Below are 55911 nucleotides of genomic sequence, written 5' to 3' on the forward strand. Positions count from 1 at the left end.
GGGGGATTCTCAACTTCTCTCACCCCAAATCCACCCCAGCTTTAATAAGTCCGAAGGGATTAGTCCAAAGGGGCGCCATGTGCTCAAATGTCTATCAGCACGGCATCTGTCTGGGTTCCTCTCCAGTTGAAGTTCTGCCTGCAAGCAATTTGCAGCAGTACAGTGCCATGAATCTCTTGGACACCGGTTGCTGTCAAATAAAATGGCTAATAGTATCACTAACTGCGGCATCTAATTCGGTAGTAAAGCATTTATGTATGCAAACACCTGACATGGGGGGACTGACAACTCTTTCTTCTTCTCTTTCATCTTGGTCTCCCTCTGCTGCTTCTCCTCACCTCGCTTTCTCCGGCAATTCTTTTCCTCTTTAATTCTTTTGCCTTCTGTCCTTCCTTTTCTTCTTCTTCGTCTTCTTCTTCTACTTCTCTTCTCTCTCCCAGACTGCCAGCAGATTGTTGGATGAGCTTTGTCACCTCACTGCCCAGTCTCTGGTGTCTCTTGAGACTACAGAGCACTTCCAGATCATCAAGCTCCTGGGTGAGGGCTCATATGGCCAGGTCAAGCTGGCGGTCCACAAGACAAGGGGTAAGAGACGAATGTTCAAGACCATCTTTACCCACCGGCTGTCCACCAGAATGGGACAGATCTTTGATTAACTGTCATTATGTCATCTTCCGTTCTGTTCTGTCCGATGCATATGATCTTTGTCTTTTTCTTGTTGAAGGAACTCCCATGGCTCTGAAGTTTTTCCCCCGTGAATCCACCGGCCTGCTCTCCTTCCTGAGGGAGTACAACCTCTCTTTGGCCTTCTGCTCTCACCCCTCACTAACCTCCGCTCTGGGCATCGTGTTCTCCACTCCAGAGCACTACGTCTTTGCCCAGCAACCCAGTCTCTATGGTGACCTGTTTGATGTCATCGTGCCAGAGGTGGGTGATTGACATGCCCCACTGGTGCATTCCCACTGGCTTGTTTGTTTGCCCCAACATTACTTACCAAAATCTCTAGATATGTGTGGGCACCAGAGAACTGCAATGGTGTGTGTTGTGAAATATATATGCGTGTTGATGTGGGGTTGGGTCATAGTTAGGTGATGCTGTACACCTCTTTGCACAGGTGGATAGAAATGTATGAGATATTTCCATGCAAGCACACCAAGGTTACCTGTATGCAGATATGAATGTAAATGTTGACTGTGCATACCTGTCCACAGGTTGGTTTGGAGGAGGACTGCGCTCAGCGGGTGGCGTCACAGATCAGCGGGGCCCTCTCTCATCTCCACCGCCTGGGATTCGTCCACCGTGACCTAAAGCCCGAGAATATCTTCCTGTGCGACCGCGAGTGCCGCTGGGTCAAGCTGGGCGACTTTGGCATGGCGAAGGCACGAGGGGTGCAGGTGCCCTGCGTCTGGTACAGCTCCGCGTACTGCACACCGGAGGCGGAGATCGCCCGGGACACTGACCAGCCGAGCAGCACCGAGGGAGTAGGGGGGGACTGGAACGCCGTCCCTCTGGATGAGAACGGAAACCCCATGGAGGAGAAGAAGAAGAGCCGGATCCGGGTCACGGTGGAGCCCAGCACGGACACTTGGGCTTTGGGCATGTTGATCTATGCCATGCTGAGTGGTGTGCTGCCCTGGGACGAGACGGCCTCCAACAACCGGGGGTACATGAAGTACAAGGAGTGGGCCGAACAGGCGAGCGAAAGACTGAGAAACGAGGAGATGAACGGACAAGACAAGGATGGACAGATGAATGGACAGAAAGAGAGAAATGTGAACGACAACAGCATTGCACCACAGTTTGCATGTTTCACGCCGCTGGCGTGCTCCCTCTTCCTGTCACTGCTTCACCCGCAGGCGGCACTGCGAGGGGGGGCCCACGATGTGGGGGGGTACCTGGGGGGGTCGTGGCTGCGGGAGGAACACAGGAGACAGAGAGAGGAGGCAGAGGCGAACCGCAAACAGAGAGAAATCATGGATACACAGAAAGAGACAGAGAGAGCAGAAAGCAGAGACAGATAAAACTGAGGTCACAACTAACTCCAATGCTTAATTATGTTGTATACTAGTAGGACCTCTAGTAGAAAGGTGATGGAAGGTAGGTGTTATTTTTTATCTTTACACTGCACTTTGCACTAGACCAAATTGTATATTTATCATTGCGCACATCTGTAATACGCTTTAAATATGTATACTTATATCGTTTGGTTGTTTAGTTTTCTATTGTAAAATTATATTCTTATATTCTAGTATATGCAGTATAGTAGAAAAGTGTCTTATGATCCATCCACGTTCTGAAGAAATTATGCCAAAATTGGTTGGCCATATTGGCAAAATTGGAGCCATAATCTGCACAGTAAGTGCTTTTTGGAGCCAGAGCACGCGTAGTAAACAGGAAATCAGCAAGGTCCACCCAGAATTATCCATATTTGGTTAAATCTCCAACATTTTGGTGTTGTAATAGATCCACAATGTTCATTTTACTGGCATCAACAAACTATCCTTCAACTGAAAGATAAGTATTCATAATTGTTTATTTTTCCTAAAGCTAGATAATTGTTTACAACTCTATTTATAAAATTTCACTATGTTGTTGCTTGTGTCTGATGTGTACCTATGACCATAACATGGCTTATAGTATATACTGTATATTTGCAATGGTCTGAAATAAATCATCTCAGTTATATTTTGCTAAGGAATCTCTGCTGTATCAGGTGACCCACAGCTGTTTTTTTCAAGGACAGCAAAGTGCCAATGAGCAAACAGAACTTATGCAACTTGTTTTTACTATTTCAGTGCTTTTCTAAGACAGGGTTGTTTTACCCCTATTAAGAAGGACAGGGAGGCACAGCACAGCACCTAACACACACACACACACACTTTCAGTCCCTTTCATCATGTCCTCCTCGCAGCCTCAAACACATTTATAAATAGACCTCCCTGACTTTACTACTTAGTGCAACTCATCATCACCCGCAACCTGTCTCTCTCTATCACACTCGCACGCGCACACACATTCACACACTGGCATACATACTCTAACCTACATAGACTCTCTATGTACATAGACACACACACAGAGACATGTATCTATATAGACACACACACAAGCACACACATAGCGTTCATAGACACACACTTACATAGCCTAGCACTGCCTGCTTACTCAGAGCCAAACACACTTAGATCTAGTATGCCTCTGGGGCGTGTGTATGGCCTATGTGTGCAGAGACACGTGCTGGCTTGTCTTTTGTGATTCATGTGTAGGAGGCCTGCTCACACCACATCCCATTCTTCAGAGAGAGCGCATTTCTGGCCAGGGGAAAAAGCAGGGAGTTCTGCATGCAGTCTGGATACGCAGGAGCCACTGGAACAGATCTGGAGCTGATATAAGGTAGGAGAAGTTGTGCTTTATTTATTATTTGCCTGATCCCTACTTTGTTATATACTTTGTTTTGTATGAAAGAAGTTTATTATTATTATTATTATTATTATTATTATTATTATTATTATTACCAACCGTTTACTACCACTCAGTTTCGTGTAGTGACATAGAAACAGGCCTACAGTTTTGGTGCCATGACTACATGGTGCTTCCGAGGCCTCGTATGAGCACTAGAGGACAGACCAGCCCAATATAACTGTCCTGAAATCCAATACCTATCAAATGTTACTGGGACACGCTTTTGTGATAATCACTGTTGAGAACCAGAAGCTCACGGTGCTTTGCTTTAACAATAGGCAATCAGCGCTGGCCTTCCACTGTCTCCGTTGTTGACACACACACACACGCACGCACACACACACGCACGCACACACACACACACGCACACACGCACACACACACACACGCACACACACACACACACACACACACACACACACACACACACACACACACACACACACACAGAGACACACACACACACACACACACACACAAATGACTGGCACAGAAAGACAAACAGACAGAAAGAGAGAGAGAGAGATACAGAAAGAGAGATAGCACACCAAGCTAGCACACCATTCAAAAGGCCATCCTGAAAATCAGACATAGAAATTTCATCTGACACTACAAACCCCATTTACTCAGCTGTCAAGATAGAGAGATCACCTTGCTGGTTCAAAATCATCAAGTTTGGTGGTCCAGGCCAGATGTCGTTAATCACTCTGCTCGTTAAGGGACAGACAGTTTAATTAGTTTGTTATGTGTGAAAAGGAGAAGAGAGGGTGAGGAACCTAGTAGGGGCTAGATAAACTGTTCCCACCTGCAACTGGCTCTTGACATTTCATCTGATATGTATCATTAAGACTGGTACATGCCAGCCTGAGCATACCAAAGTGTGTGTGAGTGTGTGTGTGTGTGTGTGTGTGTGTGTGTGTGTGTGTGTGTGTGTGTGTGTGTGTGTGTGCGTGCGTGCGTGCGTGCGTGCGTGCGTGTGCGTGTGCGTGTGCGTGTGCGTGTGCGTGTGTGTGTGTGTGTGTGTGTGTGTGTGAGAGTGTGTGTGAGTGTGTGTGTGTGTGTGTGTGTGTGTGTGTGTGTGTGTGTGCTCGTGTCTACATTACACGGCCTGTTGAAGGAAGAAATGGAAGGATTAGAGGATCTGCTGTGACTTGCAGATAGGATAAGTAGATAGCCCTTAAATAGAGCAATTGAAAACTATGGGCAGTCCTTTCTACTACCTGATCTTGAAACTCTAAGAGCTTGTGGCCCGCACCACTTCATATTAGTGCTTCTATTTGATTAATGTGCTGCTTTATAAGGTCAGAAGGCTTGCACAGATGGGGGTGATGAGAAGGCCAGTTTTCTTGCCACAGTAATTTTGCGCTGACTCCAAGAATCCAAAAGCACATTTTATCTTGAAATGTTTTTGACCCATATATTATTGCTACTATAAATGTGCTTTGAAAATATGAAAAAAAAAACACTCTGATATAACGTGGTCATATTTAGGTCATGCCGCCACCAACAGCTTCTACAGGTGTGGCCCCCCCATTGCCATACTTCACCGGAGCACTTAGGACAACCACGAGCACCGGCTCCCTATTCATGGCCACACACAACCTCCATTCAAGACACTGATTAGTTTGACTATATCTTACCTCGTTTCAGCCAGTGTTTGGATAGCATTGTTAGATTATGTGCTCTTGTTACACTACTGTTTACTTTGTACCCTGCTGGCTTTTTGGAGTCAATTCTACCTGCACTTGCATCCTGTTGACATGACTAAATGATTCCAGAATGCTACCCGCAGTGAGGATGTATCAGTTGAAGTACACTTCTACTGAGTGATTGCTGCGCAAGGCAGACTACTAGGTTAACACCTTCGCCAGCTCAATTTACTGGGTGTTGCCATAGAGGAGTCCATCCGAATGCTGAAGCTACTTCTGACCACACGTGCGGAGGGTGAGGGCTCTTCTGTGTCCACTCCATAAACTGTTGTTTTGTTGTTGGGGGGTTCTCCAGCTTCACCATGGTTAAAGCAGATTATTCCCTTTCATTCTGCATACTGGCCTCTTCCAGTGGATAGAACAATGCAACATGTGCTCTATGTGCTCTGTCTAGATGATTGCTAGACTCTTTCAAGGGCAGGGGCAAAAACATTTAAAGAACGCTTACTGCATGACATGCAGCCCCACCAGCTCGCAGGCGATCTGGCTTAAAAGTATAACCACACCTCTGTGATAGAAAACACACAGGGAACATAATCTAACCTACCCTGAAGGCAGGAGCGTTGCTAGGGGTTGAAAACATCCAGGCCTTAGCCCAGACCTTTTAAGTTCTGGCAGCCAAATGCTAAACAGCTAAATGTTTACACACGGTTTGAGACAGAAACAATAAGGCTAAATACAGCCCATGGCATGCAGTCATCTCTGACTCACATGAACATTACCCCATCTGTTACACCCTACTGCTTGTCTACATAAAAACACTTTTTTCACTTTTACCTTGCTCTTATTCAAATGGTCAGCACAGGAGAACTCTTCTTCTAGCTTTGCCTACATGTCTTTACCTTCATTATATGTTTAGCTGTTAAGTCATGCCTTCGTAAATCAGATAGGTAGGTAACACCAGACAATAAACCCTGTCTCTCTCTCTCTCTCTCTCTCTCGCTCACACGAAATGCACATGTGCCAAGTAGTGGGAAGTAGATCTGCAGCTTAAAAACGTGCTTATGTTTTTGGTCAAGGATATATTTTTGAGGGTTTTAATGCACGATCGGATTGGGGTACAGGGACAGTGCTGATGAGATGACATCAAAATGCTAGCTATTACCCTAACGCATCGGCCCTTTGCACAAACATAGCCATGTTGGTGTTTTAAATGGAAGCAGGGCTTTAGAGGTCAATTCAAAACCTTATCAACGTATTTGCAGCACCCCTGTGACTGTTGTCACGACACCCACTGGAGACTGTAGGGTATCATTCATCATTTTCTTTACTGGGATTTCTTTCTCCTTATTATAAGCTTGATTGTTCTCTCCTTTGTACGGCGCTTTGGATTAAAGCTTCTGCTAAATGACTTAATGTAAATGTCTAAATGTATAAGGGCACTTCATCGTGTTTTCTCACTTAGAGAGGCATCCACTGGGACCCCCCCCCATTCTCACACATGTAGGGACACCCTTTGCACTGCATCACATGTTATCCATTAGAGGAGCAATTAATTGGGTACTCATCATGTTTTCTCACCTTTAGGAGTACCCTATACAGCACTGCATTTCATTTCATTACTGGAAAGGGCACCCTTCAGGACACGTTCATGTAGGGGTGGCCTCATAACAACACCCATTTCCATTGGAAGGGCACCTACATGGATCGTCAGGTTTCGATCATTGTTAGGGCATTTTACAGGGCACTGCATCAAGTTTTTAGAAGGGCCCTCATTAAGACACATTATTGAATTCTCCTGCTCTAGAGGGCACATCTTCATAAATAATTGCATGAAGGGGCACCCTAGAGGGCACTCAATCATTTTTCCAACGTGAAGGGCAGCCAATAGGACACTTCCTGTTATCACTCTAGAGGGCACTTTAGGAAGTTTTTTCAACCATCGGGGCACTGGGCGGCATTGCCCCCTTGCCAACCCCCCCCCAAAAAAAATATTTTTTGTATATTCTGTTATTTTGTTCTTGTAGGAGATTGTGTAAGACTTATAGGACTAATGAATCTCATCCAATGACACATGGCCAATTGCAAATTCATTTCTATTGTTCACTTCAGACTCTCCATCATCTCCCCCAAACTAGGGTAAACACCTTCAGCGTTGTCTGGGAGACTGATGAGGGGATGCCCATCCAGGGCTTCAGCCTGATGGCCACGGCACTGCCCACATTTGGGCTCTTGGGCACGGACAGCTAGTCAGGATGGGGTTTGGAGTCAGCAGTCTCGTGTCCCCACTCCTGCTAAACCTGCTGATACACCTGGCACTGAATCAGGACAGCGTGTTCTCTGATACCCCATGTGGACCGTGGCGAATGAGGCACCAGAGGTGAGAGCCAGGGAGCGAGAGAGAGAGAAGACAGATCGTGATTTGGGGCACGGGATAAAATCCTCTGTTTACCGCGCCGAAATGAAAGCTCTGCATCGAAAATAGACCGCAAGGCCGTTTATTACCCTAGCCCAGCTATCATCACCTTCAGCAAAATACACACTCACTAGGATGTGCACACACATGCACACACACACACACACAGATACAAGGAAGCATACCTACACGTACACACATTCACTCATAAACAAGCATGTGCATGTGCATGTGCATGTACACGCACATGTACACACACATGCACACACACACACACACACACACACACACACACACACATAAGACATAAGCAAGCATTTCAACACACTCTCATAAACAAGCATGAACACACACACACACACACACACACACACACACACACATACACACAAGCATGTACACACACATGCATGCACACACACTCACTAAGCAAGCATTTCAACACACAGTCATAAACAAGCATGAACACACAAACACACACACACACACACACACACACACACACCACACACACACACACACACACACACACACACATACACACAAGCATGTACACACACATGCACGCACACACACTCACTAAGCAAGCATTTCAACACACAGTCATAAACAAGCATGAACACACAAACACACACACACACACACACACACACACACACAAACAGACAGACAGACATGTACACACAGCAAGCATGGACATACATACTTATATAGTGCAGGCACAGATGCTGACACCCATGAACGTTAATCAGCAGGTACTCCCACTAGAGCACTCTTGTATGTCCACACCAAGAATAAACGTTGAGATAACTCTTTAAGAGGACAAATAAATGCACGAGATAATGTGTACAAAAATGCAGTCCATAGGTCTGTCACATACGTGCATGCACACAGGCACATACAAACACACACACACACACACACACACACACACACACACACACACACACACACACACACACACACACACACACACACACACACACACACACACACACACACACACACACACACACACACACGTCAGCATACACAGAGAAACATGGAACTGGAGAATCTGGCTGCATTGCAGTAGTTAGCACCCCTTGGGTGAATAAATCACATTTTCCTTCAGAACTCGCTTTAATGAGCGCTGGAAAGTGCCGCCATACCAATGGAAATATCCAGAGAATGCTCTGGTGTTGGACGCGATACTCCGACCGTAACTCATGCGTGAATGCCACAAGGGGCACGGTAAGAAGGGGCAGCACTGGTAAGAGACTGGAAAGACTGTGGCGGAGATAAGTGAGGGGATGGGAGAATAAGGGAACAAAGAGAAAACAGGGAAAAGATAGAATTGAAACAGTTAAAACATCAACCTCTGAAAGAGAGAGAGAGAGAAAGAGAGAGAGAGATTTGTTTGTGATTAAACACTAGTTCTACCCAATAATACTATACTTCTCAGATATGCGTTGGCAACACATTTCACCTTTGCAGAGACGTATAAAGTGAGAGGTTTATGAGTGAAGAAGTGAGATTTGATTGGCTATCCCAGTGCCTCCAAGTAACCCTGGTGTCCTACTTCATGGAGTGCTGACCAGAGTCTGTGGTTATCCTGCACCGCCCTCTTATCCTTTGACCAGAAAGTTGAGATGGACAGAAAGAGAGGCTGTGTGAGAGAGAGGGCATGGTAGGAGGACAGGAGGAGGTGTTGAAGAGAGAGAAGGAGCAGATCCTAAGGCCTGTCTGAGAGTGTTGGGGCGTTTATATCCCTTCCCCCTTTTTTTTGTGCGTCGGTCTGGTCATGTGCGTTTCCCTGAGGAATCTGCTAAGGCAGTCCTGTTTAAGCTCCTCTTCTGACACACTGGAGTTGCGTGAGAACTTCAAACACAGCACAGCATACAGAGCACATCACACAGAAAGAAATACTGCACATCTGGGTAGTGAAATTAATCTCTCTTAGAAATGTTGCTAGATCAGCAATTTAGCAAATCAGCATGTTAAAGGGGAAAGCTACCAAAAATGGAGTCTATTGTATGAATAATTAAGACAAAGATGCAGAAAATGAGATGACAGGAAAATTGTAAAGACAAAGACATTTTTTTTGTACATCAGCCCTTCCTACAGTGCCAATGCAGATAAAGATTTATGCATAACTGTTAAAAATAACTCTCTTTTAAAGACGTTTCCTCCTACCGACCGCATGTGTGTGCTTTATAATTTCATTAATTCAGGTAGGGTAATCCAACCAGCTCCCTGTTATACTTACTTACAAGAAGATAAATAATGCATAAATAATATTGGATTATATACAAAAGTTTTAAAGTGTTTTAAAAAGCTTTGTAATGTAATGCATATTGCAGTCTGATTACATTAACAGATAGAACTACCTTCCTGTAATGTGTGTATGTCTTTAATTGGCATCAAACACAGTTTAATATAAAATGTAAATAGATAGTAAAATATCAGTTTCATGCATGATGACACAATGGATCATCTGTTTCAGACCTCCTGACCATGCCAGTTGCTGTTGTGTAAGCTTTTTATTTACAAGGGGATTTCCACCACAGAAATCACCATACTCCTTTCCTTTAAAATGGCTTTGGGTGAGAGAGAACAACGTCCTTCTCCGAAAGTTATAGTTAGGGCGACAACCTTTTATGGTCAAAGACAACCTCAGTGGTTAATGATGTCAGCACTGTGAGGCTTTGTCTCTGGCTGAACAAGGCCCATCTGACCCATTCTTGTCGACCACTCCCAGCAGCCTTTGGGGGAATGTAACCGTCCCCTGGGCTCCCCCCAAAAGCCACTGTGTTCGGGCGGCCATGAGCACAACAAAATAGAGGAATCCTTCAACCCAGCCCACGTGTGTTTAAAACGCTTCATTAGCACAGACACAGTGTCTCTTACTCTGGGCCTCTGACCCTAGCTGTGCAATACCCTAACTTCTTCATGTCTTCATAGTGATGAATAAGCATATCATCCATCTGTTATTGTTGATATTGTTGGAAGCTAATTTTACCAAGGTGTCTTAATGCAACGATGAACTGTTCTCACAGATCGCCCTCTGCTGGTCTGGAATGTGAAATGCAACATAACTGTCTGGATCTACTCAGCTGGAGTTCAATTAAAGATGTGACCTTCATTCCTAGAAGTGAGAGTGTACCAACACAGTACACAACACTAACACAAAGTCATGTATATCAAAACCTCTCCAAAAAGCATCAATGTGGGACTATACTATGACATCATCCCTAATGACAGCTATTCAACTGAACAGATTGTGTATGTAATCAGCCTCTGACAAGATAGAGGTCGTCACCAACTTCATTACATTTAAACAAGGACACTTTCTTTCTGTAAAGAAAGACTTGAGGACAATGCCATAATACAGGGTTTCACATATGAGTCTTTATTTCCATGAGTATGGTCTCAACTGTGGATGAAGAAGACAGCGCAAGCGGAGACGAGGCTCGGTGCTGAGACCCGTTCTGCCACTCTATGGTTGATGGACACAAACACACAAAAGACATCCTGCCTGCCCAAAATTTTGCATCTTGAATCCTCTTATAAATGTGAAATGTACTGCAGATCCCTCTTTTAGTTGTGTGTTTGCGAGTAGCCTGCATGTTCAGTGTGATTGCTTATCTTCCACACTGAGTACATACTCAAAAACACAGAAAGATAAACCTCGGTCCTCAGTATTGCACTGATTTTAGCTAGTCCCATTCCACTACACATACATTTTCTTATCCGGTGTACATGTGTATTCTCTACAGACACCACCTTCAAAGAAATCCCAGGATAGCAGCAATATGTTTTTTTTTTCTTATATAATACATTAACAATATTTTATAGGTCTATCTTCACAATACCCTACTTGTAATTTTCAGACTTGTGATTCCCCTGTGATTTCTCATGCCATTCCTTACAAACTGGATAATGATATTCTATTTGAAAGAAACCCACTAAATGTCAACAGGTATTGTGACATCACTGTGGAAACACTTCAAGGATACTGAAGAGTCAACATGTCCAACCACTAGGGGTCTCCCTCGTGTAAATTCATTTGCAGAAATGGTCACAGAAAACATGAAATCTAAATGAGCAACAAAGTACCATATACACTTGTGCTTTGAGCTCTTTCATCTTAATTCACAACAAATGTATGTTTGGTGTGTGTGTATATATATATATATATATATATATACATATATATATATATGTATATATATATATATATATATATATGTGTAGATATATACATTATGCCCTTGCCCTTTAACAGACAATTAATAATATTACACTATATATTATTAGAATATCTCTTTCTCAGAGGTAACTCTTAATTACAGTAAATATAGGGGTTCTGTTCCTGTTTGGGGAGAAAAATGGCATAGCATAGGGGCTTGGCTAGGTGGGAAGTTCACTAGGGCTAGTTCTCTCTTACTAATGAGGGTTTGCTGTAAAGGGTTGAGGATTCACAGGACTGCTGGGAGAGGGGGTGGGGTTCCCATGGTTGTGGGGTGATTTTTAAGGTAGGGAGGCCGGGGGTGGGCGGTCTTCTGTGGGGTCTTCAACAGGCGAAATTCAGTAAGAGAGGAGAGATGAACAGACGAGGGTGGAGCATCAGGGAGGATGACTCAAAACTGAACCCAGCTGGTGGAGCCATCAGATTCAGGAGGCGTCTGAGGGACAGCGCTGTAGAGAGAGAGAGAGGGAGAGAGAGAGAGAGAGAGAGAGAGAGAGAGAGATGAAAGTGAAAGACAGATGAACAGACAGAGACAGGATAAAAGTGTGATACAGGATGACAGGGGGTTGTCAGACACAGAGAGAGGGTAAGGTGAACGGCCAAAAATGAGAGAGAAAGAGAGAAAATAGGGGGTGAGGGAGGCAGTCAGACAAAGAAGGGGAGCATAAGAGAAAGATTACGGCCTTGTTGTTTATTGACACTTCTAGTAATTAGTTACTAACTTTTAGTAATAAATCAACACATTTCGAAAAATGTCTTCTATTTAAAACTTTCTTGAAATGAAGCAACTATAGCATCGCCACACCATCAGTGAGCATCGTGTGCGTTTAATGAGCTGTTTACCTCGCAGGGGTGGAGAAGTCCCCCCAAACATCAGCGGAGCTGGGATTCGACTGGACCACAGTGTTAGAATTACTGGTATCCAAGTCCAACAAATAATCTGAAAACGTGAGGAGAAGAGGAGAAGAATTACCACTCACTGCTTGGAGGACAAGCTCTCGTATGAGCAGTGAAAGGCTACAGCATCTATGATTTCACAGGACACGTTCACAACAACTGGGTGTGTTACCGCTCTCTGTTCCTCCTGAGGGTGGTGAAGTGTTGTGATTGGAGGATGGGGGCGGGGCTATCTTTCCTCCTGGAGGCGGTGGGAGGAGTCCAAAGCCTCCTGCACTCTGTGGGCGGGGTTTATCCCTTTTCTTCCCTTGCTAAAAGAGACGGTGAAAAATGTATTTTGTAAAACAACTTCCTTATAAACAAACTATTACTAAAACAATAATACATGTAAGGAAAAATACCAAAAGACAAGTAAGACTAGGCCAAGATTGATTATTGGACTAAAGAGCATGGCAAGGAAGCAGAAGACATGGAACCTGCAATAGCAAAAAGCTATAAGCTATAGCTGTAAGCTAAAAGCAAGACCTAGTTGTTTAAGTAGGGCTGAAGTAGAGTGAAATACTGTACAAATGCTTTGGTTTACCCCGATATTGAGAGTGATGGTCTGTCCCTCCTTGAAACCCAGGTCCAGTTTGGGTGTCGTGTCTGCAGTCTGAGCATTTTTACTGATCTCATCCTCTGTCTTCACCCACCTAGTGCCACAAGCGCGCACAGACACACACACACACACACACACACACACACACACACACACACACACACACACACACACACACAATAAAATGTATGTCAGAGACATCAACATCTGACATCATCATCACCACCACATGTTAAATGGATTACAATGACAAGCACAATTTTGCATTTTCGTCACAGTTACAGCCGTGACATCTAGTTCTGTAAAGACCAGCACTCACTTGAAATGGTCCTGCAGAGCCACGTTGAAGTCAAACGCGTCTCCCCTGTCCCCAAAGCCAACCCCGATGAATGCACTGCGACCTGAAACAGACGCATCAATCCCTGATAGATTTCAACAGGTCAATGGTCAGTGAGAAAAGAAAAAATGCCTGATCAACTACATGCATGCTTATGTGTGGGAAAGGCATGAATATACAAAGATTTATATATCAAATAAATATATCTAAGTGGACTCACAGATATCTGTGACGACTACAATAAGGCTAGGGCATTCAGAGCAAAACATCTGAGTAGACTGTGTTTAAACATAAAGCTTTGCATGTTGTTCTTCAGTACTGTTTGAATTACTGATTAGTCTATCAATGTGCTCTACATCCCTATTAGGCTTTTCAGATCCTTCGTACCCTGGATTACTGGTTTTGCACATGAAAACAAAGGGTGCTGGTTCCTTTGTAATAAGGTTACCTACATTCTGGAACTGTGTTACAGAATGAGATCTCTATCCTGTAAGTTGTCTATCATTTCCACCATTGCTGTAAACCTTTGGGTATTTTCTACTTGAAGAGCACACTTAACCCCATTTAGGTGAGGAGTGGTTCTGGATCATCAATTGATCTCTCCTTTAAAAACACCTTTCAAATACATTACAATTCTATGAAGGCTAATGCAAACTGGGCAATGATTCATAAGTGGCCCCATCCTACGCATTCTACTTATTATAAGCATATGATAGGTAGACTGAAATTGAAATGGCAACACTGGACAACATTACAAAAAAACATCCACATCAACAGCAGGTAAACAAATGACTTCTTACAACATAATTCAACTCTGATTATTGTGTAGATAGTGAAGTACTGTATGTCTGTAGAATTGGTAGTGGTCTTTTAGCACCAACACTTTAATGTTTTATCTACATGAATAATTCCCCTGACTAGTACTCATAAGATCATGAGAAAGAGAAAGAGAGGTACAGCAACATAGGTACAAACATCAAGGCCACATAACTGCCATACAGAAGTAAGAGAGGGGGGGTGCACACCATTGTCATCTTGTATTCTCAGCACAAAGTAGCGGCTTGAGTCACTGACGGTTTCCACGGAGATGCTTGGAAACTCGTTGATTGGCGCCTGTGCAAACAGCTCACCTGAGGAGGAGGAAGAGAAACACACAGCCTGTCTATTAGCTAGCGCATCAGTCAGCTTTGATCTGCTGACCACAGTAAGGAATGGCTGATGGCAGATATGCGTCACTGCTACTGCGACTGTACTCCAAGCTGGTAAATCATAGTAGTAAACTCTCCAAAATCAAGGTTTTCAACCGAGACTCACAAAATCTTTATGAATTTAATTTAAAGGCAATTTGGTTTCGGATTTACTAAAGTTTGTTGATATTTGAGCTCAACAGCCAGTCAAATAACACCCCTCCTTTTCGTGCTCCTGCAGTTTCATGTTGATTGGCTGGGACTGTTTATGGCTCGGTCTCGGTTTGTTTCCCATTTACAGAGCAAGGACTGTGTATGAACACTGGAGTTTTGTTTGATCACAAACACTAGACAGCTAGGGGAGCAATTTGAGCAATTTGCTAGGCTTAGAATCGCAGACTGTACTTTTAAATCATTGATTTGACTATGATGCCTGTGTAGAGTATTTAAATAACATTGCGGTAACCATAACTCACAGTGGTAGCTGGTGCAATCTTCCCTGTTATTGACTTTCATAACCGTTTATTATGCTTAAGTGTGTTTGCTGAATTACTTTATGTGCGTGTGTGTGTGTGTGTGTGTGTGTGTGTGTGTGTGTGTGTGTGTGTCACTGTAAACACCTGAGACTTTGTCTTCCAGCTTGATGAATGCCACCTTCCCTTTGGCCGTGATCCTCAAGCGCCCGCTCCAGTCGGGGGTGTCCAGCTTCCAGTCCGCTGCCCTGTGGCACAGAGGTCGGATAGATGCATCAGAGGGCAGAGAAAGGGCCTGACTACTACTTACACTCCACTGCTACAGAGGGTAATGAAATGCTTTACACTTAAAGCCCACCACCTATCACTGCTGAAATTTGATAACATTAACACACAGTTAAAACTAGCTATGAAGAGTACATGACGACTCATTCTTCTGCGTATGGCAATTATTTACTTAATTTTCCTCTCAGTGGAGATGGCAGCACTGGAAAATTACCTAGATAACAAATCAAGGCCCATGCTATATTGACTGTAATATCTTAAGCATCCTCAAGACTCAGGGACCTTATTAGCCTGCACAATATAGTGCTCATTCTTTCACCCATGAGCCATTGCTATTATGTGGGACACCCACAAGCCATTTATCTAGGCTATCAAAACAGAAACAATGTGGTTAATGAAATTAATTTCATTCATCAACCCAAGGGATTTACAACGTGGAATACAGATTTGAAGAGGGTTACTCTCCACCTCAGAGTTTAGCCTATGCTTCACGCCGAATTCTTTACATTTTCCGCCCCAAGCTTTACTTTACGCAGTGCTCTATGAATGTTTTTATAAATATGCATAGGGACATCAGGAACAACAGGCATAACTCAATTTGGTCACGAACAGGCCGTGAGATATTCTTTCATTGGCTTAGTTGTACATGGTTAACAGCACGTTAAAACAACAACAACACAATGATGTAATTTCCATGCATAACCCAAACTGGCAGGTGCAGCATTGAATGGTTTCAAACACAGAAAAAACAGTTCCCATCAAGGAGATGCGCCGAAATAAATATTAGGCTATTCGTGGCACGACACAGATGAATATAGGAATGATATTTTACAACACGTTCACTTGACTGTATTGCGGGGCACGAAGACTATTTCATCTTAATCATTTAACCTACCGATGGCCGCGGTTGGAAGCCCGCGGTGGAATGCGATAAACGTTGACATCTGGTTTCACGATTAAAATTGACTCGTATTCCCCTTCTGTCGCCATCTTGAATTAAACGCAATCGACGCGTGACATTTGTCTGAATTCCTAGCTAGGTTTTAGCGGGTGGATCGCTTGCGTCGCGACCAAATGTCAATGGCGTGATGCGGTCCTTGAATTTGGATGCGGGGAGAGATAAGCTGCGGCCTGAACGCGCATCCACAGATCCTAAAGCATCTGGATAGGCTACTTCAGGCATTGGGCATTGGGCTTAGTCTAATGACTTGACTGGAAGTCAGTGGATACGGATGAAGCATTACAGTAAATCGGCTGGATATAGCTTAATAAATCCCCATAACAAACAAATTTCAGCTTTCAAATTCGTCACAGATATATAGAGCAAAGGCAACCACGTTAAACGAGTCGATTGTTAAAATACTGACAATATTAATGGTATAATATGGGCTTTCACGCCCACTGCGTGAATATTCTAAGGAGGGTGGGATTTAAGACTGTGAGAGGCTATCTTTAGACAGGTGGACGCAAAACGGAAGCGGAAATTTCCGCAGTTGCCTGGAAGACGCTGCTTCCTTCCCTTCCCCATCACCCAAGGTTGGTATGTTTATCATTAAAATGAAAGAATGCTGTTTATTTTCATTACAGTGAAATGCAGACTTGCGTATTATGGTACGCAAGGAACCTTACAGCACTGATACATACTGAACAGCTATGACATCCAGCTAGAACTGCAGGAGCAGGAGGAGGTGTCATATTTCTGTCTCCGAAGAAGGTCCAGCTGATGCAGCGAGCCTATCCTCCTTGCAAATCACGATTTCCCCCTCCTCTGTGTTATGTACCTGTGTATCAGAGCATACATGTGACCATGCGTAAATGGAACTAGTAGGATATTTCGCTCGTACGTGGTAAAGTTGAAATAGATTCTTAACAGCTAAACGGGGCTGGCTTTGCACCTGCTCCATGCAGAAGGTTGTCAGCCTAGGTAGCCTAACATTGTATCTATTTAGTTTTGGCATCGTCTATTGGCTTCAAACAACCTATTGTAGGCATATAAAATGTAATATTGTGACAGTTAATTGATTTATTTGTCATCCTTGACATAACTCACACCTCAAACCTTCTGCTGCTAATGTGGCCGTCAAAGCAACAATTAAGCTAATCCTTTGTGAATTGTAGACGGATGTCTGTTCAGTAGTCTACCGTTCATTTGAGCGTGTATTCCTGTCTTTGGGCTACCAGATAATGCTTTTATTTGCAATACAGGCATCGATGTGTCAACTTGCCTACTATCTAAATCGCAGCGTTAATTTTAGGACTTGCATATTTCAGCTCACCGTTATCTTATTCTTGTTGACATCCGAGATTTTCTATTCCAGATTGCTTTCTTCAGTGCACATGAGATGGATTGTGCTGCTGTTTTACCTGTATCTCTGTTCATGTGCATAATATGAATTATTTGCTTTGCAGGATCATTTCTCCAGCTCTGTGGCTGTCGGAGCTAATGCTGTCCCGGTGGGAGGCACAGGGTATAAGCAGCCAGTGAGTCCAGAGCAAGAGAGACCCCTCCTATAACCTTTTCAATCAGGTAAGGAGAGCCAAGAATCTTCTCTCTATCCTGTTCATAAACGCTCCCCGCCCCAAATGTAAAATTGTGCTGTTGTCCGAGCTCCCAATGAGCCAGGAATGTAACTGAAGAAAGGGGAGTAAAGCAGCCACCGTAGACCCTTACACTTACATTTAGCAGATACTATGATCCAAAATGACCAAACGGGCCTTCTTAGTAATGACAGAAGTATACTGGTAAGAAATACAAATTTTAATTTTTTTCTATTTTGCTGAGGTAAATGAAATGGCTCACTCCATTATGTTTTGGTGCTATTGTATTGAGGCATGCGTCCTTTGTGAAATGTTTTTAAGCAACACTGTTTTGGACTGTTGATATCTTTGTAAGAGGTTTGTCTGTTTGTCCATATCTACGTTAGGCCACATGGGATTTTGTGGGCCTCTGATAAATTTGCTACCCATTCCTCCATGGTTTTCAAAAAAGAGAAAAACAACCCTTTGTTTTCATTGAAGGGACCGTGCTCTTAGCTGTTTAGCTCAATACATCTCACAAAGAGAACACCTAGTAAGAACTCTCCACTTACAACTGATTTTGAAAGATCTCTGTGCCAATAGCTGTAATGTACATTCTTGATTTTCTTGAGTCTGTGGACAATTAACTAATGCACACAAACTGTTCTGAGTTGATTAGTCAGTTCTGAAGAACAGTAGCTCTGATGAAAATGATTGTGCCTAAACGCTGTAGACTGTAGCAAAGGAAAACTGCCAGAGTATACCAGGAACTAACTGTTAGGCGAAAATTCACTCAAGTTTCCTCAGGACTCCGGAGTTGCATATAAGCATATTTATTAAACAATAACAACAAGCTCGTCGGGCTCACCCACGTTCCGGCAGGCCAGAGAGAGGCACAGGCCCTTTCTCAGAGAGAGGGAGCCCAGGCTCACTCCCAGACTGCAGAAGATGAGAGAGAAGTGAAATTAAACACATCACACAAGGATTATATAGATAGAAGTTAGCGTTCTTTGACGCCAAAACACTTTGTCAGCAGGGATAACCAGTTGGTGGGACTCTGACGTCCGAGGTCATCTTACCATGCTTCCTGTCTTGCAAGGATGTCAGTTTTACACAAGGCCGAAAGAAGCACAGTTCGACCCTCCTTATCACCTCTGGTCCAAACATGCTCTTACACATATGCAGACATATGCACCTAATAATCTGAGTTGCACACACTCAGAAACACAGAAAAGCCATATTCCTGCTTACATAAGCACATGATTCATACAAGGTAGTTATTAATACAAGGCACTTGATTAATATATTCTTAAGTCATTAACAGTGTTTCAAAATTATCTCTATCACTAACTTTGTTCAAATTTTTTTTTAATGAATGAGCAATTGGTAATTGTGATCAATTGTAATCAGAAGTGGAGTGACATAAACTGTCTATTGAACTGTATGCTCAAATGCTATACAAAAATTGTATGTAACCAGATATTTGTAGATTTGTGTATTGTTTTTATCTGTGTTGTAGTACTAGTAGTAGTAGTAGTTGTAGTAGTTGTGATTGACATTTTTTTCTGATTGGCCCGCAGTGCTGTACGCTGACTCATCTGTCACCATGACGCACTCAATGCTGCGTAGAACACTGAAGAACCTGGTTCAGAACTTCTCTGAGGCCGAAGTCAAGGTCAGAACCTATATTAACTCTATACATGCAGGTCTTCTTAATCCAGAATTACTTTATATACAGGTTTCCTAACCAGCAGATATGTTTTAAATATATTGTGTACTCACCTTGCACACAATTGTACCATATACCATAAGAAACCCAACTGACACACTTAATTCACACATACATCTGGTTCACACATGATGAAGGGCCCTATTGATGGATTAATCAAAACATACACCTTTACTTGTCTGTCAAAATGTACAGCTCTACCAGGGTGAGCTATGCGTTATTGGAAGTAACTGCGGCACATCTCTCTGCTCTTTCCCTGCTGATCCCAGGTCAGAGAGGCCACCTCCAACGACCCCTGGGGCCCCTCCAGCTCCCAGATGTCCGACATCTCTGACCTGACGTACAATGTAGTGGCCTGCAACGAGATCACGGGCATGCTGTTCAAGCGCCTCAACGACATTGGCAAGACTGGAGGCACGTGCACAAGGTAAGATCAACGAGGGAGTGGGAGAAAAGGGGAGAACAGATGAAAAGATATGGAAAGATTAGGGGGGGGGGGGATTTAAGAAAAGAGAAGAGGGGGCGGGGGGAGAGTGAGGCGGAAGAGTAGATGAAGCAAGCAAGTGTGAAGAATCGAGTGGCCGGATTCAGTTGTCTGAGAGTCTGTTTACATAGAGCCTGGATTGCCTAAAATCCGTAGAGAAATGTCTCCGGATCGACTTTTCGTTTACACGAACCGGGCGGATTGGGTCACTGAATCCGCAACCTTTGAATCGGGTCTCCAAAGTGAGTAGATTCGAACCCGCCAGCGGATTGGTGTTTCTTGTAAACCCCGATCCACACACTTTCTAAGCTGATGATGTTATTGCCACACGTGAAAGGGATGACATTAACAAGCCACACTTTAATCTATCACTGTTTAATTTATTTGCATCAGACCATTGTTCAAAACCGGGTTTTAAAAGTGTCAGCAATAGCCTATATGAGCAAATCTGACGTGAACATTTTTTCATTATAGACGGAAGTTTCAAAACGGTAACTTACACAAACAAGGGTTATGGCGAAGTGCGCGATGTTGAGTGAAATGGAAAACCCCTCTGCTTAATATGCCAGTCGTGACTGTTGCATTTTAAAGCCTCAAACTTGGAGTGCCATTTCTCCACACACCATGCTAACATAGCCCAGGAGTTTCCTAAAGGCACATAGCTACGCAAGCACAAGGTAAATACTTTGAAACGTCAGTCAGAGAAACAGACTCAGCTTTTTCGAAAATTCACAAAGTACTCTGAAACGGTCACGTTGGCATCGTATCAGGTGGCATGGAATATTGCTTGAGCAAAAAAAGTCATATAGTGAGGGAGAGGTTGTGAAGTCTTGTGTACGTGATGTTGTTGCTATCCTCAACCCTGACAATGACGGATTAAAGCAGTCTGTGTCAGACCGGCAGCTGTCATGGCACACCGTTGAACAGAGTATATTTGACATTGACAACGTAATTGAGACACAGTTATGTACACAGTTTTTTTCTTTCTGTGAGTGAGTTAATTGGAGTGTGTGTGTGTGTGTGTGTGTGTGAGAGAGAGAGAGAGAGTGTGTGTTGTTACAGTTATTTTACCGCCACCTTGCTCTCCTGTATTTTGAACACATGATCATTTATTAAATACAATTATTATTCTCCGTCACCGCTTCTCTATGGCTCTTATGTTATGTTGAATCATTTCAAGCCATTGATGGTCTGGTAACAGTGTGGCTCTTCGAAATGGTGTTGGGTTTTATTATGGCTCTTTGAGCTGGACTGGTTAGTCACCCTTGAGCTAGTTGGATCTCGACTTCGGTCTTCTTGATGCGCATGCTCCATGACGTCTTTACAGCAGATTCAACCACTCTGCTCTGCTCTAGCGTTTCCGTGTAAACGCAAATCAAATTTGCATTTTCTTGACACGGCTCCGTGTATACGCAATATAAAAAAAGGTACCGGATCCAAAAATGAATCCGGATTCAGGCAATCCAGGCTCCGTATAAACGTGGCCTCAAGTCCAGTCTATTGTCCACTGCCGGTTTTGGAGACTTGAAGACACATAAAGATGCTGAACACTTGAATAACCATCACAGTATGTCAGACCCAAATCTGTGACCGCTATGAACACAAGCCCAGATCGCTGAATTTGGAAACTAGCAAATGGAGAAAACTGAAATGAGAGCAGAGAAGATTACAGGAAGGAGGAGAGGGGAAGTGAGGGGAGGGCATTGTCACCATGGAAACAAAAATACCCATCCTCACTTTTGTGTGTCTCATGATGTAAAATATTTGCGTTTTTTTCCTCATATAGTCATAAAACTATTACTACTATATTCGGTTGGATGAGAGATACTGGGAGAAAAACTGAGCATTTGGGGTGGGAAAAAAGCATCCCTATGAATAGTAGAAAATGGATTGTTGAAGTAGTTTTCATGTCAGTGTTGGACTATGGAGATTAGACTATGACTAGACTAGACTATGGAGGTGTAATTTATAGAAATGCTGCTCCTTCCTCCCCTAGACACGGTCTGTCATTCTACTCTCAAATTGATTTCTGGTGATGGCAATGGTACTCACCATTGTGTCCTTTATGATAAAGTGGTTTTCTCTAGCAGAGAGGTGAAATAAACATTGGTTTCTGTTCATCTATAAGGCCATTGTCGGAAAGCTACCGCCTTACATCTCAAAGATGCTGGACTGGAATTCTGGACCCTATCAAACTCGCTCAAATGACTGGTTTAAGGTCCCTCGTGTACACTCTGAACTGGGAAAGTCAGCCTTTTGATTTTATTCCCCAACTTCCTGGAATGATCTTCAATACACTCTAAAAATCAATTCCCTACCTCCCTATGGACAATTAAAATCTATGATCACATACCTCCCTGCCTCAATTTGTAAATGTTTTAACAGATTTTAACTGGAAATGTCTTTTGGTGTTTTTTGTTTGTTTTTTATAATGTTAATTGTTTTATTTGTATTTGTAATCTCGGCATCATCGAAAATTAGGGCTACCCTCAATGTATTCCCAAGAATTAAAAAAGGTTGAATGAATGAAAGAAATAATAATAATAAAACATAGATTCAGCGAGTGAAATGCGACATCCAAATGCCCCCTTTTTACTATGGAAGATTAGGACAGAAATACAGCCAGCTCATGTTGCCATGCTCTCAATCAGCTGTGACTGCAATCATTGTTATGTCTTCTGTAAATTGTCTCTCTCTACTGGACTCTCCAAGGGTGGGGCATTGCAGGGCAGTTTGTTACTAACAGTGATGTGGATTTAAATGATTTATGATCGAACGCCTGCCTGAAAGCAGTTCACCCCTGTGTCCAACAACACAGGTGGCTCAGATAGTGTAATAACAGTGTTGGTGTGCACAAAATACACACACACACATTATACATGTACCCATGTTTAAACCTAATATATATTAGCTTTAATAAATGGGAATTTGAAGATTTCTGCTATCATCAATTTCTGTTTTGTTATCCATGCTATTTCAAGAATTGCTCTGTGGCTAATTATTGGGCACAAGGGACAAAAAGTTTAAATGTTGCAGGTGTGCTTTTGACTCCCATGTGACTAAAGGTTTACTTTCCTTACACCCTTCCTTGTTTCCTGTCCTCTTTCCTCCACACTTGCAGTCGCTCATGCTGTTGGAGTATCTGCTGAAGACAGGTGCAGATGGGGTCGCCACCGCGGGCCAGGAGAATGTCCACGTGGTCAAAGCTCTCACCGAGTTCCGCTTCATAGACAAAGATGGGAAAGACCAGGTGTGTGTTTATGTGCACATGCCACACACACATTTGCACACAATTGAACATGTGCATGTGTCCAAAACAAACAACATTCATTCACACAAACGCACATTTGTACATACATCAACACAACTTGGAGATGCATACACGGTTTGCACACACAAACAAACATACAACTGATAACACTAACTTCAACAAAATTCAAACCATTTATTTAAGTGGACACGGTTGGTGCACCAACTGTGGGTCACTGGAAAGATACTTGGATTACCAACTTGTTGAAGAGTTTGTGCCATCTGCTAGCTGGTCGGTCCGACATAAAGAAGTGTTGCGGGAAACCCAGAACATTTATTTTTGTTACTACCTTCTACTGCTAATTGCCTTGACTGGCCGAGGGGCACTAAAAATGGTTTGGGCCAGACCACTTGGATAAGGGGGTTTTAACAAACCTGTGAAACATGATTATTTATTACATAGTTATTTCTTTATTTTAGGATATGGAGGAAATTCTATGTTTATGTCTCAGGGTCTGTCTTGTCAATGTGTTTTGTTTGTTTTTTTGTTTGAACTGCTGAATGTTGCTCTACTGCATTTAGAGGCGTAGCAGGTTATATTCCCAGAGACTGCTGATTTTTGTCCTCTGCTGATCTTGAGGCTTAGCAGGTCCCCGGGGATATACTGAAGAAATAATAAAACGTTTATTTTTGAACCCTCACTCTGTCTGAGCTTTTTGGGCCAAACCCACATTTTGACGGCACCCCGAGGCTCGGTCCGTGAAACACACACAATCAGGCAAACAGACACAAACCCACACACACATGCATAGATGCTAACATAATTGCATTTGATTGTCCTTTTTCACAGGGCGCTACTGTCAGAGAGAAAGCTAAGCTTGTGCTGGTGCTGATTGAGGATCCAGAGAAACTAAAGGAGGAGAGGGAGATGGCAATGAAACACAAAGATAAACTAGCAAAGGCAACCACGGGTATGCAGCAGCAGCGTTAACCATATCATTCCTCTGTATATTTGTATACATAGTATATATATTCAGTATAAATAGTGTGTATGTTGCATTTGTGTGTGTGTGTGTGTGTGTGTGTGTCTTTGTCTGTGTGTGTGTGTGTGTGTGTGTGTGGTGTGTGTGTGTGTGTTTCCTAAATGCTGGTGCTCTAACATCGTTGTCTCATTTCTACCTGTAGCTGCGGAGGAAGCAGTAGCTGAGAAAGCAAAGCCAGTGGTCCTACCCTACACTGGCCTCCCCTCGCTGGACAACATTCCTTCAGTGGCCGGCCTCATGGCTGAGATGGCTGCCAAGAAGGATGAGAAACGCAAGCTGGAGGAGGAGAAGAAACTAGAGGAGCGACGGGTACGTCAGACGTCATAGCCTTCTCTTTTATTCTTAGTCAGAACTTCCAAGTTATGATTACCTCTGTTGGTAATCATTAGTCTATTGATTGTCTATTAGTAATTCCACAGATTATAAAAGCAGTTGTCAGGTTTGTAGACCTGAATCTGCCCCACCCTCCACTGCTTGATACTCAAAATATTGTGTACTATATTGAGTACTAATATACTCAAAATCTTGTGCAGATATCTAGATGTTATCTGTCTCCCACACACACTCTTGCTCTGTCTCTGTCACTGTCTCTCTCTCTCTCTGTCTCTCTCTCTCTCTGACTTTCTCTTTCCCTCTCTTCAGGCAAAAGGGGAAGGTAGTGAGATACTATGGGAGCAGGCAGCCACTACAGCACCTCCCTCTGGCTCAGACCCGTGGGGCGCCACCTCAGGACCTCCAAAGGATGATGCTCCAGCTAAAATTGACCCCTGGGGGGGCGCAAGTGAACCAGACGCTGCCAGCAATGATCCCTGGGGTGGCGGATCAGACACTTCCCCACCCAAAGAGGCTCCTCAAACTAATGATCCTTGGGGTGGAGGTTCTGATGGTGTGGAAAAGGAGTCTGCCCCTGCTAGCAATGACCCATGGGGTGGTTTGGGAGATGCCCCATCGAAGGACGCTTCTGCACCTAATGATCCTTGGGGTGGAGTATCAGACATTGCCCCGAAAGATTCCCCCCCTCCAAGCAACGACCCATGGGGTGCTTCGGGAGATGCCCCATCAAAGGACACTCCTGCAACAAACGACCCTTTTAGTGGAGGGTCAGACATTGCCCTAAAAGATTCTCCCCCTGCCAGCAACGACCCATGGGGTGCTTCGGGAGAAGTGCCATCCACAGAGGCACCTGCAGCAAATGACCCTTGGGGTGGGGGATCAAGTGACGCCCCAAAAGATTCTGGCCCCGCCACCAATTACGCTTTTGGTGGAGGATCAGACATTGTCCCAAACAATTCTGCCCCAGGCGGCGGAGACCTATGGGGGGCACCGCTCGACGCACCTGTGGAATCTCCACCATGGGAGACACCTGCTGCCAAAACCTCACCTGACGCAGTCCCAGCCAACTCCGACCCCTGGGGTGCCCCAACAGAGGCGAGCAAACCCAAACCAGACCCATTTGACACACCATCAGAGTCCCAAGAACCCAAACCAGACCCATGGGATGCTCCATCAGAAGCACGTGAAACCAAGGCAGATCCTTGGGATGCACCATCTGATATCCCTCAAGCCAAGGCAGATCCTTGGGATGCACCATCTGATATCCCTCAAGCCAAGGCAGATCCTTGGGATGCACCATCTGATATCCCTCAAGCCAAGGCAGATCCTTGGGATGCACCATCTGATATCCCTCAAGCCAAGGCAGATCCTTGGGGTGGAGGAGGGGATGGGGCATCAGCAGCATCACCCTCCGAACCATTTGGTGACGGCAAGGCAGACAGTGACCCTTGGGGTGCCCCAGGTGAAATGCATGCACTTATAAGTTATAGCTAAATCGTTTATATTATACCAGCTGCTTGTTTTAGTGGATTGCATGTTATCTCTTTCTTGGATGTTTACAAATAGGGCTTGATTTCCTGAAGATTTTTCATGTGCTAAAGGAAATCTCCTGTTAAAGGACACAGATGCAATATATAAATAATTGTGTCATGTAGTATCCTGCGTTTTTCTTTTAATAGATTCTTCCAGTACACCAGCTGGAATTTCTTTTAATGTTTGTATTCAATTTTAATTAAAACATGTGTAAATCGTGGCTAACAATTTGCTAATAGCTGAATTAGCGTACTCTTTCCATCTACAACTTGGCGTGTTTATAGGAATATCTTAATTAACAAATGTTTTCTATTTATTTTCAGCTACCTAAATGTTTTGTTTATCAGTTTAGCATGATTCTAATGCAATGCTGTAAGCATACAATATATTAGCAATATTAGCTTCACAGCTCTAATCCAGTCCTATGCTTCACTTGGACACTTAACATTTCCTGGTTGATCAGAAATACTTGGCTAATACATATACAGGTCTTATTCCTTAACTGTTTACCTGTTAACTTCAAAGTAAAGGTTTAGCGTTGTGTGACTAGTAATTACACTGGGAGCATACATGGTATATGTTGTTGAGCATTACAGAGCACTAGCTACATATGTCCTCTCAGAATATGCTAACAGCTAAGTGGGACTGTTAGCCTTGTGAGTTGCTAATCAGTTGAACCCCCCCTTTCCACAGCCACATCTCCTCCTCCTAGTGGAAATGACCCATGGGGGGCTCCGCCAGCGGCCCTCCCCAGCCCCGGAGGTGACCCCTTTGGAGGCGCTACAGATGCTTGGGGAACGCCGACCAAAAGTGCTACTAATGGTTTGTGGCTTTTCTCTTTTCTCTCGTCAGTCGGTTACATTATTTGAGAACAAAATCACTGCTCCTGCTCTGCCATACATACACAGTTGGCTCACAGTCTTTGAGTCTCATAGTCATTAGTCTTGTGGTTGAGGTAGGGTGACCAGATTTGAGTTTGTGAAAAAGAGGACACTTCAGCAACGACGGACAGACGGACGGACGGACGGAAGGGGGGGTTGGATTGGTTGTGTATAGCACAGTGGCGTAAGGTAGTTACGACACGCCCCAGTGCATGCTATTATGACGGGCCCTAGTGCACGCTAGTTACTAGTTATGAGTCGGGTGCACACACACACACACACACACACACACACACACACCATTAGGCATAATATATATATATATATATATATATATATATTAGGGGTGTAAATCTCTCATGACAAAGACGATCCGATTCGTATCTCGATACATGGGCACCATACGATACAAGAAAAGATGCATGTTGATAAAAACGATTCAGTACGATTAGATTCGATTCGATGCGATTCGATGCAGTTCAATAATTGAAAACAGTTGTGTTGTGATGAAACAATGGACCTCATTCTCGAACATTCTCTTAAGTGTCTTATTAACAGAGAGTATCTTATATATTATTATTTATTAATATCTTCTTACCAACCTCAGAAAAGATCTCCGATGGATTCATGAACGCTTTTCTTAATTGAAAGCGCTTTCTCATGCACCTGAACTTGCATACAGAAACGCCCCGCCAGCTCCTTATTAGGGCATGCTAGTGTAACGTGCACAGGCAAGCGAAAGCAACTTCAGAGACTGATCAAAATCATTTCAAAGCAAGCACCAGTAAACCCAGACCTAATTTCACCAGGGAAGAGGTGGAGGTACTGTTGCAGAATGTAGATGTGTCCATTCTATTCCACTATGTCTATATCCACGCGATTGAGTTTAGTGCTTATTTATTTATTCACTGCCATTTGCAGTGTTCATATAGCCTAGTGATTTTATTTATCTTAGGACATCACGATGGCATTATGGAATTATGACTATAAATGTTAAACATAATTGTTAATGATACAAATATTCTCCTATTTATTATTATTATTATAATTATTTAAATCCGAGAATGTCTGTAGAAACACGCAATCAACAACGATGTATCTTCCTTGGCTGAAGTAGCTAGCATAGCATAGGCCATTGAAATGAATAGGGTAGCTAGCATAGCATTGGCCATTGAAATGACTACCGCAGCTAGTTGTAATCTGTCATTCTCTCTGGTCTTGGCGTTATTTGTGAGAATACAGCCTGATTGGTTTATGCTATGCGGGCTTTGGCCAATGACAGGCTGTCATTGTTCTGACAGATCGAATGCAACAGGTCAGCGAGTGTTTTGTGTTTTGTGTAGCAAAAAAACGGAGAGACAAACGCTTGTGAACCGATTCATAACTTTTAAATCGGGCAAAGACCGGTTCATGTAATTTTAATACCGATACGGGACTTCACGCATCGATGTAGTCGTATCTTACACGCTAAAAACGGATATCGATACGTATCGGTTATTTTTTACACCCCTAATATATACGTATGTATATATATGTATTTCCAACAATGGGCCTCATTCTCGAACGCAGTTGAGAAGAATTTAAGAAGGAATTTCTTCTGAACTCCACTTCTGGTGGATTTATGAACAAATTTGGCATTCATGAAAGTTTTCTAATCTGGGATTTGTTCTGAATTTCAGAAGACTTTCAGAACGCGAAATAGCAGTCGTAAATCGGCCAGAGTTTTCTCAAATGCGATTCCTCAAAAAACCACAAGATGCCCCACTGGGCCGCTCCGTGTTAGAAGTGTTAAGGGCTGAATTTGTGAGATATCGTTGGTGATTGCGTTCACATCAACTCTACAGACATCCTCGGATTAAAATAATTATAATAATAATAAAGACGAGAATATTTGTATCATTAACAATTACGTTTCACATTTATAGTCATGATTCTACGAGGCATCGTGATGTCCTAAAATAAATAAAAGGACTACACGAACACTGCAAATGTAAGTGAATAAATAAATAAGCACTAAACTCAATCGCGTTGATAAAGCCAAAGTGGAATAGAATGGACATGTCTACATCCTGCAACAGTACCTCTACCTCTGCACTGGTGAAGTTAGATCTAGATTTTACTCGACCAGTGCCCGCTTTCAGCTTTGACATGACTCGCTTTCGAGTTGCTTTCGCGTGGATTCGGTCGATTCCGACTGCACACGTCACTACGGTTGCGTGCCCTTATAAGGAGCTGGCGGGGCGTGTATGTATGCAAATTTAAGAAACCTCATTCAGGGGGAGCACAGCTGAGAACACTTCGGCTGCGTAAGAACACATTTTCAGGCGTTCATGAATCTGGCGGAGATATTTTTCTTACGTCCGTAAGAAACATTTCAGAAGAAACTTCAGAAAACGTTCGAGAATGAGGCCCACTGTGAGGCAGTCATAGAGAAACGCAACACAAATATCCGACGAGGGAAAATCCTGGACAATGTTGGAATCCCTGCCGGACGCAATTTTTAGGTCTCAAAAAGAGGACATGTCCGGGCAAAAGAGGACGTCTGGTCACCCTAGGTTGAGATAGATAACAAACAAAAATGGATAACAATCCATTAGCAATCAAGATCTATGTACTGAAAGGTAGAAATAATGAGGAAAATCACAACAGAATATGGCCATTTCTTTGTTTTGCAGGTGACCTGACAGAGGGAGCTAAGACAAAAGCCTCCACACTGTCTGCTCCCCAGGGTAAGGAGGAGTAAGCTGGAGAGGGAGAGAATGAGAGAGAGAGAGAGAGAGAGAGAGAGGAGGGAGAAGTATACTCCTTCAGCCATTTTAAACTAAGTGCTTGTGATTTTACACCCCCTCCCTTGTGTAATTGATGCTGAAATAGATAGCAGGTAACAGTCATGTGACCCCCCACCCCACCCTGGGTAGATGTAGTTGTGTACAAGTCATCCTCATTGGTCTTCCCATTTCTCTCTCTTTCTCTTTCTCTCTCTCACTCTCTCATTTACTCTCTTCCTTACTCTCCTGTCACCATCATCCCACCTCTTCCCTCATCTCCCTTTTTGTTCGTATTTGTTCCCTCTGTCCCTTCATTTTCCCAGGCCTCTCAGCATGGCTAGACGGGCTTTCCCTGGACTTAACCATGCCTAGTAAAGGGGTCAACCAAACCACCCCTGTGGCACCCAGCTCTTTTGGTTTCACCCCTGTCACATCCAGCTCCTTCCAATCTCTAAGCACCGCTGGCCTCATGGGCATATCCAGCTATACTCCACTCCTCCCCCAGGGAGCCCCTCACCACCTCACCCCCATAGGGGGGTTTCCTACCTCGGCGCCCTCCTGGGGAGCTGGGATGGTGGCACCCCTCCGGCAAGGGGCTCCCTATGGAAGGTCTCCCAGCAGCGTGGCTGGTACACCAATGGTGACCGGGATGGGGATGCCTTTTCAGCTTCCTCGGCAGCCGTTTGGTGGCGGTATGGGTGTAGCTGGTGCAAACGCAAACAACCCTTTCCACCACTGAAGACATCCATAACCTATGAATGTTTGTACATCACCCACCCATCTCATTCCACATCTCATTCCTACCCATCCACCCACCCACCCACCCACCCTGATGCTGCACCCACAAACCTCCTTTGTATGTATGATATACTTTACTATGTATGATGTACATGATGTGTGGAGATTAAAAAAACACTATTTAAAATCAATAAGAAGCATTATATGCGCATATGTGGTCTTGGCCTTGGCGTCTGGGGGAAAGAAATGCATGTCTGTTGAGCCCCTCAGTAGAGTGAATGTGTACACTGATTGAAAGGGTGAGAGAATGAGGTAGATTCTTTTCTGTTAGTTAGTTAGTGTTTTGTTTAGTTCATCCCCTCGTGCTGTAGTTGTATTCTTTCAGGGTGTGAATTGTGAAGGGCAGTAGATGTGAAACACACACCCTAGCATCAGTGTAAACCTTCTGGCTCCTCTGTTGAATCAAGAACTTTGGGAGGGTCTCTTCAGATTCAAACTCACCCTGCAAACTGACCCACACAAAGCCACTGCTTCAGTCAAAAAATATCTACGGTCAAGATCTCCAGACATTGCTTTGACATGTCCGGTCAAAGATGGCTAATGGTCAGAAGACAGAAAGAGCATATCTCAATACAGCAGCTAAGCAAATAACAGAGGACTCATCCAGCCACCGTGGCGCTTGCCACTGTGCTAATAAGTGAAATCATACGAGTTGATGTTTTTTTTTTTTTTTTACCATGCTACAACATCTGTTTTGTGGACAAAAATATTGGAGTGATGATGATGATGTAGCTTGGAACAAAGGCTGCAAATAAGCACATGGTTGACCCTATAGGTGTTAGGCACAGGGTGGAGCCAGGGGGGAATGTGGGCAGTAGAGAGTGTCTTGCTTCTGGAACATTCCAATCAGCATCTCATTGTGTCAGAGGGCAGTTCTGGCGTTCTAAGTGATCGATGGGACAATAGCCTGTTGTGCATCTATTTATTTATTTATTTGTTTCTTTTATTTATTTATTTATTTCAATTGTTGAATTGTTATTTGTCATCTGGTTGTTTGAAAAGCTGTTTTCCTTATCAATCAAACCAGTGGGTCCATCATATTGGTTGTTCTGAGTGCCTGTGGCTTTAGTCTGACCAAGAGCAACGAAATGATGCAATCAAATCAACAGAAATACATTTAACTGAGGGGGGGTATATCTATTTTCTGTTCTCTTTCTTATTCGGCCAAGGGGTGCTCTGTGTTGATGTCTGCGGTTACTGTTAATGGTATACATATATAGTGAGAAATATGAGTTGGTTTTATATTAAAAATGAATATATTTATTTTACCAGGTATGTCAAAGGAGTGTTGTTTTCCCTGTGAAAGTGCACAATTGAGAAATAAACTGGACAAGTGACACACTGGAGACCATGGTTGTCAATTGCTTTTATATCTCTGTGTGTGTGTGTGTGTGTGTGTGTGTGTGTGTGTGTGTGTGTGTGTGTGTGTGTGTGTGTGTGTGTTTATAGTTGGGGTGAGGGTGTCATCATGTTACTGTGCATGTGTGTGCCTTGTCTTTGCACAGCTCATAAACAGTGCTTGTATTTATCTATACATTTGTAGGATATATATGTATTCAATTATATATCATCTAGACCTTCAAGGATGATGTGATTCTTAACAAACAGGGAAAAAATGCATTCCTGTATGTCCTGAGAATGTCACTTCAATTGTTTTATGCATTTATAGACATTTTTCATTGCCATGTCTTTAAAATGACATAAATAATATAATGTAGAACAGAATTATTTTTAAAATAATTAGTTTTGAAATTTGTATTAGTTTTATTTTATTTTGTTTATTATTTCTGTTTGGTTTTAGTTAGTTTTACGAGTCCATAAGTAGTTTTAGTGTTATTCTTATTTTGAGAAATGTACTGGTTTTATTCGTTTTTATTAGTGTTTCAGGAATTATGAGGAAAGCCTTGGTTTATAGAAGCTGAAAAAGGTAGGATGAAAGAATGCATGGTATGAAATATGATTTATTTAATTAATTATAGGTCTTTTTACTATGTTACTGTCTCTCAAGAAGACAGAACAGGACAAGGTGGTATAACAACCACATTGCAAGTTGAGAGGGGACAAAAATTATTTTACCCTGCAATTCTATTTTTGTAGTCTGTGTTGCATTATTCATTATTAACAATTATTTTAAACAGTTTTATTCTTAGTTTTCATTAACTATGATGACTGGTGTAGAATCAATTTTGTTTATTTGACAACACAAACTGGATGTAATCTCAGTAAATGGCCAAAAGAGGGCGTAAAAGGGCACAATCCCTGACAGACCTTTAGCACACAGAATATAAGAGGAGTGCATCGGAATGCAAGAGTATGACATCTCTTCTGAAATAGATGAATGTTAAATTGCTAGACTCATTCAGTGTGTTCTTATACAAGGTCTTCATGTCCAAAAAAGAAAATATTTAGGTGCCAGAGACAAACGACGGGGCAACCTTGTTCTTACTTTCAAGTCTCTCAACCATGAATTAACTTTTTTTTCTTCATTCGTTCTTGTGTTCTCCATAAACTAGACATCACAGCTATTTTTGTGTATCAGAAATGTTTTTATTTTTTTAATAGTCTTGTTCTCTTCTCTTCTTTGCCATGTAGCGCATGGGGTTATAAGTATTTTCTTTTTCTGATCAGTAACCTTGGAAATGGATCATGATATATCATGTAGATTATGGTATATAATTATATAATGTATTTGTTTTCCCACTGTCAAGGGTCAAATATGGAAACACACAAATACACACAAGACGCATAACCCCTTTCAGACATAAGCCTGTAGCTAACTTATGGCCCCTGCACATTCACAAACCTTATGGTGATCTGTGACAGTAAAAATCAATACAGACATCTGATCAGTATTTGGTCAAGATTACCCAACTCTGTTTATACCAAATGAAGATGGGGTTTGTAGATGAAACTGAATCTCTATGGTAAGGGTTTGGGGATAAATGGATGGATGGATGGATAGATGGGTAGTTGGGTCCGTGAGTGAAGGGCCATGGGGCAGCTGTGAACAGATGTCCACAGGGATGGACCACTCTGCCCCTCCCTAGAGTTGCCGTGGCTACGATTGGACTGATCTTGTGCAGGGTTGATCTGCTGCTCTTCTAAGCAAGGGGGTCGGCACATTGTGTCACATAAGACTGTGACACAGGGCTTTCCACAAGCCTCCCTCCAGCACTCATACACATACTGGGTCATACACATTCGCTGGGTTTAATTAAACCACATCACACTAGGGTTAGTGGTGCGGAGAGAAACAGATGGATGAGTGTGGATTAAGCCAAATCTGAGTGGGTTTCTGACAGAGAGAAAAAGAGAAGAACAAGAAGAAGGGAATGAGAAGGAGAAAGGTGGTGAAGGAGAGAGAAGAGGAGAAAGTAGATATGAAAGTTGAGGAGGTGAGTTGGTATTTTTCTTTTGTGTTCTTTTGTCGGTTTCATGACACCATGTTAGATCTGGAGGAGCTGGCTGGATTAACAGATCAGATAAACGATACAGCTAATGTGTATGGACATGCCGGTGAATGATAGGGTGGATCGGCAATCAGACTGATGTTGCAGTTGAGTCTCTGCCACCTACCTCTGTGAGGTAGAGAGATGCTGATGGCACACACTCTCTTTTTTATTATTTTACGTTTAATGTAAATGTTGTTTTCTAAGTCTGTGTTTTTGTTCACCAACATTGATCATGCTGTACTGCATTTTATGATTTGTATTGTAATGTATTTTGCCTGGACGCCAGGAAGTATAGTCTCCACTACGGTGTAGACTAATGGGGATCCTTAATAAACATAAACATAAACTCTCAACAGTTTGGGAGGAGGGTTATTGTGGGCAATAAACCAATGTTTTACAGTTACATTTGTTAATGAACTAATGGAGCACATGGGAATGTTACAGCCTTTGATGATGAAATAGATTTCCACGGGACAGTCCTCACATTCGTTCAAGAAGGGCCTGGAATCATTTATGGCATTTTATTCTATAGTCTTGACACGCTGCAAAATAAGTCATTTTGCTTTCCAATCCATTCAACATTATTAATGCAATTATTAATCATTTAAAAAACAGTATTATTTTGAGCCAAATATACAACATTCAAATCTCTATTCTCTTTTTATTGTTTTTGTTATTGTTTTATTTTTCACTCTATAAGACAATACATGTGATGCAATATTTCAAACAAAAGAACTTTGTGGATCAAGGATGCTGTTCTGTCTCTCTGTTAAAGAATGATAATCTGCTTCATGATCTGTGTATCTTTCTGTACATCTTGTTTTCTCTAGGTACAATTCTATATGAAAGATGCAAGATCACAGAGGATCAGAGATGCACCTTTCTTGAAGTGATTAACCCACATCTTTAAGGATTACAAAGACATGAAATGTAGACTGAAGATACTGGAATAATCAGTTTGATAAAACGCTAATCTTTCCAAGAACCTTAAGAAGGTGGAGAGTTGGGAAAAATGCATGAAAACTGAAGGAAAACTGGTCTCTTGCATAACCTACGGCCAGACAGGGGATTGTTTTTTTTCTCTCCAGAATATGAAAGTGGATCTAAAACACTCTGTCTGGCACAGTCCTCGAGGGAAGCTAGAATGATGGGATAGCAATGAAATTGGTCCACTGCCTTTTTTAATTCATTTAAATTTTTTAAACTCTGACCCCCATTGCCATCATGCCTCCACATACTTTTCTGACTTCACTTCCCAGCAAAGGTGAAGCCACAACATCTGCAATGGGCCCCACCTAATGACTGGACTACTGTCATAACATCTTCGGCCGAACCAGTATTTGATTGACAGTGTGGCATTAGAACACACTTGGCCCAGGCCAGAGTGGACTCCAGTGTCAATGGGAAGCGCTCATCCATGACCATCCATCTGTCTCTCCCTTATTCATCTCACTCTTCTATCTCTTCTAAATCCCTTCTTTATCTTCCGCTGCTTTGCTGACCTTCCACCCTTGACTGCATCGTTCTTTCTCTTCAATTCCCTTCTTTGGTCTGTTGCTTTCCTTCCTCCGCTCCACTCATCCGCCGGCTATACCACCCATATAGCACTTAATCCATCCATACTGTTGGTCCTCCCTCTCTCTCACACACACACACACAAACACCAACATCAACTAACGGATAATCACTTAACCCATTCTATACGTCTTCCGCATAGCATCTTGGAGCTTTGTCCTGCCGGTTGTTCTCTATCACTTCCCCCACTCCCTTGTGTCGTCATGTTGGAGAACATGTCCCGGCGTTCCCGTACCCTGCTCTCCCTCTCTCTGACCTCGCTGGCGCTAGCGCTATCGGTGTTAGCTTTCTGCACCTCCTACTGGTGCGAGGGGACACACAAGGTGGTCAAGCCGCCCTGCCTGTCTCCAGTCAAGATGAAGAAATGCGGACAGAACAACAGCCTGCCCTACACCACTGGTAAGACCTAGGCCCTTGGAACCCTTGGGCCCTCCTTCACTGATTCTAGGCTCACATACTCCCTTTTTGACATTAGATTCTTATATTTCCTTTGCCAAACAAATTGGTCTTGAGAGATAGAGGAAAAAGATGAAATCACAATATGTGGTTTTTTGTTGTCATAACAATTTGAATTAAAATGTATTTTTAGCTTTCAGTGCTTTTACGGCACCAATACAGATGTGAAGACTCACATCTTCAAAAGAGTATTTGGTACTGCTTTAAATCTTGAAGCCATGTGTCATGTGGCAGAAGGGCCTTTTAAATGAGGGCAGTGACAAGAGAGGCTGTGACAGAAAGGAGATAAAGGAAATCCAGAGACCACAGTGTTTACACATGTGAGACAAATTTGTTTCTGGGGTCTGTCATGTTATTGGTATATGCCAGCACACTGTAATTTCAAGTCCTGTGTGACATGTCAGATTTATTTATGTCAGTCCATTCATGCAGCCCATCTTAAAGCATATGACAAGGGTTACCATGTTACAGCAAGTATAAGGTATAATATACATTACACAAATAACAACTGACACACGTAGACCACTAATGCCACCAACCACACCAGATTACAGACAGCATTGTATATTATTCCCAAATCCGAGATTACACGCCCGGTGGCATACATGTTTTTTTTTAAGCGCATATTCTTCTAATACAACATTCTTGTTGAACACGGCCAGAGATTATCTCAAGTGAGTGAATTTTGCAGAGAAGTCGAGTTTTAGTCTCCCCATTGATTTGTGCCAAGGGATGCTGGGAACCATTGTACCAGTCAGGGGAAAACATTGGAGAATAGTTTCATGGATTTAAGCAAAGCTCTCAATATGATGACAGAACCGATAACACAGGGGAGAATTTGCGTAGTTTAGGAAAATTACTTGAAAATAAATATGTATCCCGATTTATGGACCACATGAACTCTTGTTTGAACCCAGGTGAAAATTTTAAGATTCGGGGGCCAGATAGTTCAGATTATTCAATCTCATGATAAATCATCAAAGCAATCAATGGCCTCCTGAGTCAAAAACATCAGGAGAACCTTATTCATGCAGTCATATAATGGTGGTGGATAATCCATTTTGCTGTAGATTTGTACGACATAAATGTATACATTAAAGTTCGGGGTCATAGTAGTGCCCTTAAACTGCTTATCTAAAACAAATCCATGTGTCCTGCTCTGCCATGGCTACTGTTAGTGCTTCACAAAGACACACCACACATATACACATAGTCAACGCACCACAGTTAAACACACATGCAGGGTGTGTCACACCTCCAGACATTTTGCACAAGCATCAGGGGCCACCGAATGGCCACACTCTTCCACAGCCCCTCAGATTGGCTCCTGCTGTTTCGCCAAAACCAGAGGGTTTAGTGCCATTAGAAATAACACAAAACAACACAGGACCATGAAGGACCAATAAAAGGGCCATATCAGCCGGTAAATGTACATGCCATCAGCCAATACAAGTATTTGTGTTCTGTCCCATCTTGTCCCTGCAGAGATTCCCACTCCAGACCCATTCAAACCTGTGACCACATTCACCCTGTCCCCAAGTCAGAAGGAGGAGCTGGCACGCATACGGGCCAGGAAAATGGCCAACGCTGTGCATTACATCTGGGAGACGGGCGAGGACAAGTACATGCTACGTTACTTCCACACCGGCTTCTGGCTCTCGTGCGAGAAACACAACGAAAGTAAAGCAAGGCAGTGGGATTTGTGTGTGTGTGTGTGTGTGTGTGTGTGTGTGTGTGTGTTTGTGTGTCTGTCTGTCTGTCTGTCTGTCTGTCTGTCTGTCTGTCTGTGTCAGTGTTTGCCTCTGTAGGGCCTGTCTGACCGTCTGTCTGGCTGTTTGAGTTTGTGTTAATGTGTATATCAATATTTGTTCCAATGTGTCAAAGACAATTACATTAAGCATTTTTGACTATGTAAAAGTTAAAAGGTAAAGTAAAAAAAATCAATATCCCAACATTTGTATTTCGTGTCATAGTTAAGGATTCATTCTAAAGCAACAAGCTTCAATCTAACAACTTTTAGTTAAGATGGGAAACAGGCCAGAGTGTAATTGTCCTTTAAAGCAATGTGTGATTGCTGACTATGTGTCGTTTGTATTTCAAGGAGAGGTCTGCCGGAGTTTCATTGAGCTTACACCGGTAGAGACACAAGGTTAGCAAATAAAATCATTTTGACTTGACCCACTGTAGAGGCCTTATATTTGTCATAAGGTTAAAAGCATAGAAGTAAGGTAATGGGAATATGTCACATTCTGGAGATAATTTATCATTGCAATTGCTGAATGCATATCTATACATATCTATATTTACCTTTCTATTTACACATCTACATACTTCTGTTCTCTCTCTCTCTCTCTCTCTCTGTCTCTCTCTCTCTCTGCAGGTGTGCTGTGGCTCGCCGTGATCTCTGAGTTTGCGTACATCAGTCTGCTGGCCGCGGGCTTCCTGATGATGTGGGTGGAGGTGTTGTGTCTCTGCCTTTCTAAAGAGATGTACGCCCTGAAGATTAATGCCTACGCAGCCATATGCACTGTCCTCTCAGGTGCGTTCAGAGAATCCACAGCATGAAAACACACAGCAAGCCATACATCAACGCCAGCTGCTACACATAGTAACACACTTATTATCAAACCCAGTTTGTAGTCCAGTGTTTGTCAGCTGCTCAGCTCATGAAATGCTACATGCTAGCCCATCTCTTAGCTAGCCCAATCCAGTAATCTAGTACACACCGATCAATGCCTCAGCTAAACAAAAGCACAGCTGACACACTTAGTAACCCTCCATTGAAACACATGTATGTGATTCAGCTAAAGCATTCAATGGCATCATGCAAGCTACCAGAACCAGCTTCACCAGCCAAGCTATAGCCCTGGCTAGCTCTCTGAGTTTGAAAGGAGTGCTACTGCATTTCACCTGCCATGGATTAACTAGGAGCCTCAAGACAAAGATAGCCATTTTTCTGCCCCTCCAGATGTTGTGTTTATCCATCTGTGGCAATATGGATTCATGGACTGTACATATGTACTGGAGGCATTTCCTCTGCAGTGTGGCTGCAATCACACTTGTCAGTTGTCATGCTGATATTTTTATATAACATTATTTTTACATAACCACTGATGAGGTCCTGACCAATGGCACAGCATCGCAACAATAGTGGTTCTGAGGATAAATACAAGTATTTTCATCGATCTTGTCCTCGGCTGGCACCGTGTTTATGGTGACACTCTGCTTGCAACATATATTTTAAGTCCTTTGTGTCTATGCTCTCTCAAACTAGAGCATGATTTAAAACCACTCAGCAGATTTTATTATTCTCCACACATACACTCACATACACACACTCCACTAATCCCGCTATATATAACCTATATATGATCCTATATAGCTGTGTTCTGACAATTATGTCACAGTTGTCATCCCGTGTTCGTTTTTGTTACTCACCATTTCATCTATGTTTCTTTAACCCACATATTTTAACATCTATGCTGGTGTTAACAAATATACCATTAACAAAATATTACCAAAAATTTTATAAAAATCGTCAATTTATTGCACTTTAATATTTGAAAGGAAAACAGTAACAAGTCTCAGTCTCTATCTCTCTCCCTCTTTCTGTCTCCCTCTTTCTCTCCATTTTCCCTGTTGCTAGGCTTGATGGGAATGGTGGCCCACATGATGTACACAACAGTGTTTCAGATGACAGTGAGCATGGGGCCAAAAGACTGGCGGCCGCAGGAGTGGGACTACGGCTGGTCATTTGCGTAGGTGTCTGTTTGTCCTCTTGTCTCTCTCTGAAGAGAAACACACCCAGACTCTGCTATCCTCAAGATGTTTTATAGTGAAAGGGGTTACAGTTTGTTTTACTCAAATGACTAATGCAAAGCTATATGGACCATTCCAGTGCAGTATGGTTGTAAATAAGGAATAATGGCTCTTTTTTGCGACTCTCCTGTTTGTTGTTTTGCCTTCTTTCTTTCGCTCTCTCTCTCTCTCTCTCTCGCTCTCTGACTTTTTCTCTCTCTCTTTGCCTCACTATATTTCTCACTGTGTGATTTCATACATACACTCTGTGTCTCTCAATATTCGTTTATCTCTTTTCAACTTTCCATATCTTTCTCTCTCCAACTTTCTCTTTCTCTCTCTCTCTCTATCCTGTCTCTCTCTCCCTCCCTCCCTCCCTCCCTCCCTCCCTCCTGTTTCTCCACAGCATGGCCTGGCTCTCCTTCAGCTGCTGTATGGCTGCAGCCGTCTTTACGCTCAACTCCTACACTAAGACCCTCATCGAGATCCGGCACCGGCAGCGCATCCAATTGGACGAGGCCCGGTCTGCCTCCCTCGCCCCCTCCTACGATGAGGTTGTCACAGAATTAGGGGGCGGGGTCTACTCCGTCAATCGTCTGATGCGCCAGGCCCAACAGAGCACGCTGATGGAGAATATTTGGCCCCCCCATGCACTGGTGATGGGACCAGGGGGCCACCTGGCAGGAGGGGGGATGGTGTTGGTGGGGGGGTGTGGGACAGAGGGGTGTGAGGACTGCGAAATGGAGATGGACGAGATGGAGGAAGCACTGGATGAAGAGGACGAAGGTGAGAGGGAAGATGATCTCTGCTGAGAAGAGAAGGGTTTAGAAGAGAAGAGAAGAAAGGAGAAGAGAAGAGTATAGAAGAGAAGAGAAGAAAGGAAAAGAGAAGGGTATAGAAGAGAAGAGAAGAGAAGAGAAGAGGGGGAGCACCATATGGTGCAGAGGTGCCAGGAAAGGTAGAAAGGGAGATGTTTAAAAAGGACAGATGGTTGATGATGTAAAGCGTCAGCAAGAAGATGGGAGATGGGAGAAGATGGGGGACTGTGGTGACTGCTCTGGTGAGGGTATTGAAAGACTGAGCCTGGAAGGCTAAGAGCAGAAGAAGAAACAGACGTACTGGACCCCTTTCCTCTGTCTATGGGTGTCTCTCTTCCTGCCCTATGTTCCTGTGTGTGTCATGGGCAGTAGGTTGAGATAAGAGCATGATAGCAGGACAGAGACTACAGACCTCAATCATGTTTCATCCTCTCATGGGAACTTTGTCTGAGATTATTATGGTGTTACCATTGCTTACAAACACAATAGGTTTAAACCTAATGAAATAAAGCCCTTTGATTAATGTGTTTGTTCAGTACTCCAGACAAATGAAGATCAACATCATTATTGTACAGGGACTGTGCTACCTACTTACCAGATTTGTGTCTCATGGTGTAATTGTTGCTTTTTAAAATGTATTTATTGCAAAGTTTTAAAAATCTTTATAGTCTCCTGTCGTCTTGCTGTTCAGCTGCTCCCTGTCACTGTTGGAGCCAGGTGACAGTTTAGAAATTAAGTATCATACTTTATTTGTAGCTCAAACCTGTTGGAATGACTTTTTATTCTTTTTGTAATCAGACAGTTAACGACTACCCATAGGCCAAGTATTGTAGAGGAAAGGTGTCAGTATGGATATTTTGGAAATGTTATTGTGGTATTTCGCTTTGCGTTGTGCCAAGAACACCTTTAGCTGTGATGGTACTGGTTTCATACCATTGTCTAACTAACAAGAATTATGATGGATTTCTGCCATGGTTCATTTGGTACATGACGTGGTCAAATATTGATCTATGAACCTACATCTTTCAAGGAGGAAGTTACCATAGTTGCCAAGCAGTGGTATTTACCACTCATTGCATTATAATGTATGTACAGCCAAATCATTGTTTGATATTCATCATAACTTTTGTAGCATTCTTGGTGCAAAAGACACACCTGCTGTTTGAGAAAATGTGGCCTCTCTGCATAATTGCTTTGTCATTGCAGTTGAAATGATAGTGATGGAATGTCAGGAGCTGGTGCTAGTTGCTTTCTTGCCTTGTCAAGAAATGTCTGAATGGCCAAGAAATGTAAAATTGCCTGTGTTTTATCAAACTGCCAGTTCAATATTCACTCAGACAACATGAATATCTGTCCTGTTTTTACATTTTCTGTACACATTCAATATTTTATATGAAAAGAGATTAAATCACCTCTCTGCTGCTCTCTTCACGACCCTTGGCAATTTCAGAGACTTCACAATAAACATGAAGAAACAAAATAAACAGCTTGTGTTCAATTCCTTTGGTCTTAACAAATCACAAATTGTACTTAACCACCCTTCCATATCTGTGATACCCGAATTCACATGCGCCACTCCCTCTGAGATTATAGTTTTACAGTTTTATAGTGTCTCCACAGCTGTTGTCGAAACCAAACAAAACAATATTGTAAAGAAAAACCATGATGGGTGGTGAAACAATCCCAGAGGGCCGAGACAGACACTCTTGAGTGCTGGTCTGTAGATTACTGGCGTAATCTCTCCCAGCCTGGAGGAAGGGGTGGGGGTCGAGGAAGAGTGTGCTGTGAGACTGGATGGTGTCAGAGAAGCAGTGCAGTTGATTGTGAGATTAAGAACTGGAAGGGTGGAATGGGACCTGACCATAGAGCTTTGCTTGACGCCGAGCTTACCTACAACCAATATATGCTTATCTTAACACACGCACACACGCACATTTTCAATGATAAGAAAAGAAAATAACATTGTTGTATGTTTTTCTACTATGGAACATCAAAGACAATACAGGGAGAAAATAAATCTTGTTGTGTGGCCTAGACGCGTAAATGAGGTGCGTTTTTCACATTCTGTTCTCCGATCTGCAAGGCGTCCAGAGGAATGTCAGACAGAAACATCAACACAAGACAACAGTAATCAGGTTCAAGTGGCATGCTTTATTTCAAAATATAAATTTTGATAGAAGCAAAAGAGATAAAAGCACAAACAATTTACAAAACAACATGGACAATTTCATAACCAACTCCTCTAAACATTACTGTAACAGATTTCGAGAGTAGCTTACTATTTCCAATGATCTTCAGAAGATGATAACAATGCAGGCCTCTCAACTGAACTAACTCTTTGATTCTCTTCTCTTATTTGAACATCCTAATGAAAATTCATTATTCAAAAATCCTTATTGACATTGTAAATGTAAAAGGTTGAGTGCCTTCTTGTTCCTTACTATGACAGGTATATGATCATATCCTTCAAGTGAAAAGTGGATAAATAAGAAACCTGAGGTGATTTGGTTGCGCACACACACGCACACGCACACGCACACGCACACGCACACGCACACGCAGCAGATGCTCATGAAAACAGCTTTGAAATGGTTCACATTGTTGGCAAAATAATTATTCTGACACACCTAAAAGTACAGTATAAGAAATCAATAAATATAAGATCACAAGTTTCATTCTCTAAGAGGTAGATTGTGGCAATCCCGTAGTATTGCTTAATTATTTTTAGATAACATTTACCACTAAACAGGTTGTTGCTGCCAAGATATATTTCGACTAAGAGTAATAATGACGTTATTAAAGCAAAGTTATAAAACAACATTATTATTAAAGACAAGGTGGATGGAGGTGATGGATTGAATATCACCCAGCACCCTGCTACCTGACGTGAGGGAGGGACTGGAGTAGAATATGCAGTTATCTATAGTTGCCTCGTGGAGTCAGGCGTATACTACAGTAGAGATTTTGGGACAACCACGGGGTCATTTGGTCTAGTTGTGAGTGGGACCAGGTAGCAGACTTTTGGCATTACTAAACCAACCCACTGCCTTGTTTAAGCAGCAGTACTCAGGTCAAACGTAAAGAAAGCTTGAGAAAAAGAGAAGAGGAATACAAAATGTTTGAGCAGAAAAATTGTGCCCTTTATGCACCCTGGAGTTTGGAAATATATAAAATATTTACAATTAGACCTTCTTTAATCACACCTTATTTGCTAGACTGTCTGTGTGAATGAGTGGTCTTTTGAGAATAGAAATATCTAGACTCTTTACTCTTTACTTTGCTTTGCTAGGCTCGTACTGAATGAGACGCATCGCATCGGCGTTCGCCATTATGCCGTCGATGAACTCCCCCTCAGCAACTCTCTCTGTGATGAGACAAAAGGACACATAATGAATCTATGTCATTCTCGCTGTCTGACAGGGAACACATAATTAATCTGTCAGTCGCACAAGGATCACATGCATAACTGTTGTATATGAGTACTGTTATGTCTTAGACTAACAAATACAAATCCTTTTATACTCAAATAATTTAAAAAAAACAAAGGTGCCACATTTAATAGGATATGGCTTTTCTTTTGACTGTAAAACATGCTTTGCCATAATCTCTCACCTCTGTCATCCTTGTGAAAGAATCCCCAGAGTTTGTCTGCCCTCTTCTCTGCAGTATTTTCATCACTAGGAAGGTCTGGGACTTCTTCTTTGGGGATCAGCTTAAAGATTGCCTGTGGGGGAAAGGACAGGATATGTTTAACAGTAACTGGTTGTGTAGTTATGCATTATTCTGGATCAGACAGTAGAACACCTCCTAAGTATTTGTGGAAACCACCTACAATCCATTCAAAACCTAGACAGTCCACTCTGTCAACTCAGTACTTGTGCCAGGAAGAAATATGGCAAGTCTTTTAATTTGTAAGCATCAACTTTTCTAATTTTCTATATGTACATTTCACATTTACAAAATGTCACTACAGAAGGATATCCCCATAATGTTATACTTCAGGGCAAATTCACATGGTGAAAGTATTGTGCATTTTGCCTCTTACTAGCCACACTGTGATGCCCAGTGGAGGTAGTCATTTTAGGCCAGTCAGCTAAGACAGCAGGGAAAATTAATTCTCACAATTCTATTCCTGTAGAATTTCATATAGTTATAGTTAAGGTATTTGGTAAAGCATTCTGTAGCAATTCAGTGAAGCCGATCAAACATGCAGTCACAGGATTTAACCTTACGGGACTCTAATCCTGATCCATAATCTATAAAAGTAAGGAAGAGACTTCTCATCAGGAACTTTTTGGGTCATTTCATTTGTTTTGTCAAATATCCTGGATATGTATAAAGCCCAGTTGATATTTTTCTAGGCTTTATAATAACTTCTGCTTCTTTTGTTTTGGGCTTGATCTGGTCCTTATGGAACCCCCCCCCCCACCTCATGTTCATCCTCAGGCAGATCCTCTAAGTTGTCTATGTACAGACAGAGGTAAGGAGGGGCTTGCATTGGCATCACATACTTTCTCCTCAGGCCAACTCTGGCCAAAGCCCTGAGCTCCACCAACTCTCACACCACCCTTAACCTGTACATAGACATCTTAGAGAAGATTACAGACCAACAAGAAGCAGATTGTGTGATTCCCCTGTAAATAGGCCTCCATCCCTTTTTTTGTGTCAAAGGCGTAGTACTCCATTAAACTATCAGGGTGTGATGGCTTCCTATATGGTGTCCACTAACAGACACATTATTGATCGATTTTCAGCAACAGCTTGACTCTAAGATATCGAAAACTGTTTTTCTATACTGTCAGAGACATTAGCCACTTCTTATTTCCTTATCAGTTCTCTTTGTTTGAAAAGAAATCCTGTCCTAGGACTTGACACACTGTCACAACAAACTCCGCCTCATCACATACGATGCAGTGGACCGGCCATTTTGTTCCACTTCTCATGCTTCCTATATTTATCCCAGGATGCCCTCTGGCTCTTGTCAAGATTAACTCTATGGGAATTACTTGTGTGGAGCTTTTTAAAGCTCTCACAATCAAGAGCTTTCCTAATCTACACCATCTCTGGCTAAATGATCCCAGTCACTATATTGGTGTCTGTCACAATGGGAAACGTTATTAGCACTTTTACTGAGCTTTCTTTCTCTTTCTGTGGTTGCTCAGATAACACCAAGTGTTTCGCTCCGTGTTCTCACAACACATCTGTCAATCAGCTGTTGCTGTTTAAGCCTGTGTTGTTATTAAGTAACGTGTTTGCTACTGAATGCTAAACTCGGAGCAGGAACACCCACTGCGTATGACCAAAGATCATGCTGTAGCCACGTCACTGGATTCTCCCCAATGAGGGTTGTGTTAAGCCCTGGTCAGGCTGAGAAAGAAGTGGATCTCACACCCCAACAACATGTTCCAGGCACGTCTCTACCTAAAAAGTGCCCCCTTGTGGTTCATTTCGTTCACCTTAAACCACAACTATAGAGGACAGAACATGCCATTCTTTTTTCCAAATTGTCTGTTGTTTAGTATAACCTGACCAGAAATGAACTTCAAATATGAGTTTTATTCATTATAATTTAATTCTGACAGGCACTCCCAGGGTTTTAGCTTTAGTGTTCTTTTCTCTGAGGTGGTACGGTATGACAAACCACCACTGAAAGTTTTCCTCCTGAGGGAACTTTGCATAGATTGTTCTCTCCATATGTGTAAGCCTATGCAAGACCAAGGCCAAACCTACCGCGCATATCTCACAGACTTCTGACTTTGAGAGGTATCCATTCCCGTCCACGTCAAATAGTGAGAAGGCCCACTCCAACTTCAGCGTTATCTTGCCAGAAGAGGTCATGTGTAGAGCCACCACGTATTCCCTGAAGTCCAGAGTGCCGTCTTCGTTGGTATCGAAGGAGCGGAAGACGTGCTGGGCATAACTCTTGGCATCGCTTTCGGGGAAGAAACGAGCGTAGATGGCCTCAAACTCAGTTGGCGTGATGCGCCCGCTCGGACACTGCTTCGTGAAGTTATCGTACCACTGGGTGATCTCCGCCTCGCTGAACTTGGTGCTGAGCTTCAGGTCCTGCAGAAGCTCCTTCGACACAGCCCCACTCTTTGCATTACCCATGACCAAGTCTGAATGAGTCTGTTGCCTATCTTTCAGGTGTCTGTTTGCTTGACTCTGCACAGAAATCCTCAAGGGGCCTGTCTTTGACAACAGGCGTCCTCTGTCCCTCTCAGGCCTCCAGCCTTGCTCCCTTAAGGTGGCTCTGTAAAAGAAAACAATCATAACAAATTAAGAAAAAGGCAACATTGATTATGAATCAGCAGCAAACCCTATACTGTGTCTGGGATTCTATTCTCTATTTTAGGTAATATATTAATGTTTCTGCATACATGACACTGCTGTTTGCATGATGTCTGCCTTGACCATACACCTAAACACACTCATTTTAGGACACCATGAGTTAAACGAAGGGTTGTGAACTACTACTCAGCTACTATGAGGAGGTTGCATCATGTCTATCAATACAGTTAGTTTGTATCCTATCGCATCACTACTAACTTTGAGCAAAGCTCAGGGTGCTGGTTCGCTGCTCTTTGCTGTTTTTCCTGGGCATACCTAGGCAGCAAGGACCTGCAATAGGCAAATGCTAATGTTTTTCAGCAGAGTACAATTTGCCTTTTGATTACCCTGTGACTTTATCCTTAATATTTGATTAATCAGGTCTGTGCATTGACTTACGGATAGCAAAGACATGGATGAACGTACATTAATTTAGGACTAATTAAAACAGTCAGGATCCAGATGCTGAGGTGTTGCAAGGCCAGCAAAGGGCAAACAAAGATGTAGGCCTACAGTGCAAGGAACTTTAAAGACTCTGTGTTTTCCAGTGATAAGGCTCTTGCAAATGACTTACAGGCTAACCATCTGAATCAAATGCCAAAGAAAAATGTTTACATGATAGGTCTATTGCGTGACACAAAGCATTTCACAAGCTTGATATTCTTCAGTAAATATTGTACTTTATTGCCCCCTAGCGAGCAATTTGGGGGGAAATCCAGTCACCGGTGGAATCCTCCTTTATGTTAAGCCACTGACCATGGGAAACTTCAAATGTTCATTCGGTATATCGTAAGTATCTGTCTTTCACCAACAAATCCAGAAGAACACGCAATAAAGCCTATTGACATACTGAACTCCGTGAAACTGATGTCAAGGCCTTGATGAAGAATTAGTCATCTCTATGCAAAGGAATGCTAATCAGTCTTCCAAATAAAGTATAGACAGCGAGGACATCTCAAAAGCTACACTCAACATTTAATCATCCGCTGTGGTAAACCATCGCGATCTTTAGATCTACTCTAAATGATTCAACAGTGATTTAGGCATCATCAACAACGGGTTAGCCACTGCGTGTCAATAGTCCTTCTGAAGTCACACCTCACACATAAGTGTATTTACTGTTGGTAAATGATATCCCCACAGAAGCACACAAATTATGTCTGTCAAAATTAGACTAAATGTCTTCTCTACACGTCATCATTGTGTAGTTGAAACTGAAACAAGTAACAAGGGGAAACATTTTACAAAAAAAATAAAGCTACAGCTAGAGCAATAGAAATACAACATGGTGCTTGCGAAAGGTAAGGAAAGGACCACAGCGAACAGAATAAGGCCAGCAGGTTCAGCAGCCATAATCATCAAAGAAAGAAATAATGAATGACTAGCACTCTCGCCGATAAATCCCTTACCTGGGTCATACAGCCTCTACAGCACGGGCCAAGATCCAAGGGTGCAGTCCTCAGCAGGTAAATGGACGCACTGAGGAGCGAAGGCGCTCCACCTTGGCTTGCTGAGGTAAGTCAATTAAATGGGATTGGAGGTGGAGGCTGAGACCCAGACTGAGGCTTTTATTTTTGTTCCCTCAGAAGATCTGCAGAGTCTTCATGTTTAGACTCCATCACATGTGTGTTCGCACGAGCAGTTATTGGATCTAATTATGTTAAGCTGAGGTCTTTGGTCTTTGCCAGGTATTTTAAGACCTGCTCTTTACGTTGCATCCCAGTATAAAGCAGATCATTTTTTTTTGTTTCATACTCTTTCTTTACTTTATGCTATCCCTCACTTCAGCTTTGGGCCCATCTCACCTTACTGATATTAAAGTTGTTCTTATCTGTCATCTCGTTCTCATTCAGCTCTAGTATATTTTTTCATATGATTACATTTTTTCTTTTGTGTCATGATATTGCTGGAAATGGAGGAATTATGAATAAAACCCATCTGGTTCTACATAGCTCAGAAAGACTTCTTGCCTTGCTTCTTGACTTGCCATGCTCTATGGTTCCTTGAATTGGTATACTGATTGACTAAGAGGTACAAAGTAGCTCAAATATCTATGTGGGAGTATGGGGGAATTAGTATTCTTTATGAATGTTTATTCATTCAGTTTCCCATATGGCTTGACACTGGTTAAGATGGACTTGGTGGTGCAAGTACTCAATAAATAATTTTGACCAGTCCTTTCCTTGATTCTATTCCACAACCCCCATCGGAATACTAACTCTTCTCAGGTGCTTCTTAGCTGTACCATCTTGCCTATTCTCTCTTCTGTTCTCCACTTCTCCATTTTTTTTTAAAGAGGGGATTTTACACAGACTTAAGACATACTTATCTGCTTAGCATCCTTTCCATTCTAATGGTGCTCAATGTATAACTCAGCACTGGTCCTGGAATAGCCCCTCTAGAGTTCTGACCTTTGACACATATCAGCATAAGACCTGCACAGGAACATGACCTCTGAACTGCTGTAGAGATCAAAGGTTAAGACAGAAAAGAAGGGAGGGATGGGGAACGTCAGGAAACAGTTTGAGGCGGCAGATCAGGTATGGAAAGGATTGAAAAGGTATGACTGATGAGCTGTCAGAGTGGATAGAGTAAGAGACATAAGAGACATTGAAGAATTGAGAGTTTACTAGACTGAGGGTCTATGAATATCATGATGTAAAAACATACCAAAGGTTGACTCTACCTCAGCATTGGCCTTGCCAGGCTCAGGAGTATTTTAAATAGTAGATGGCATGTTGAGCAATTTTAATAAAATTAACATCAGCATTGATGTGTTTCATCACAGTTCAGATTTTTTTAGGGTGCTCTTACACTTTAAATATCCATTATTACAAGCTTCAGTCTTTTTTTTTTTTAAGCGTGAATTGTGCAATTAACTGGTTCATTTCTTGCAGGATTGACAGCAATAATGCTTATACTATGCTTTAGATGCACTCACAGCCAAAGGCCACATGAATGCCAACCCTACCCAAGTGACGCCTGAGGTAAAGGTAGTGTGAGGACTTCAGCTTCAACCAAAGAGGAGGAAGAGGGAAGGTCAGAGTAGGGGAGGCCCACTACAGAGCAAGGGGAGAGATAATTGAAAACAGGGAGAGTAGAGGGGCTATGAAACATGGCAGAGATCAGCTGACAGTGTTAATCTGGGACAGCATCTCACAAATGGGATTAGAGCTAGGAGCACCCTTGCAATGTCTCTCAGTATAGAACCAGTCTCTATTTATTGCTCCTCATCCGTGACCCCTGTAGCTCAAGTCCTTCTCTGACTCTTGTGCACCTTGCTTATCCACCTCTACCAGCCTGTAAGTGAGCAGCATTGGCTGCAGTGGCCGCACTCATGTGTCATAGATGATTTGGAGGTACAGAAACACAAGCGTTTAAGATGACTACTTATGAGTGCTTTTAAGGTCTTTTTGGCTTTTGACTAATGTCTAGCTGAGAAAAGAGTTTTATTCCACCATAAATCAGAAATATAACAACCATCTGCATCTGAGATTTTTCATAATATTTCTAGAATATACATAATGCACAATAACCATTGACCCATTTTATTATGCATTAAATAGCATGAAATAGCAATAGATACATCCTACAATCTGCATCTGAAGATTGAAAAATGCAGTTTCTTCCTTTGCAAATACAGTACAGTGGTGCAAGGGGAAACATCAGAATTTATGAGATCTATTCATCTTCAGTACCAACAACAAAGCCCAGCACCCTAGATAAACTAATAACGGTTCTTCTGACCACCTGTGAAAACCGCAGTCTCATTCAACAGATTGGACTGGTATGGCCCAGTATTCCCAGTTTGTGTCCTGAGATGAACCAAGGCAGTGTTGTGGCACGCACAGGGAAACCTTAGCCTGACAAACACCACGGAGAGCTACACATGCTCCTTTTAAGCCCGAGCCAAGTACTGACAGTGCCTCCACCTGTAGGTCATGGTAGGAAATACACAACCAGAATCGGTCATTATGTGTGTCTCTCTCTCTCTGTGAGTGCATGCCAAAACCTTTAAAGTTATACAATTGCCATGGTTAAATGTAGAAGAAACATTTATTATCACAAAAAGGAAACCTTTTTTACAGACATACCAAAATGGGGATTTGACAAAACATTTACCATTGGAAATACTCTAAAACAATTATTTAGGCACTAGCTATAAATTAATTACGATACAGAGATAGTCTAGGTCTCCAGTTTGATATGCAATGAAAATGATTTGCTCTATTTCCTAGAGACTGAATGAATACTAAACCAAATATAATATCAATACTGATGATGGATGCACTATATGTGTCGCAATTAGGCAGTTTATCCAAAAGAGAAGTCCCATGAAGGGGGAAGTATCTGGCAAAAGGCCGTCAGATTCGGATGTGGCCTTACTGACGAATTACTGCAGAGTGTAGTCCTGTCATACGGTTATTAAAGTCTTGATCATTAATGAGTGGAAATCACGCATTCACTGTCAGAGGATTCTGGTCATGATATCTTTGGTGTGTACATAAAGGCTTCAGAGATAATCCAGGACTTGCAGCACTGAAATGTGTGTGACAAAAATCCCTTTGAGGTTTGGCCTTGTGCACCTTCTGCAGAATATTTGTGGATATTCTCCATCGTCCTACAATCAGAGAGAACACAGACAAAATAAGTTTGCTAGCCAGAATGAGGTAACTTTACATTAGATGAATTTTCTGTAACATGCATGACTATATTAAATACATACAGCAAACCTGTTGTGGGAATGTAATGATGCATTTAGATTGTTCAACAGCTGTAATAAATAAAACTTTTAAGTGGTAAGGCAGCTTCCTCTTGTAAGTCTCCAGTCCATAACGGTTGCAATTTATATTATATCAGTTCATTCAAACCATCTGGTCAATATTTTGTTATGTACATTATAGATCATGAGGCAAAAGACAAGCTGGGACTCATTAAAACTACATCAGACCTCCGTATTGCTACTGCAAAAGCGCTACAGGGATTCAGATTTGCAATGCTAATACACACTGACTTCGAGCTTCCCCGTGGTGTGTGGGAGTCGGAGCGCAGAGGGTGACACAGCGAGAGCAGTCAACACTGCCACAAACCACTCATGTGGGTTGGGCCTAGAGGGAAATCATGCAAAATACAGGAAGTTGGGATTTTGCAACATCATAGCATTTTCAAAAACCTTACATTCTCTATTCCTTTTGTCAGTCTCTGTTCCTTGTCTTAGGTGGAAGTTGAAGCAGTAGTAACTGCTGGCCTCAGTAGATTTGTTACCATTTCCATACCAGGTTATTGAAAAGATGTTTTAATGAAACACATAATAAACATGTGAGACTACAGACCTTTTACTTGTAAAAACTTGATTGTATTAAGCAAACAAATAAAATAAAAATGTTTTGCCATTCTTTGCACACTACACAGTAGTAAAAATGTAATCTCCTTATAACCCTAGAAAGATTCAAACAAATTGTAAATGCACCATACAGCATTAAAGGTGCATTATATGAAATAAGATATTTTCTATAAACAATAGTTTGTGGATGGGTGTGAGTTACGTTCTGTGGTTCTGAGATCTGTATAGTGAATATGAGGATGAGTGTGACTTTATAAAAGATATATTACTGAGGTAAATCTGAGTATTTTGTGAAATTTACATGTATGAGCTTCATTGTATAACTGCACTTGGCATTTATATACAAAGTTGGGAAAAATATGTAAAATGTAGGATTATTAATTGAAGGCAAGAATATGTTTGAAAGCAATACTAAATACAGAGTAAATGCTACATATAGGTGTACAAGTATCAACAATTTATACCAGGACAGGGGTATACACTACTATAAAAAAAGTTTAAATACAGCCGCAAGCAAAAACCATCGGGGTCAGAAACTGCCCCAAGTAGCAAAAGGTTCAATAATTTGACTGCTTCAACAGGTGGAAGAGTTTTTGTAAATGTAACTTAAGGATTTAATGACAAAATGAATTAAGACCAAACCATGTGAGAGGAACAGAGAAAAAACATGTTGCAGCTTGTTGTAGCAACATCTTATGACTGATATGTTTGAAATAGGGTAAATATTTTCTATTTTCTATATTATGAATGAGCCTACGAAATGTCTTTAAAATTGGCTATTCAAATTTGTCAGTTGCAGTGCAACCTATCGACGCTAATCAGGAAATTTGGTGTGCATCCAAAAAATTTGGTATCCATGCAGCCTGTGAAATTTTTAACCTTTACATCACAAACTATTGGCTGTGAAGTGGTAGATCTTAACATGACTATTGACTACTGATCTTAACATGACTATTGACTACTGACTAATGAAGTGGTAGATCTTAACATTGAACATTAATCACTAGGTGGTGCTAGTGAGCTATTGGCATCTGTCAGTTGCAAGTGCCCCCTAGGAATGAAATTCCATGAAATTTGGCGTGTGTCCAAATAATGTGGCATGCAGCGTGTCAAACTTTGTGTGAGCTAAGGTCGTGCGCCTCCTAGAGGCCAACTTTTTTATTTTTTTCATGAAACGATTGTCCAGTGCAGTGCAGTGCAGTGGCGGTCATAATAAGTATGAATCACCTACTACCCTTTTGCTGAATGTGTTCTCCAGGTCACATCCTCAGGGTCCTGCGAGTCCAGCGGGTTCGAGTGATCTTGCGGCTGAGGGTCCTTGCCAGCCTGTCCACGGCACTGCTGATGTGTCCCACGTCCTTCCGGGAGGTCAGGCCGTCAATGTTTCCACTGTACCACATGACCCATCCGGCCAGTGACATGAGCACCAGGAGGGCTCCCGTGTACACAAACAGGTCACCGAAATCCCGGCCTCTGATCTCCAAAGTGGCAAAGACTCCGGTCAACAGGGCGGCGACACCGAGCAAGTCCATAATCAATGCGAAGGCGAGGGCCAGCCTGCAGTGAGAGAGGCCTGCGCATGTCGCCATGGTTACTATGCTGAGGGGAAAGCAAAGAGAGGTGGAGTAATGGACACAAAAGGATGTTTCTTCTGCACCCCTACAAGCAGAAGAGCAGATGAGCTCTAATGTTACATATTAACTTCAGAAGTCGTTCTTAAACATCAGTTTTAACTCTTCATACTCAGTCTATACAAATTCATCACCAATAGTTTTCCCTTCTCAACAGGTTATAAATTGCTAGTACAGCTACTGCTTTCCAATCTGATTCCTCTTACAATGCATTTATAGCTCCATTTTATGAAACATATCTTTGAAAAAAGCCTTTGAAGGTTTACTATAGGGGCTGTTAAGTTCCTTGTTTGTTCTGATGAGGTGTTCCTTTTTGGGGACAAACTTAACAGCAATCACTTGAGTCCTTCTGGTCTCACTAAGTGACCATAATGGTTTCTCTGACTGTCCCCACCTATATGGAAGAGGTCTGTAAAAAACATATCGGAAAATGGCATAATGCCCTTCAACATAAGGCAGGTCATATATAACATATATTTTGTCTATGTTACTGTTTATGAAAAGAGCAACGATTATGGGTGTTAACACCCAATCATTCATATATATATATATGTATATGTATATACATGTATATATGAATTTTACTGCCTTTTTTCTGTATACAGGTATTTATAACAGTTCTAAAACACCTTTAAGGTTTCTCCACTGAAAGTTTTTGGTTACAAGTCTTATGGAGAACAGCTTTGAATGAACTCTTCAGAAACTTGAACAGTGTCCTTCAGTATTACACAATGTTTACCTATGCAAAAATGGCCTTGGGGAAACCTCGACAGAATATATGTAGGCTAATCAGTGAAGAACGTCTCATACCGCAACCATCTTTGACTTTACGGAGGCTTTTTTGATCAAGCAAAAAACATCATAGAATGACACACTCCTCGGCCATGGTGCATTGGTGAACCCTGCTATATGCCGACTTAAAGTATTGCCAAGCACAGTAATTGCCTTTGCCTAAGGATGCTCTTATGTAGGCTATAGGCCTCAGTTTTAACAAGTTAACGTTATCTGACCAAACAAAGCTCAGACAGGGCGTTGTTCGGGCAATGCGCCCACTGGCCTCTTCTCGCCGTAGTAGGCTATAGGCCTAGCCTTTATTATTTTTCCGTCGTATGGGGGTTCAATGATGTGTCGACTTACCTGTTGAGATGTTAAATCCGTTCTTTTTCAGCTTTAGTCGATCTGTGTTAGTGATTTTCTTTAAACCTATATCGACTAACAAAAACTCTTCGATGAACTTCCGCCATCCGGCGACCGCCCCTAGTCAACATTTGAATCCGATCCCACCTGAACAGGTAGAAGGTAGAAGGCTGAACATACGGCAACCTCCCCCACACCAATTGTTGTCATTGTTTAATTCTGTTTGCAATTGCTATATTCAGATCAACAGAACTATCAGAACAACCAAACCAGAGGCTTATTGGGACCCAAGGCCTATCCTTACCTTTTAAATAAGCTGGTGCCACTATACTTACACGCATCCCTTTCACATTCCGCAATGCAAACAAATTGCTGAAAACAAATAGGCCTACTGTCTGATCCAGTTTACACCAGTTGTCTAATGCTACATATTGGAAGTGATCTCAGCCTATGCATTTATCATAGCTGATCATGCTAGGCCTGTAGGTCATTTATTTACG

The 55911-nt window shown here is 42.4% G+C and overlaps 5 protein-coding genes and 1 long non-coding RNA gene across 7 annotated transcripts in view; 3 read left to right on the forward strand and 3 right to left on the reverse strand.

Annotated features, from left to right (window-relative positions):
- Window positions 1-2685, forward strand: part of si:ch211-171h4.3 (serine/threonine-protein kinase SBK1) — a 4275-nt gene extending 1590 nt beyond the window's left edge. Inside the window, exons 2-4 of the mRNA XM_031585745.2 lie at window positions 441-585; window positions 725-927; window positions 1212-2685. Of these exons, the coding sequence (XP_031441605.1) occupies window positions 441-585; window positions 725-927; window positions 1212-2021 (1158 nt within the window). The 3' untranslated portion in view covers window positions 2022-2685. The remainder of the gene's footprint in view (window positions 1-440; window positions 586-724; window positions 928-1211) is intronic.
- Window positions 2686-10897: 8212 nt separating this feature from the next.
- necap1 (NECAP endocytosis associated 1) lies at window positions 10898-16661 on the reverse strand. Of its 2 annotated transcripts, none has more exons than XM_012829520.3 (8): window positions 16431-16661; window positions 15398-15498; window positions 14616-14720; window positions 13573-13654; window positions 13239-13347; window positions 12828-12966; window positions 12602-12698; window positions 10898-12207 (listed from the first exon to the last, which is right to left on the reverse strand). In XM_012829520.3, exons 1-8 carry the CDS (start codon window positions 16523-16525, stop codon window positions 12150-12152), a joined length of 786 nt encoding a protein of 261 aa, XP_012684974.1. In that variant the 5' UTR covers window positions 16526-16661; the 3' UTR covers window positions 10898-12149. The 2 variants fall into 2 exon arrangements, with proteins under 2 accessions (XP_012684974.1, XP_012684973.1); XM_012829519.3 differs by having other exon boundaries at window positions 13573-13675.
- A 316-nt stretch (window positions 16662-16977) lies between these two features.
- Window positions 16978-32216, forward strand: epn1b (epsin 1b). The gene is given in 12 exon segments (XM_031585744.2): window positions 16978-17071; window positions 17945-18062; window positions 19633-19727; window positions 20051-20182; window positions 20185-20208; window positions 23387-23515; window positions 24365-24485; window positions 24700-24866; window positions 25200-26352; window positions 27117-27245; window positions 29980-30033; window positions 30396-32216. Coding segments are annotated over 10 exon segments (2394 nt in total). The 5' UTR covers window positions 16978-17071; window positions 17945-18062; window positions 19633-19658; the 3' UTR covers window positions 30812-32216.
- A 3884-nt stretch (window positions 32217-36100) lies between these two features.
- si:ch211-232m10.6 (uncharacterized protein LOC572203 homolog) lies at window positions 36101-42453 on the forward strand. Its single transcript, XM_031586389.2, has 6 exons — window positions 36101-36296; window positions 37839-38033; window positions 38455-38489; window positions 38712-38892; window positions 40000-40111; window positions 40558-42453. The coding sequence occupies exons 1-6, from the start codon at window positions 36101-36103 to the stop codon at window positions 40961-40963; spliced, it is 1125 nt and encodes a 374-aa protein (XP_031442249.2). The 3' UTR covers window positions 40964-42453.
- A 647-nt stretch (window positions 42454-43100) lies between these two features.
- On the reverse strand, window positions 43101-48820 carry rcvrn3 (recoverin 3). The gene is made up of 4 exons (XM_012829525.2): window positions 48709-48820; window positions 46700-47222; window positions 44582-44693; window positions 43101-44333 (listed from the first exon to the last, which is right to left on the reverse strand). The coding sequence occupies exons 2-4, from the start codon at window positions 47078-47080 to the stop codon at window positions 44242-44244; spliced, it is 585 nt and encodes a 194-aa protein (XP_012684979.1). The 5' UTR covers window positions 47081-47222; window positions 48709-48820; the 3' UTR covers window positions 43101-44241.
- Window positions 48821-51335: 2515 nt separating this feature from the next.
- On the reverse strand, window positions 51336-52404 carry LOC116224984. The gene is made up of 2 exons (XR_004165841.1): window positions 52314-52404; window positions 51336-51920 (listed from the first exon to the last, which is right to left on the reverse strand). It is a non-coding gene; the product is annotated as an uncharacterized LOC116224984 (long non-coding RNA).
- Window positions 52405-55911: the final 3507 nt, after the last annotated feature.

This window comes from Clupea harengus, chromosome 19 (assembly GCF_900700415.2).
Source record: "Clupea harengus chromosome 19, Ch_v2.0.2, whole genome shotgun sequence".
Taxonomy (NCBI): Eukaryota; Metazoa; Chordata; class Actinopteri; order Clupeiformes; family Clupeidae; genus Clupea; species Clupea harengus.

Bases quoted from the DNA above. Each gene is read 5' to 3' on its own strand.
- necap1 (XM_012829519.3), bottom strand. From the start codon at position 16,525: ATGGCGACAGAAGGGGAATACGAGTCAATTTTAATCGTGAAACCAGAT. The intron at 14,721-15,397 runs GTGTTTACAGTG...CCTCCTCCTCAG, and splicing joins GCTGGAAGACAAAGTCTCAG to GTGAGCTGTTTGCACAGGCG. The intron at 13,348-13,572 runs GTGAGTGCTGGT...TTGTGGCACTAG, and splicing joins GCTCTGCAGGACCATTTCAA to GTGGGTGAAGACAGAGGATG.
- si:ch211-232m10.6 (XM_031586389.2), top strand. From the start codon at position 36,101: ATGTTGGAGAACATGTCCCGGCGTTCCCGTACCCTGCTCTCCCTCTCT. The intron at 38,490-38,711 runs GTAGAGACACAA...CTCTCTCTCTCT, and splicing joins GTTTCATTGAGCTTACACCG to CTGTCTCTCTCTCTCTCTGC. The intron at 38,893-39,999 runs GTGCGTTCAGAG...CCCTGTTGCTAG, and splicing joins CATATGCACTGTCCTCTCAG to GCTTGATGGGAATGGTGGCC.
- rcvrn3 (XM_012829525.2), bottom strand. From the start codon at position 47,080: ATGGGTAATGCAAAGAGTGGGGCTGTGTCGAAGGAGCTTCTGCAGGAC. The intron at 44,694-46,699 runs GTAGGTTTGGCC...TTTCCCCCACAG, and splicing joins AAGTCTGTGAGATATGCGCG to GCAATCTTTAAGCTGATCCC. The intron at 44,334-44,581 runs GTGAGAGATTAT...GTCTCATCACAG, and splicing joins CTTTCACAAGGATGACAGAG to AGAGAGTTGCTGAGGGGGAG.